At 38.9% G+C, this 72,089-nt stretch overlaps 2 protein-coding genes and 2 non-coding genes across 4 annotated transcripts; 1 reads left to right on the forward strand and 3 right to left on the reverse strand.

The window, feature by feature from the left end:
- Window positions 1–13,975: 13,975 nt before the first annotated feature.
- On the reverse strand, window positions 13,976–14,081 carry LOC112084806. Its single transcript, XR_002898466.1, has one exon. It is a non-coding gene; the product is annotated as a small nucleolar RNA R71 (small nucleolar RNA).
- A 24,793-nt stretch (window positions 14,082–38,874) lies between these two features.
- On the reverse strand, window positions 38,875–43,047 carry LOC18013693 (fatty acyl-CoA reductase 3). The gene is made up of 10 exons (XM_006419063.2): window positions 42,915–43,047; window positions 42,387–42,487; window positions 41,746–41,954; window positions 41,284–41,384; window positions 40,780–40,972; window positions 40,111–40,272; window positions 39,926–40,007; window positions 39,525–39,791; window positions 39,307–39,434; window positions 38,875–39,192 (listed from the first exon to the last, which is right to left on the reverse strand). Exons 1-10 carry the CDS (start codon window positions 43,003–43,005, stop codon window positions 39,039–39,041), a joined length of 1,488 nt encoding a protein of 495 aa, XP_006419126.1. The 5' UTR covers window positions 43,006–43,047; the 3' UTR covers window positions 38,875–39,038.
- Window positions 43,048–55,354: 12,307 nt separating this feature from the next.
- Window positions 55,355–58,747, forward strand: LOC112084529. The gene is made up of 6 exons (XM_024153679.1): window positions 55,355–56,084; window positions 56,166–56,333; window positions 56,391–56,832; window positions 57,065–57,613; window positions 58,003–58,186; window positions 58,310–58,747. The coding sequence occupies exons 1-6, from the start codon at window positions 55,355–55,357 to the stop codon at window positions 58,745–58,747; spliced, it is 2,511 nt and encodes an 836-aa protein (XP_024009447.1).
- A 4,667-nt stretch (window positions 58,748–63,414) lies between these two features.
- Window positions 63,415–63,521, reverse strand: LOC112084829. The gene has a single exon (XR_002898488.1). It is a non-coding gene; the product is annotated as a small nucleolar RNA R71 (small nucleolar RNA).
- Window positions 63,522–72,089: the final 8,568 nt, after the last annotated feature.

Below are 72,089 nucleotides of genomic sequence, written 5' to 3' on the forward strand. Positions count from 1 at the left end.
CCTCAAAAAAGTTACCATCGATCGGCTATGTCTGATTCAAATATTTAGAGATGAACAAGTGGTCAATAGAAGCCCGATTAAAAAATTATGAAGGTATATAGGATTATTATTCTTTTTGGGTTAAGGTTTTAAATATAAGCAAATCTCCCAATAACTATATCTTTATTACTACAGGTACGATATTTTCTGAGGAGTTCATATCAAGCCCCATTACAGGAGCACACACCCAAAATAGGGCTGCTAAAACATGTTTTTATAGGTCTTCAAGTTTTACAGGATGTCCTTAGGGCTTTCTTTAAATAGAATTGCGAAATGGGTTTAATGTTGGGGCTCAGGGCTGAGATGGCTTTGCTGCGGTGAAGGCTCTTCGTGACTGGTCAAATAAAGGTCCACCGCAGGTGAGAGGTATGAGGCGCGGCCAAAGATGTGTTTGCTGCAGGTTAGCTGAATGTCGGGCTGGTTGACAGGACATCTTGATCTTCATATATCATTTGATTGAACTGTTAGATTGTCCTCAAAGTAAAGTGCAATAGAAAATCAGTTGGATCCTCTTGAATATCTCCAAATTTGAGCTGGATCGGATGGTGAAAAAGTCTTCATTTGAGACTGAACTTATAACGGTTTGACTCTGAGCTGAAAATATGGTTTTTCTCCATTTTGCAAGGTTTTTCTTTAAGTATCCTGAAAAATGTCTTGAAACTACAAATATAGGAAAATCATAACAAAAACACTTAAGACTAATTGAAACCTTTGAAATAGCATAAGAAATACTTCTTGAAAATACGTGAAAATACGGTGTTATCAATACATTTAGTCACTTCTAATTTGATGAGGGACCAAATTAAAAACTACTTCTTTATAGATAAATGGGGTTATGGTCCCTAAAGCAACTTGAATATAGAAATTCTCTACACCCCCCCCCCCCCTTATCAGAGAACTAAGGAATTAACAAGGTTTTTTTTTCTTGAAGATCTAACTTACATTCAGAGATTCATTAGGTATATTTCCACATATGTTCTTGTTTATTAAAAAATGACATGCTTTAGCCATTTGTATAAAAATAAAAGGGAAGATACTATATTTCTCCATGAGAAGTTTCATATAATAACAGATCTCAACTATTTAATTTTGCTAGAAAAATATCCAAACTTTTTACATTGCCAGAAAATTATCCAAAATATTTTTTCGATCCGTAAAAATTTTAGGCCCCTCCCTCTCTCTGATTTCACAGCCATTAATGAGAAAAACAGAATCGAGAAACTGTGTTAGTTTTCCGTAACAAGTGCTAATTGTTTTCGGAATAATACCACTGTTGCCCTAAAAAATATCCTCAAATTGATTTGAGGAAGAAAAAAGAAATCCTAATATTTCTTCTTTTTCTTTCAAAAATCGTGTGAGCATTGCTTAAAAGAATATGGTTGCTAGTCTAAATTGAGATGGAAACAGTGGATGTTGTGTTATAGAAAACTGTTAAGAGCAATTCGAGAAGATGAGGTATGTGTTCTTAAATATGATTTTGTTTGGGGGGGGGGAGGGTTTGGATTGATCTTTTTTTTTTTTGCGGTTAAACGATTCTGGAATTAGATATAGGGTTTGAATTTGGTTGGGTAATCGATTAGAGGTCCAATTGTTTATGTGGAAATCAATTATGGTTCGACTCTTTCAAATTTTCCTGGGAAAATTGATTTAGGTTGAATGATCAGTGACATTTTACTCTTAATGCAGTAACACTTTTAAAGCAATATACATTATCGATCAGGAGTTTCGTTTGAAGACAAACCTTTCAGCTACAATAGGTTTCGTAGAGAAAGACATGGTCATGGATCCTGATTATGTTATGCTCCATATTTGATGAATTCTGCCAAGAAAAAGAATATATGGGGGTGGTTGAAAAAGTGTGGTACAAGCTGATACACGAGGATATACATATATAAAGACTGATTTGTGAAGACAAGGATGCTGAAATCAGGCAGATGTGTGGTGAAGATATGACTACAGTAGACTTCAAGGAGAATCTGATAAAACTGAACACGAAGAACCATATAGCGACTGATGGTGGTAATAAATTAGAGGAAGATTCAGGGTGAATATCTGGTGGTAGAGAAGTATAATATAACTTCTATAAATTAGTACACAATAAATTAATAATCACTATAAAATAATTAAAAAAAATTGGTCCTGAGTGAAAAAAATGTAAAATTCCATCAAATTCGTTAAGATAATAATTTATTTGAAATCTCTGTGTAAATAAATAGTCCCAACAAAAATATAAAATAATAATTTTATAAATTTAGTTATATATAAGTAAGATAATATACTAACATATGACTAATATGTTTTTTTGTTTTGATTTAAAGTTCAGATTTCATTAAGACTCACTTTTTTACTTATATATATTAATCTCTTTTAATATTATTTTTTCTATCGGCATTCCAAATTTGTGAAGTTTTTTAGATGTGATAACTAATTGTCTTAACTGTTTTCAAATATATTTTGGTATTATCTTTAGTTTTATCTTCAACATTAAGGATATTAGCCTTTACATTTCTATAAAATTTTGTACTAGTGGCTATGTATATTTAATATAGATAAACTAATATACAATTAACAATTATTCTATTGTGATTACTAAGATCACTAATTATAATTATTCTTTTAGTGCATATCATTTTACAAGCAGATACATATAGATTATTAAATAGAATATTATTTGAAACAAAATTTAAGAAAAAGGTGGACAAAAAAATATTATTTCTTTATAAATTAATAATTAATATCATAATAAATTAATAAAATATTATGGTTCTGACATTATTAATTTATAGAAGTTTGTAGTATGACTTGGTGATTACTGATCATAGATTCGAGTTTTTTTTTTTTTTTTTAGGAAGTCTGCAATGAAGAAACTGGTTCTCCATATGATAATGAAGCTGAAGCAAATGTAAATTCTGGTCCATGGAATGTTGATGATGGCGAAGCCAATTAAATTCTGGTAAAGGGGATTCTAATGATGGTGAAGCTGTGGTTGGTGATGAAGTTGATGAATTGGAATTCGAGAGACAATACTTGGATTTTGAGCATCCTGATCCTGCAGTCGACACTGGTGATAAACTAAGGAATCCTGTTATCGATGCAGCAGAACTGTCGATTGCAATAAGGTGAAGATGAACCGAGAGCTAGCAAACGAGCTCTCCAAGCTTTTATAGCAATTACAGATTGCAGAGAGCCGCGAGGTGTACAGCGAGCCGACCTGTAATCCGATGATCTTGGTGTGCATAAACAAAAGGCATCCGGAGAGATGCGTAGAAATCAGAGCTAAAATTAACAATCCCTTGAATGGCGAACTTGTCTTTTTCCTTTAAAAGAACATTGACACATTCGCATGGAAAGCGGAAGATATGTCGAGAATAAGTATCAACGTAACGTGTCACTAGCTGAATGTCGACCCAAATTTCAAACCTATAAAGCAGAAGAAAAGGAAGCTCGGTCTAGAATGATTCAAGACCGTCAACGACAAAGTGGAGAAGTTACTTAAGGTTGGGTCGATAGCTGAAGAAAAATATTCGGACAGGCTCGCTAACCAGTGAAGAAGAAAATGGGAAATGGCGAGTCTGTGTCGCTTTCATGGACCTCAATAAGGCATGCCCAAAAGATAGTTTCCCGTTACTACACATCGAAAGACTTGTAGAAGCAACAGCAAGAAACGAGTTGCTTTCATTTATGGATGCCTTCTCCGGATACAACCAGATTCTTATCCATCCCGACGACAGGGAGAAAACAGCATTCATAACCGATCATAGGATATAGTGTTACAAGGTGATGCCCTTTGGACTAAAGAACGATGGAGCGACCTATCAACGGATCGTCAATAAGATGTTTGTGAACCAGCTTGGCAAGACCATGGAAATCTACATCGATGACATGTTGGTAAAATCACTCGAGGAAAAGGACCATGTAACACACCTACATGACTATTCCAAGCAGCTCAACCTACACGATATGAAGCTGAACCCAGCAAAGTGCAGATTCGTTGTGACCTCGGGTGAATTTCTTAGATATATAGTAACTCACCGCGGTATGGAACCAATCCGAAGCAGATTAACGCGTTGATCAAAATGCCATCCCCTAAGGCGAAGCGAGAAGTCCAAAGACTCACAGGACACGTAGTTGATTTGAACCGTTTCATCTCACAATCCAGTGATAAGTGCTTGTCGTTTTATGACAGGTGTGAGACGGCTTTCCAGGAGCTGAAAACTTATCTGGCAAGCACACCCGTCTTAGCCAAACCAGTAGCAGGAGAGCTCCTCTTTCTCTACATTTCTGTCTCCGCAACTGCCATCATTGGAGTACTGATAAGAGAGGAACACAGCGAGCAGAAACTCATCTTCTACGTCAATAAAACCCTAACTGACGCCGAGACTCATTATCCATAAATGTAAAAAATGGCGTTCACCATAATGATGTCAGATAGCAAAGTGAGGCCTTACTTTCAATTGCACTCAACAATAGTACTCACAACACTTCCTTTGTGCTCAATTCTGCATAGTCCGAGTCGGTCGAGACGGCTTGCCAAATGGGCTGTAGAACTTAGTGAGTACGAAATAGAGTATCGGGACATAAGTTACGCAAAATCTCAAGTACTGGCGAATTTTTAGGTCGAACTACCAAGAAGCCCACTTCGGAGAATATTTGGACATTGCAAGTCGATGGATCATCGTCAAAGCAAGGCTCAGGAGTAGGAATTTGTTTGACTTCTCTGACTGGAGAACTTCTTGAGCAATCATTTTGCTTCAACTTTCACGCCTTAAACAACGAAGTAGAGTATAAAGCACCAATAGCCGGACTAAGATTAGGACTCGGGATTAAAATCTAAAAAATAAGGGCATTCTACAACTCCCCGTTGGTGGAATCAGTTTAACAGAGAGTACAAGGTGAAAGACGAATCGATGGAGGCTTACCTCAAAGTTGTAAGAGATTTGGTGAAGCAGTTTGACGAGTTCGAGCTGACCCGCATACCCCAAGGTGAGAACGCTCCAGCAGAATTCCTGTCGAATTCATTGAACGACCAAGCATCCAGGTAGTAGAAGGCATCCAATTAATCAGCCCCCCCCCCCTCGAGGAACACCACAAGCCCAACGATCTGGAATACAACGACGGAGTAACATCAATGGAAGAAGACGCCTCGTCAACAGCAACAAAATACAGTTGCGACAAAGAATGGCTAGAAGTAATCCGTGTTTACATTGCAGACGGTGAAGTTACACCCTACAAATGTGAGGCTCGGAAGCTCCAGGACTAGGCCGCGAGGTACATACTCATCCGAAGCGACATCACCGTCTGATGACATGCGTCGAAGGAGCCGAGGTGAGGAAAATAATGCACGAAGTCCACAGCCGGGTGTGCGGCAACAATTCCAGTGAAAGGTCCCTCGCAATCAAGATAAAGCGGTATGGCTATTATTGGCCAACTATGTTAAAGAATTGCAAGAAATTCACCATGAAGTGTGAAAAATGCCAATAGCACGCGCCAAATATACATCAGCCGAGAGAGCTGCTATCATCAATCTCATCGCCTTACCCCTTCATGAGATGGTTAGTGGATATTGTTGGACCCCTACACAGGTCGAAACTGAAGAGATTTTTGCTTGTCCTCACTGATTATTTCTTAAAATGGGTCGAGGCTGATTTCTACGCCAGCATAAAGGATGCTCAAGTGGAATACTTCGTCTGGAAACATATCATATGTCGGCATTGAATTCCCTATGAAATTGTCACCGATACTGGATCGCAATTCATCTCCACCAGGTTTGAAGCCTTCTGCGAAAAGTGGAAAAGTTGCCTAAGTAAGTCAACTCTGAGATACCCTCAAGGTAATGGACAGGTCGAGGCGGCCAACAAGACGATTCTAGATGAGCTTAAGAAGTAGTTCAACGTTGAGAAAGGACAGTGGAGTGAAAACACCACACCAAGCTACAGTAGAAATGCTGTTCACTCTTGTCTACGGAACCGAGTGTGTAATTCCTCCTGAGGTGGATTTTCCCAGAATACGACAAAGACTCTTGCCCGGCCAGGAAGGCCTGAACCACTTAATGATTCTAGATGAGATCGACTTAATTAACGAGAAACGAGAACAGGCCCTTATATGAATTCAGAATTATCAGCAAGCAACAACAAGATACTACAACAAAAATGTTCAAAATAAGAGATTTTAAGAAGGAGAGCTGGCCTTACGTAAAGTCTTCCAAAACACTGCCAAAAGGAAAGCAGGGAAGCTCGGAGCGAATTGGGAAGTACCTTACGAAGTCACCAATGTAGTTTATCCAGGAGTTTACGAACTAGCAACCATGACGGACGAAACAATCCCAAGATCGTGGAATGCCTTGCACCTGAAGACATACTACTACTAAGGATGCACCATGACACACATGAACTACGGAACGGCTTGATCTCTGAAAAGGGTACTTAGGCAGCCAATCCTCGGAAGGATTCAGCTGACCCCCCTCCTAAAAACGGGGGGAGGGGGTGGGTTTAGACTTTTTGTTTCGGTAACTTGCATTCAAGTTTGGCTCATTTTTTTCATTCTAAGAATTTTGCTTCGCCTCGTTTTAAGCTTTGCCTCTGCAAAATTTTTGTATTACTTAACTATTTCGCATTTAACTTTGGTCCGCCTTAACTTTGGTTCACCTTAAAGTTATCGTACTTAGTCATTATTTCACTACTTAGTCATTTTTGAAAAATTCTCTACTTCACCTTGTCTTAATCATTTTGCAAAAACCTCTGCTTCGGCAAAAATACCTTCTGCGTCTCCTTGACACGACCATTCTACTTAAACGTTTTATCTTTACAAACTTCACGTCGTCTCGCTGCTGGCCACAACGGGACAACATACACAAATCCTCTACAAGGATTTTATACCACCAATTCACTATCTTATACGGAAATATAAGTCAAGACTTCATCATAGTCCCTAAAAACCGAAGTAAATTCTAAAAACCCGGAAAAACACCTTTTTATGTGTACACCATCTCGGAAATGCCGGTCTTTAAAGACGACTTGGAAATACCTTAACCTCGAACTTGGAGATCTCTCAAACTATTTCGTCACTTGAAAAACGCTTCATCATGTTAAATTTATCTCGTAAAAGCAATTCGACGCAACAACTCATGTTACTAAAGAAACAATTCCTCTTCAAAGAGGGATCAAAAAGACAGTAAATCACGGAATTCATTCGTCTAGATAACAAAAGATAAACAAATTCATAAGTGGATAAAGTTATCCATGCATAAAAGGTTTAAAAGAAAAAGAAACAGCAAACCGCGGATAAAGCCGTCTAGGCAACTTAAAACAAGAACAATCTCCCGACAAAAAAAAAAGAGGAGTAAGCAAATCATTCTTGGGCACACGACTGATGGGCCTCATGGTCGCAGTTATTTTGCAGGCCTGTTGGTCTGGAGTTTTAAATTTATAAAACCATAATGTCTGAAAGTGCACAGATGTACGTTATAGGACTTACGGTGTCGATCCACAGAGAAGATGTCTAATTTGCAAGGAAACACCAAACTGGGATAGTAAGCAAAGTCATAAACTCATGGGGGTTTTGAGGTTGTTGGTTACGGGAACTAAAAATAATCCTAACATAATATCTACGGGAAACTAAATGCAATGTAAATGAGTTGCTAAAGAAATATTTGAAAGGTGTTCGACTCAAACTGGGATGTAGACTCATAGGGGGCGATTCAAACTTCTCCAGTTTACCCTAATCGATGTCTAAGCATTTCCAATTACTCTCTGGGCGATTTATCCTTATTTATTTCCAGTATCTTCATTGAACTAGAATAGGCAGATGTATGGCTAACCAACTCTTGTCATTTTAACCAACTAATCACTTAAATCTGACAATTAACTCTCGCTCTCATGCCAGGAATAAGATCATGCATTTACTACTGAATTCGTTTGCTCACATCTTCTCTACAGGTAACTTTTGACTCCTGTAGCGACTATGTTCTTCTGAAGCTAGGTACATATGATCTGATACAGCACTCTCATGGCTCTGATCGATCCTAGGCTCAGAGATTAGGTCATGAATCTAAACTCATGGCAGTATAAACAACTTAGAAGAGATGAGATCTAGAATATGGCTTAGAACCCTAGAAATCCTAATCGAACATGTATCATTCGAAACTTGACTCTCTCGGACGAATCTAACATGATGCTGGAAATGATAAGAGACATGAAATATGCAGAAAAATGAAATGGAAAAGCTAATTAGATAAAAAGGAGAAAGAACAATGGATCCAGGGAAGATTTCCCTTCTCCATCGCCTAACCCTGAGAAAACAAAGTTTGGTGGCTCAAAAACTCATTACAGGAGCACACACCCGATTAGAACTACTAAGAAATGTATTTATAGGTCTTAAGGTATCCCAGGTCTCATTTAGGGCTTCTCTGAAGATGAATGACGAAATGGGCTTTGATGTTTGGCCTTGTGGCTCGACATAGGTCCACCGCGGATAAGAGTCTTCCGGGGCAGGTAAAACACTTGTTTGCCGCAGGTGAAGGTCTTCCGGGATTGGTGAATTTGGTCAACTTGCTCTTCATGTATCTTTTAATTGCACTGTTAGATTGTCCTGATGTAAAATGTTATGGAAAGCTTGTTGTCTTCTTTTGAATATCTCTAAATTTGAGCTGGATCAGACAGTGAGAAAGTCTTCATTTGATGCTGAACTTCGGACGATCTGACTCTGAGCTAAAAATGTGGATTTCTTCCATTTTGCCATGTTTTTCCCTAAGTTTCCTGAAAAAAGCCTTGAACTACAAACATAGAAAAATCATAAGAAAAGTTCCTAAACTGATTAAACCTTTGAAAAAGCATTAGAAATCAATGGTGAAAATAGGTAAAAATACGGTGTTATCAATGACTCGGTGATGGCTTCGACAGCAAGGTTGGCTAAGCCTGGAGTGCAAACGTTCGACCCGGTGAGATCCGAGATTCCAACATAAGCCAAAACATCTTCCAGTGATGCATTCCCAAGACGTAAGTCTACGGAATCTGGTGAAACCAGGGTGAAAAACAAATCACCTCAAAGGTCGGCCGCGATGCGCTCGAACGCCTCATCTGCTCCCGTCAGATCGGCAATCCGACCTATCAACTTTTCCTCCTCGGCGTCGAGAGTCGGGGCGTTGGGCTTTCGAAGGCCACCGATCATAACGAGGTTGCTTTTGATCTGGCCAAGCTCATTTTCGTTGTCCTTGGCTTTCTTAAGCGCTTCAATGGCTTTCTCCACCATGGAAGATGCTCTAGGTACTTAAGCGCTGCCTCACGCCTCGACTCCTTATGAGTTCGCTTCAACTGGGACTCAAGCAAGACATTTTTCGCCTCGATACACCTCTTTAGTGAAGCAATCTCAGCGCTCTTCCAAGCCCGGGCCTCTTCAAGACAGGCAGCCATGTCCGCAGCCTTTTCATAATCAGCCATGTCAAAGCGACAATCATCCTTGCACATGTCCGCCTCATAGCCAGCCATCAGTTCGTTGATAGCCGCAAAAACTACAAGAAAGAAGGAGCGAAAATCTGTGTCTATATTTAACCAAAAACAGAAACAGAATAAGATTATAAAGTTATCTTCGTGCTGCGCTGAGCCATTGTAGCATAGGACTTCGCCCTCTTAAGCCTTTTGGGAGGAGGGAGCCGGACATTGGCGTTGTTTACTTTCGAAAACAGCATTGCCGGTGAGGTTGCATCGTCCACTAAGATCTTTTGTGGAGCTGGCTCGTCAATCGCCCCTTTACGCTTTTTCTTGGACGGCTTGTCATTCTCGGTGACGACCCCTTTGTCTTTGTCCACAACAGGACATTTGCTGCTCGGTGATTCATGTTTCACGAGAGCGGAAGCAAGAGGCCTTGCTGATTGAAGAAGGACAAGTATCGCCAACGCGGTTGTTGTAGGAGGATCTCGTGGCTTGCTCGGAGTTTTATTTTGTGCAAAATTGTCAGTTTTCGCCTCGGCGGCGCTCGCACCAACGGCAGTCGCTTCGTTGGTTACCTTTTCGACGTTCACCTGATTCTCCTGAGCAGTCCTCTCTTCACCTTGTTTAACAGTTTCCTCGGCTCGTCTTGAAGCTTTTTCAGCTTCCCTCCTCTTCCTTTCTCTAAGGGTCACAAAAAAAAAAACATCTTGTCTCTAGTATCTCCTGAAGAATTGGATGATTCTGAACTAACAAGCACTGATAACACCTGATTTTGACCGTTTTTATGGAACACTTTCAATATCTTATGCAGGTGTTTCACTCATTTTTTTATAAGTTTTTTTCATGTTTTAAAGTTTTAAAAGACTTTTCAGGAAACTTGGATTCTTGGAGTGCATTTTGGAGCAAAAGTACATTTTTGGATAAATTCAGGTCGTCAGAAGTTTGGCAACCAAAGAAGACCTTCTCACCTTCTGTCATCCCCACATTTTGAGATATAATAGAAGAGACAACCAAATTTCCAACACATTTGGAATCAATGCAATCCAACGGTTAGATCTCCAGATATCATCGATGCACTAAAGGCCAATCAAAACAGTCCGAGAATGGACAAGAGTTTTCACCCGCAGCAAAAGACCTCCCCACTGTGGCTCACGCCCCTTCACCAGCGGTGGACCTCTACCCGAGCCTCAGAAGCCCAACTAAGGCCCAAGACCCTTTCTGCACTCATTTTACAAGCCTTAGACGCATAGAAGAGGAGAAACACTATAAATATTCATTTTTAGGTCTTTTGTAAACAAGCCTCTTTCATCTCTTTGAGAGAGAACTTCATCTTAGTTTTAGGTTTTAATTTTATTCACTTGTAGAAGATTTTCATCGCCAAACTCTGTCTTCAATAAGAAAAGTTTTTCTGCATCTTTTGTTTCTTTACTTTATTGTTTTTTCGTTCTTAAACCAATGATGATGTCAAGCTCAGCCATGTCTGAGTAGTCACCTTGTTGGGTGAAGGGACCATCAAAGGAGATCCCATGTTCGAATGACATCTAGGTTTTTAGTTTATATGATTTCAATTTTTTAAATGATTCTCCCATTCATCCCAATCTCAAAGCGGTTCTTTGGATTGATCATCCAGAGTCCGATGCAAGGTTGAATCCGAGCCACGAGAGTGTTGTATCTGGGTTATCTGAACTGGATCTTATGGACGTCCCCGTCGTAGGAGACGAAAGCTACCTACAGAGATTACATAAGCCGAGATGGGTAATGATCTGAAATGCATGATCTTATTCTGGCATAAGAGTGAGAGTTAATTGCCGAGAATAAGTGATTAGATTAGGGTGACGAGAATTGGCTAATCTTATAAATGTCTATCCTAGTTTCAGAATCATAGAAAATCCTTACATAGATTCCCTGTGTCATAGATCATGAACCCTAGAGATGAATAATGTGCTACGTGGTGAGGGAACAAGTTTTACCCTAATAAAAACAAATAAAAACCGCAAGTGCACAGCTAATCAGTTGTAGTACTTAGGGATCGAATTCACAAGGATTTGTGTGCTTATTATTTTTCTATATTTTCTAAGTTTATGTCTAAACTAAATCAGTTTTTAAGGGGTTTGGTGTTTGTCACGAATTATACATATCTAAAGAAAGCAAAAAACTATATCCTAAAAAGCAAGTAAAAAATCGAATGAAGGCAAATTAAGCAAGCAAGAATTCAAACTAAAGCAAGTAAAAATGCAGATCTAAAAAAAGCAAATGTAAATCGATTAAGTTGTAAACAATGATTAAAAACGCTGGACTTTCGGGGACTCTACATGAATCATAATCGGTTTCAACACTAAGGATCTTAGATTGGGATTGACGGATATCAAAATATTAGGGTTCTAAAACTAGAGTACGGCGGTATGACTACGTCACCATCGTGATAATAACCAACTGTCTCTCGCAACCCTGACCAGTAAGTTTCCACTCTGGCCCTGGAAGGGAGGAGACACAAGAGCTTGTACAGGACTCTTCAGTACTCACGACTTCGCCGTTGGTAGGTCTCCACTCCTACAGAAAAATAGCCTGTTTCATTCTAGGGTGGACACTTAATGAAAACTTTCACAACACTAACTATCTAGATCAGATACGAGGTGATCAATCAAGCATACATGCATTAAGATTAAAAATAAACAGAGAACATAGTTAAAATCCCAGATCTAAAAACCTAGATGTCTTATTCAATTATGAGAGCCCTTTTCGAGAACCTTATGCCCAACTCGGGATCTACTCAGAAATTGCTGAGGTCGACATCATTATTGGTTTTAATGAAAGGAATCAAAAACAGTAAAGAAAAGATATGAAAGAAAGCTTCTCAATTGATGAACTCAAAGTTGGAAAATCCTCTCTAAAAACCTTATAAAATGGCTGGAAAAAAAGAATTTCTGTAAAAGTAAGAAAGTTGATATCTTAAAATGAACTAAATGACAAGTATTTATAGTCTTCAATACTCCAAGGTCTCTAGGGTTCCGGAATTGAGGCTGGAAAATGACTTGGGCTTCTTAAGTCGGAGATGTCTGGTCGCGGTCGCGCAAAGCGTGACCGTGGGGAATAGGTACTTGGCTGCGGTCGCGTTGCTCTGGCCGTGGTGAATATGCTGTTGGCCGCGGTCGCGTGACTTGCTGGCCGTCGTCAAAATGTCTCTGGGTCAAATCGAATATCTTGAGGCCCAAACGTTGGAATGTCTCCAAACCAAGTGCATTTGAAAGCTGATTGAGTCTTCTGTTAAGTTTCCAATTTTGGGGGTGATCAGACGGTGAGAAGGTCTTTGTCTCTCCATGAGAGTTCTGGCGGTCTGAATTTATCCAAAAAAGTCTTTTTGTTCCAGTTTGCACATCTTTCTCCCAAATTACCTGAAAAGTCTTTTAAAATCTGAAAACATAGAAATCCTTTGAAAACCTTTAAAAATGGAGTAAAAACACCTGCAAAAGATATTAAAGTGATCCATAAAATTGGTCAAAATCTGGTGATATCAATGAACCCTAAACCCAGCGCTGTTTTTCATATAGTTTTCAACCGATTTTATTTCAAGCTTTTTAATTTCCTGCTTTTTTAATTTCCTGCATATTTAGATTTAGTCACAACCAAACCCCCCCCCCTCTTTTATCTGACTAGGTCTACAATTGTTTTTGGCATCAGTTAGGAGTTCTCAACACACAAATCCATGTGGATTCGATCCCTAAGTACTACTGCGTTTGTTGTGCACTTGCAGCTTGTTTAGAGTAAAACTTGTAGTTGCCCACTGCACCCATGAAAGAGAACTTTCGAGACTCAGACGAAGAACGCTCAAGATGGCCGATCCAAACGCCTATCGGGAAAATTCTTTAAACCATGAGCAAGATGGTCACAACAGAGATGATGATGATCGTGATTTCATTCACCATGATGACCGAGAGGTTGCTCATGAAGCAGATGGCCAGCCACAACTCGATGGAGAGGGAAATCAACTCCCTAGAAATGCTGCTCAAGCCGCTGATAACCGAAGGAGACAAGACCAGGCCAACCCTGAAGAATAAAGGGATGATGAAAACATTGTTCTGCCTAATGGAAGAGGAGCAAATCGACATATACAACTTGGCAATCCTGCGAGAAGATAACGCCGCAATAGACTTGTTGTCGATTTCGATGCACCTCACCAACATTTGCAAAACAGATCAGCAATTCAAGTACCTGTGCCAGCAAGAGGTGATTTCGAGATAAAACTGTAGATTGTCTCCCTGGTGAAGCAAATTCAATTCCATGGAAACTTAACTAAGCATCCTATGGATCACATAGATCTTTTTGAAGAAATCTGTGGCATGGTGAGAACTATTCCAGGTTCCACATATTATGTGAAGTGTAAGCTTTTTCCTTTCTCTTTAAGTGATAAAGCATTTAGATAGTTGAAATCTATGCCATCTGGCTCTATTACTTCATGGGAAGATAAAAGTCAGCTTTCCTGAACCACTTTTACACAAAGTCAAGATCGAACCAGCTGAGAAACAAGATCCAAAGTTTCCAACAAGGCCCCGTGGAATCATTCTATGAAGCATGGGAACGATTCAAGAAATATGAGAGAGACTGCCCTCATCATGGTTTCTCTGGAGCAAATCTGCTAAGCACCTTCTACAGAGGAATTCAGCAGAAATATCAACTTTCTCTTGACACTGCCAGCAATGGAGATTTCGGTTCAAAAACTGTGACACAAGGGAGAGCATTCATCGAAAACTTACAAAAACTGTGACACAAGGGAGAGCATTCATCGAAAACTTAGTTGTGGCCAACAGCAACAACAATCCTGAGTATAACAGATCAAAGAAAACTATCATTAGTCATGAGTCAAAGGAGATTGCTGAGCTAAAAAGCATGGTAAGTCAACTTCTTAAATCTAAAAATAAGAATATACATGCTTGTCATACTGCTGCAGGAAATGAAGAAGATGGAAGATATGAAGATGATGGCATATATTCTCAAGAAGAAGAAGTTAATTTCATGGGATCTCAAACATGTGAGAGCCGGTTCAGTCCAGCTTTTAACCACAACTTCAGGAATGCCAACTTCAACAATCTCTCATACAGGAGCTAGGGAGCCGAGAACCCCCAAAACCAGCCTTATCTGCAGCAGCCAAGAACCCTGTGGCCGAGCTTCTTTTGCTTTCCCGTCGTGATTAATTTCCCGATTTCCCCAAATCGGAACTTCAAAATCCTAATTTATTCCGGAATCAAACCGGGAAATTCCTGAAATATCTTTTCCGTGTTAAACACGCCAAGGTAAGTCCTTAAAAGTTTTTAAATAATTTTTTCTTAGGAAAAAACACTTTTTAAAAAGAAAAACAGGATTTCAAAGATAAAAAAAAACTCTTTTTCATCATCTTCTCCAACAAGCTTGGAGATTTTGAGAAAAAACCAGATTTCAAAGTTGACAAATCTCTTTCAAATCATCGAACCTGTATCACTTTTTTAAAACAAGATTCCAAATCTGTCATCACATCACACTCTCATCAAGGTATGGATCCAAATTCTTCACTTTTTTCATTTGAACTCAAAATTTAGGGTTTCTTAGAATCAGTAAGAATTCACCTTAGGATGATTGCAGATTGTCTTTGAGCTCGACTAGATTTCTGGGTAGTTTAATTGCATGATTTAACACCTAGACTCTATAGATTTATGATTTTTGAAAATTGAGATTTGAACACTTGCAAAAATCGAATTTGAAGAACTGTTTAGTTTAGCATTAGCGAATCTGGATTGCTGGGTTACTATTGATAGATAATATGGTTATATTGCATATGAATTAGCATCAATATCATCTTGCTTTGGAAATCTCATATGTAGAACATCACTATCCCAAAATCGATCAAGAACTCCCAGTTTTGCAATGTTAGATTCAGTTACAGTTTGTTGTAATGTGAAAGAGTTTGTGATAGCTGTATGAACATCTTTGCTCATAAAAATCGATTCACAAGCAGCTTCACTGATTCTCTGTCTCGAGAATTTTGTTTTGCAGGTCATGGAACTTTCCCGAGCACGCCTCATTCGCACTAATAACAGTCCTCATGCGAAGAATCCACATTCCCAGGAGACATATGATGCATTGAATAAGACGCAGCTGAGTGATGATGAAACTTTCTCCACCTTCATATCTGCGCAGAGAAGAATCTTTTCAGGAGAGATTGAGAGGGCCCCCACTTGAAGATATGTACCTCGGAGAGCCAAGTCTTCCTCTAGACCGAAGGATAAGTTTGTTGGTCACACCATTGATCCAGACATCAACTACTTGGAGTAACTTGAGAAGCTGAAGATCAAGCCAACTCCAGAAATTGATTACTCTACTCTTGAGATGCTTGGAATCAGAGAGGATGTGCTATGGTATCTTGATAAGCTTGGAATCAGATCATTCATAGAGCAGAGTTTTCTAACTTATGAGAGACACACCAGAGAGTTCTTGGGATCAGTGAACTTGTGCTACAAGAAGAGAGCTACTCCTAAAGCTCTAGATGGCACACTTTCCTTCTCTATTGGAGGACATCTCTATTCTCTCACCATTTTAGAGATGTGTGAAGCCTTGAAGCTGCCATACTGTGATGAGATTTCTTTGGAGAGAGATCCAGATGAGGATCTATGGAGATTGATGGGTCATGGAGTATATGACAAAGGGAGATCCAAAGCGTCACTTCTCTCTCACCCTGCAGTTCGATATGTGCATAATTTGTTGGCACACACTATGTTTTGTAGAGCCAACCAGACGAATGTGCTCAAACCCAAGCTGGTGACACTTCAGCTACCCTTCACAGATCATCCAAGGTTCCCTTGTTTTGCTTGCATCATTGGCAAGAACCTAGTGAAGGTTAAGCATGAGATGATCACTTCTGGGTGCCAAGACTTCTCACCAGCATTTGGGAGCATCATTACATCGCTTATGATTGCATTAGGAGAGGATTTTTCAGCTGAGACACCTCTTAGGGAAGATTGGTTTGATCTCTCCCAGTTCTCCAGAGACAGGACTATTTCCAAGGCCAAGATGGATCCCATTGGATTTGCTTACAAGTTCTGCACTAGTACCTCTCCATACAGGTTTCTCCTACCATCAAATTTAGTGCCTTGAATCCGAGATGGAGCAGACCCAGGATAGAGACCAGAGACTCGCGATTTCTTACCATCTGTTCCACTCCTTCCCTTGGCCATGAAGCAATTTCTGGGTGCAAAAGCCAAGAGAGAGGTAGCTGCAAACAGCAGGAGACTTTAGCCTGCACCATCATCATGTCAAGCCAGTTCCTCTCACAACAAACCATCCACTAGGAGCGATGCAGAGTGTGCAGCTTTGAAGAAGAAGCTTGATCAGCAGGAGAGGATCAACAGGTGCATGAATAAGTTCCTGAAGAAGAACCACAGGTTTGATGATGACTCCTCTGCCACAAAGACAGACAGCAGCCAAGAGACATAGACGCTTATCCATCACCTCGCCATACCCACGGTTCTATCATCATTTTTTTCTTTTATTTCAGACTCTTTAGCTTTTATTTACTATCTTCTCACCAACTTTTCACACTGGAGACAATGTGATTTAAGTCTGGAGGAGGATGTCGATCCGTAGTGATTTATTTTCTTTGTTTCTTATCTTTTTCTGCAATATTTAAAAAATTTTATGCTTATTAAAAGACCTTTAGTGTTTTTCAGGAATGTTTGACACAAAACTATGATGAGTAAGACCCATATGCTTCTAGACTTTACATGATAATTCTTTTTGCGGTTAGTACTAGAATACTTGCACTATGAAAATTAGGTGGTAGCTAGAATACTTGCACTACGAACTCCTACCAAAGGATTTCTATTCATGGAGATCTTTCTGACAAGATATACTAGCTTATTTTACTTGAACTTAATCTTGACATCTAATTTTCTCATCATTGGTTTTATGCAGACATCATGATATACATCTAGGACATCTTTACCATATTTTACCACTCTTTGTTGTCCTAGATGGCCAGTTCATCTTTATCTGGTACCACACCTTTTACCCAAACCTTTATATTCGAACCTCATACATTCTCTTTTAAGTTTTTATCGACATATATGTGCAAAAACTCCGGGAGGGAGGATCAACATGGTTTTCAGTCACTCAAAAGAAAGACCGAAGGAAATTGGGAAAAAGGATTACCAGGAATCCTATCAAGCTTAATGGTGCCACAAAAAGCTCATTCATAAAGGTAAATTTTGTGCTCTCTAAGACTCTACATCTAAAGGCGGTTTCCCCTTTCCAAAAAAAAGGGAAAACAATGAAAGGAAAGGAAACCAAAAGCCTAAAAAATTATAGGATAGCCAAAATTATTTAAGCAAAGGCTACAAGTATTCATCTATGGAGTTATGGTTTTACAACCTAGAAAAAAATCTAAGTCTGGGGGAGTCATGATGGGAACCTGAAGAAAGGAGGTCAGAAATCCTAAGGCAAGAGGAATGTGACTGGAAACTATGGACATTCAACAGGTCCATCCTCTCTTGCTGTTTTGCAAAATATCCTGTCTCTCTAGGAAAATGTAACCCTAAACCACCATGAGCTTCACCTTAAAAACGCCATTTTCAATACCTAGCCTTGATTGCCTTGCTAAACTCTTTTTGATGAGAACCACTGGTACTTTTTAATGAATGTTAAGAGCTAGTTGACTGTAAGATAGGTTTAAGTGTGTAAATTTTCGCATAATGGATCAACGGACTAGTTATGCTTGTATTTTGGTGAGAATTTTCTAGACTATACCTGATTTGAGCATAATGATTGACTTTAGTTTAGAAGCATGGTCTCTGAGATTTTTTTAGTTCCTGCGAGTTTCAAACCTCTTTTCTGGAATTAGATATTTTGTTTTGTTTGAGGACAAACAAACGTTTAAGTCTGGGGGAGTTGATAACACCTGATTTTAACCGTTTTTATGGATCACTTTCAATATCTTATGCAGGTGTTTTCACTCAGTTTTTAGGCTTTTATAAGTGTTTTCCATGTTTTGGAGTTTTAAAAATTTTCCAAGAAACTTGGATTCTTGGAGTGCATTTTGGAGCAAAAGTACATTTTTGGATAAATTCAGGTCGTCAGAAGTTTGGCAACCAAAGAAGACCTTCTCACCGTCTGATCATCACCAAATTTGGAACTTTCCAACACACTTGGAATCAATACAATCCAACGGTTAGATCTCCAGATATCATTGATGCACTGAAGGCCAATCAATACAGTCCGGAAAGGGAAAGGAGTTTTCACACGCAGCAAAACACCTCCCCACCGCGGCTCAGGCCCCTTCACCCGCGGTGGACCTCTACCCGAGCCTCAGAGCCCAAATAAGGCCAAAGACACTTTCTGCACTCATTTTACAAGCCCTAGACGTCCAGAAGAGGAGCAACACTAAATACTTATTTTTAGGTCCTTTGTAAACAAGCCTATTTTATCTCTTTGAGAGAGAACTTCATCTTAGTTTTAGGTTTTATTTTTACTAGGAGAGAATCTGCGCGTATGCGCGTGTCTTGTATTAATTTTTATTTTAAATAATATATTTTAGAATTTGTGATTGAATTTTATTTTTACTATCACTGTTTCTTCGATTTTTTCTTGATGATATTTGTAATCTCTTCCACTCCAGCTCCGTCGAATAGTCTAATTTTTCTTCCACGATAATAAGGGATAAAGAATTCTATTTTAATTTTTGTATGAAACTTCTTAACTTATTCAGTTTCATGATTTATTTTTTTACTTACATTAAAACTTAATTATATTTTTTGTTTGAAAATGAAGTTTAAATCACTTGAAAAAAATAGAATGGTGCATTTAAAAAGTCTTGTATTGTATAATATTTAGAAATTTTTCTATTTAAATTAAATTTGAATTTTATTTTCTTTAAAAAAATATTTATACACATATTAATATTGATTTATTTTATTTAATGGTTTTTCTTGAAATTTGATTAATTATTTATTTTGTTTGCAATATGGAAAAAAATTAATATGGACCAATGAGGGGACGCTGAAGTGTCATCATTGGAGAACCCCCTTTTGATATATTTAAATTAAATTTGAATATTTTTTAGAAAAAATTATTTATACACATATTAATATTTATTTATGTTCTTAAATAGTTTTTTTTAAATTTGATTAACTGTTTATTTTGGTTGCACATGAAAAAATAAATTAATATGGACGAATGAGGAGGCGCTGAGGTGTCATCGTTGGAGAACCCCCTTCAACCATTATATATAAGATAAGATGCAATTGTATAAGCTTTTCATCGCCAAGCTCTGTCTTCAATAAGAGAAGTTTTTCTGCATCTTTTATTTCTTTACTTTATTGTTTTTTCATTCTTAAACTTATGACGATGTCAAGCTCAGCCCTGTCTGAGTAGTCACCTTGTTGGATGACGGGACCATAAAATGGGATCCCATATTCGATTGACATCTAGGTTTTTAGGTTAAAAGATTTCAAGTTTTTAAATGATTCTCCCATTCATCCTATTCTCAAAACAGTTCTAAGGATTGATCACCCAGAGTCCAATCCAAGGTTGAATCCGAGCCACGATAGTGTTGTATCTGTGTTACCTGAACTGGATCTTATGTATGTCTCCGTCGTATGAGACGAAATCTACCTATGGAGGTTACGTAAGCCAAGATCGATTCCGATCTGAAATTTCCTGCATATTTCCTGCATATTTACTGCGTTTGTGTGTTAATTTCCTGCATATTTAGATTTAGTCACAACCAAAATCTCCTTTTATCTGATTAGGTCTACAATTATTTTTAGCATCAGTTAGGAGTCTTCAACACACAAATCTACCTATGGAGGTTACGTAAGCCAAGATCGATTCCGATCTGAAATTTCCTGCATATTTCCTGCATATTTAGATTTCCTGCATATTTACTGCGTTTGTGTGTTAATTTCCTGCATATTTAGATTTAGTCACAACCAAAATCTCCTTTTATCTGATTAGGTCTACAATTATTTTTAGCATCAGTTAGGAGTCTTCAACACACAAATCTATGTGGATTCGATCTCTAAGTACTACTACGTTTGCTGTGAACTTGCAGCTTATTTAGGGTAAAACTTGTAGTTGCCCACTGCACCCACTTTTCCTAGCGAGAATCGATCGGGCTTTCTCAACTCTCTCAAGGTCAAAGTGGCTTTTCCAATTATTTCTTTTGTCTGTTAAGGTGTTTAAGGCGGCGATCAAGTCAATAGGACACGGCAGAAGAACGTCGCGAACTTCAAAACAAAAGAAGTGAGGTCAGAATCAACGTTAAAGGAATAAAAAAAAAACGAGCAGAGGCGAGACATCGGAACGGCTACCAAGTGGTCCCCAGATAGTTTTGGTTAAGTTAACAAAATTGTCGCCAACCGATGCCTCATTGATGATAATGTAGAAAAAGCGATCGTCCCAGTAGCTATCCTTGCTCGGGGAGCCTTGAATTTTTTTTTGGTTTGGCTTATTGGATATGTAGAACCTCTTTCCCCTCGGAGCTTTGCGAATTTCTAGAAAATTTAGCAAGTAATCCAAGTCAATGTCGATTCGACATTCAAAGCTCCGAACCAAAATCCCTATCATGTGTTATAATCCCCTCGGCATAATTTGCCCGATAGGGATTCTGTGCTTTTAGAGGTATCGAAGTATCACATTGGGGATTGGGAACTATAGAAAGCATAGCTCGAAAAAGCTTTCGTATAGGGTGAATTGATTCGGAGGGGGATTATGAGCACAGTCGGTCGGGCTCGGCAAAACAAACTCTGCCGCCTCAAAAATCCCAAAGCATAGCAGTAATGCTTCAAAAGACTCCTCGGTCGAGAGAGTTAAAATAGGCGGATCGATTTTTTGTCTTTTCCTTTGCCAAGCCCTCTTCGGAGACGAGGTAGAGGTGTCTTAGCTCGCCATCAAACGCTCCATATTAAGTCTCGCCTCAACTGGATCAAAGAGAAACTACTCCGCGGTGGTTCCGAGTGATTCATCCCTACGAGGAGTGGGCCCATCAGAAGAGCTCGTCGAAGCATGTGCCTCGCTCTCTTTAGGAGGAGAATCGTGAGGATGGATCACCGAGATTAACGCCTCGCCACCCGTGCCTCGTATTGAAATAAAGTGTTTAGCGAACTTCTGGAATGGCATGTCATAACTTTACTCTTGAAACAAATTATACAGCCTAGCTCATCAGAATTGTTGTCGGCTTCCCGAAATTGGTCTCGCCTGAGAAAGGATCGGCGGAAACACTGGACCACCACGGCAAACCTTAGCCGGAAATAAATAAAGAAGAGAGAGAAAGTAGAGAGAATGGAGAGCTACCTTCGCAAAATTTTGGAGATCTGAAGTTGTGAAGAGAAGTGAGGGGGGAACATCGTGTATATAAAGTTTTTGCGGCACGTGAAGTCTGCAAAACCTCGGGAAATAGCAAAAAAGCCATAATAATGGCACGTAAGATCGGTAATGGTCATCTTTCCAGACTAAGCCCAATAACGTGTCACGCTTGGATCACACGCTTTGGCACTAACGTTCAAATAAACGACGCTTTCGCCTTCTGACAATTCACCTCGGCATCAGTGTTCAAATAAATGCCTCGGCATAAAACTTTTTGAACACGCTTCAGCTTAAATATATGATCCAACACCTCAGCATAAAACATTTTGAACACGCTTCAGCTTAAAGATACGATCCAATGTCTCGGCGTTAACTATCTTACACACGCCTCAGTGTTAACTCGAGGTAACTATCTGACATACGCCTCAGCGTTAACTCAAAGCAAAACGCCTCAGCATCAACTAGCTGACACAGACCTCGGTGTTAACTATCTTACACACGCATTGGCGTTAACTCGAAGTAACAATCTGACACACGCCTCGGCGTTAACTCAAAGCAAAACACCTCGGCGTCAACTGGCTGACACACACCTTGGTGTTAACTCAAAGCGAAATGTCTCATCGTTAAACCACTCGTGCCCGCCTCGGCGTAAAAATTTCCTTGCACGCCTCGGCCTGGGTTGTTTCACTCATATCTCAGCATTAACTCACTCAACTATTACTTTGGCCGAGCCGAATACATCCAGATCAGCCAAGGGTCATCTCAACCGAGCCAGCAACTCTTCGGCTCATCAACATTCTGGTGTTGCAGGAAAAGCGGCTTGGCAGGACACACAGTTTGGGTGCCTCGATATTTTCTCCCTGACGTTTGGCCGTTAACCTCGATCTCTAAGTCTTGACCTTGACATTTTGCCACCATAATTGACGAGCTGGGGGGCTACGTGTTGGGGTTGGATTCCACCCCTTCGAGTTTAACTTCTAAAAAATGACTGAGTATCAGGAATGAGCTTTATCAAGTCATAGTGAATGAACCGAGCCCAACAAGAGATTTATCTAGAATAACCGAGCTGAGGGGAGCAACCAAGCTGAACCAAGTTGCGGTTTGGTTCGGGCAAACAACACCAGGAAGGGATCAACCCGAGTCGCACTAGGAGAATAGGGTCGAGCTGGGTCCAAGTCTAGTTAAGGCCATATGGGCCAAGCCACACCTTTGACGTTAGGGCCGAGCCGAGCTTGTCCTTCATGGGCCGAGCTTATCAATGAGAAATTATTGGATCGAGCCTGGTAGCGGAGCTTTGGGCTGAGCTGGAGAATGGTCGATGTTAACGGGCGTAGCCACAAAATGCAAAGCCCAGCAAGCAGAACGCTTAAACCCTAGGCAGAAGGTTGAGGCGGCGGCCGCGTGAAGAGATAATAAAACCTTTCAATAATATTTCTGAGATTTTTGGCTAGGCAGTTTAGAGAGTTTGTATAAATAGTTGATGTATCTTATTCATTAGCTATCTTTGGCAACCCTAAGCACTGAGACGTAAAACTTTTCAAGCAATAAAAAACTTCTTTTGATTTTTGTGTTCTTGCGAGAAACCCTAGAAACTTCAGTTCCCTCTTTGATTTCCTTACAAGTTTTGATTATGCGAGTTTTAACTCACATAATCAGCTCTTGAGATATGTGTTGAAAACGAACTATGACTTGATCTTATCTAGATGGGAGCAGAAAAAGCTTACAGATATTTGCAGCAATAAGAAATGTAATTGGAGGGTTTACTGCTCTTTTGAAAAACCTAAAAATAAGTGGATGATGAAAACCAATGTTGATGAGCACAATTATACAAAGATTTCGAAAGTTAGGATGCTGAAGCAAAGGGTCGTTGAAAGTTTATCAAAGAGTAAGCAAAAAGAAGACCAGGACTGAAATGGAAATATATAAAATATGAGATCATGATGGGGTATAATCTTTCAGTCTCTAAGTGTAGAAAGCAAGGAAACCGCTTTGAATTTTGTGAAAGAAACTCAAACGGAACAGTTTGCAAAGCTTTGGAATTATGAGGTTGAACCGAAGTGGTGTAATGAGAGAATAATGACAGAGATTGTCACCATTTCTCAAGATGATGGTACCCAAAGTTTTGACAAGTTCTACAACTGTTTTGAGATATTAAGGAAGACGTGGAAAAATTGTTGTCAGCCTTTTATTCGTCTCGATCTCTGTTGACAAACACAGTCAAGGCGGGCGATTAAGCAACGGCTAGGCGCTTGATGGTGCAGGTTCGATGCGATTATGGCCTAGTCGGCCAAAAAATCAGAGTTCTTTAAAAAAAAAACTTGTTTGGCATAAACTAATTCAAAATCGGTTATTTCATTACAGATCTATCATATTTCGTTGTTAACAACAAATAAATAAAGCTTGAAGCAACTCGCAAAAAAATGATGAGTTTGTCGCATTAAGGTTTGCAGAAGGAGAGCGCTAAGGAAGAAGATGAAAAATAAATTATGTTTGTGCCCTTCATTATAGAGAATATGATATTCTATTTGAAAAATAATGTAATGGAACGAAAGTCTGATAACCTGAAAAATTATGATTATCAATTCTCTAAAGATGATATATATGATTGAAATGCATCATTTAAATAATTTGCTTCCAGGGGGAGAGTTATCGTAGTATGTGTGGTAATACTTTTTTTCCTTATCCTGGTTTTTATCCTTTTAAAATTTTCTAAGCAAGGTTAAAACAAGGCAACAGCGAACACGTAAATGATAAAAACCTAAGGGAATATGAAAGTCTATCACGACTCTAGAGATTATTGAGATCATCAGAAGCAAAAAGAATTATCAAGATGAATTTTTTACGCGGCTCAAAAAAATGGTGATTTACGTCAACTACAAATTTGTTCAAGTGAAGATTTGGCGGACTTATTTACCAAGAAATCTCCAACTAGTACTTTCAAGAAGCTAGTTCATCATATTAGATCATATTTTCTCAAATATTTAAGGTGATGTAAACATAAAAGGAGTAATAGCGCGCTGCACTTTTTTTTCTTTAACTATAGATTTTTTCTATTAAATTTTTCTAGTAAGGTTTTAAATATGGCAGCATTTTACGTATTTTACTACTATTCTATTATAATGAACATTCAAAAGAAAGTGTTATAAATACATATATAGAAGCCCATTATAAAACCCGAGGTTTAGAATATTCTCAGTTTTTTTAATCTCTTAATTCAGCTTGTTCTGCAATTCTTTGTAAACTTTTATATACGTCTCCAACACACACTAATTTTCTCTCTTTCTTTTCTCTATTATATTCACAACAGTTAGGAAATTTTTTGGCCTTTTCCAACATATATATACACATAAATGTTGATTTTATCAGTTATATATATAACCAAACATTAGATGGGTGACTTCCTGGGAAATCCTCATGTTGCACCCTTTTTTAAAAAAAGTGGACTAGTCCAATGGTCGACTAAAAGTTCATTAATGCTTCTACACCAAAAAGTATAGGTTTCAATTCCCGGTAGATGTGATTTCTACAGGTTATTAATGAAGATAAGTTTATAAGGAAATTTTCAGCGTGGTGCAAAAAAAAAACCGTTTGTGAAATATATATATATATATATATATATATATATTTTAAAAAAATCTTTAATTTATACCAATTATTTGAGCTAAATTCATAGAGTGTGACGAATCTGATTGTCGTATAAACGAAAAGAATCTATGTCTTATCCTAAGAAAACAGCACTTTCAAAAACTCAGCAAATTCAAACCAATCAGCTTATGCAATTATATATACAAGGTGATCTCCAAAGTTATAGCAACAAGACTAAAAAAGATTTTACTAGACTTCATCTCCAAAACACATGCAGCCTTTGTGAGCGATCGTCTTATCTCTGATAATATTCTGATGGCTCACGAACTATTTCACGCTCTATACATACCAAGGATTCAGTCTCAGCTGAATTTCTTGCTATAAAAACAGACATGATAAAGGTTTTTGATAGGTTGGAATGGCCTTTTATAAAAGCTGCAATGAGGCATATGGGGTTTGGAGAGACTTGAATTTCCATAATAATGACCTGTATCACCTTTGTTTCCTATGCAGTCTTTATCAATGGAAGAGCATACGGCAGAATCACTCCATCCAGAGGCATATTGCAGGAAGATCCTCTTTCCCCATTCCTATTCGTTTTATGTGTTGATGTTCTTGCAAGTGATTTCCAAAAGGCAAAGGCTGAGTATCAGATTACAGGTATTAAAATCACTGAAACTGCTCCTTCTATCTCTCATCTGCTTTTTGCAGATGAGAGTTTTTTTAATGTAAAACCAACAAATAGGTACCGTAGTGAAGATCCTCTCTGAGTACTGAATATAACCTTGCCTCAGATCAGAAAGTACGCCTTATAAAATCAAGAGTTGTGTAAGGAAAGTTGGGTCAAGCTCAGAAAGATACTGATATGATCCAAGGTGATCTACTCTGAAGAATAAAGGCTACAGGTGCGATGATGGTTTGATGATGTCGTGATAGAACTATGGAGATCGGATCGATGGGGTGGTGGTGATCGGATCGACGAAGGGAGATAGATGGTGGTGTGATGCGGCGGATCGAGTGAGAAGAGAGGGTGGACGTGGTGTGATGATCGATTAGGTGATGATGGAGTGATAGAAGAATCTCTTGTAAACAGATTAGTTTTTAAGAGATTCGAATTTCAGAGTTTTTAGTTCTCAGAAATCAAAAAGAGAGAAGAACGCGTTAAAAGTTTGATAAAAATTCTTCACTGATTATCACATAGGCGATTTTCTCTCTTAAATAGACTTAGAGAGAAATCGCAGCCTTAAGAAACAAACTACATGAAGTCTGAAATAAAAACAACAAGAAGTTTGATTTAAAAATAAAACAGTGAGGCGTCCCTTCTAAATCCTAAGTGGTGCGCCTAAAACAACTAGTGCACAAGTCATTGTGACTTTGCACGTTATTACCCATTAGTAATAACTTCTAAGTAACTCGACGTTGCAATGATTTCTGCCTCGTTAAAAACCTTGGAGAAGAACCTCCTTGCCTTTCAAAATCCTCACCAAGGAAAAGAGTACAGAATCATCACCTAAGTTACCTAGTCATTGTTACTGGGCTCTTCATTCTTCAAAATAGAGATGTTGAAGATGTGAGCTCCAGCCTCCAGTTGATCGATGTCCTCTGCGGCAATGAGTGCGTGAGCCTCCTTAGCCATCTCTCTAGCTCTGGAACGAGTAATCCTGCCAGCTACCTCTGTTTCCTCCTCCTCTGAGCTGGTCACGATCATATCAGATACCATCAAACAATTCTCGAGAATTCTCAATGATGGAAGAAATGGTATTTTTTCCTTCCCAAAACTTTTATTTGTTCTCAGGTCTCCACTCTAAACTTCCTTGAGGAAAAAGTAGCACCACAATTCAATTCATTGAGAACTAGATTCCTCTCCCCTGGAGGCAAGGAGATTTGGTAAAGGTGGTTGCTTTAGTTCTCCCCACCTTCACTATGAACTGCTTCATATTGCCACAGATTTGTGCAAAAAGATTACTAGCCTTTTGGCTAGAATTTGGTGGAAAAATCATGAAACAGGGAACACAAATCCATTGGAAATCATGGGAAAAGATGAGTGTACCATAAAATGAGAGAGGCCTACGTTTCATAGATCTTGAGGTCTTCAGCCTAGCACTCCTCGGAAAGAAACTATAAAGAATGTCTACTCATCCTCAATCCCTGATGGCTAGAGTCTTCAAATATCAATACTTCCCCACAAGATCTTCCTTGATACAAGACTTGGCTCTAGACCCTCTTACGCATAAGACCAAGTCGAGGAGGGAATCAGTCAACAATGACCAATAATGACAGCACTCTCTATATAGAGGATCAGAAGCATTCATGCCTTTGAATATGAGAACCATACGTCCATTAGACAGTACTTCTTCATAACGCATTTTTAAGAATAACGAAAAATCTTTTTGAAACTGATCCAAGTAACTTTTGGACACGTTTCGAGGGCAAGGACTTCTAATATATATGTTCCTCTTGTTATCCTCAATCCTTTCAGTGACTTCAGAGAGCCAATGGATACTACAAGTTGAATGAACAAAATGATGAGACTTGCTCGAGAAAAGTGTAACACCCTAACCCGGATTTCCATTTTAACTACACTTAATCAAATTTTCATCCGAATTTTTACTTAGCATTTTTCGCATTTTGGTTCATTTAGATAGACATAGCCGCGCATAAGTAGATTAAAAACAGAGTACTTGAATTAAATCGAGGTTCTCAGTACAATGATCGTTCGCATATAAGCTATTACATCGACTAAAACCTTAACTACCCGATCCTACCATCCATCCTGTTCCAGTCATAGTCTGCGCGCTGATCAGACCTCTTTACCTGCATCCACAAAGGAGGCATAAGCAAACAGAACTGCTTAGTGAGAGCGGTCATCCCGTCTCTCCGAGCCAAAGTATAATCGTATCAAACAAAGATCGAGTCCAATGCTCATCAGAAACAGAAAACTACCCGCGATGACCATACGCGCTTATCCGGCCAATCATCCAGCGACCAGACAAGCCTCGGCGGGCATCACAGCCGCGAGCGCCTTGTCTGATCTAGATCGCCGGTAAGGCGGATCGATCACCACGGCATAGCCAGTAGAAATGTCATGACAAGCACAGAATATACACGTAACCGACTAGAGTCTAAGCCAGAATACGACCAAACAAGGCCACGGTCACGCACTCACTTTAGCTTTTATCGGACAGAATTCGGTAAGGACAGAAATCGTGATTGATCAGACTCGTTCCCACAATCGCTCGGCGGAATCCGGTCCACGCTCGACAGAATTGCACTCGCTCTCGGCCAGAATCAGATCGCTCTCGGCTAAACAGACTTTCTCTCGGCTAACTTCTCTTAAAAATATTTCTCTAAATCTTTCTGTGTTCTTTGGTTGCGCGAAGAAGAGAAATGAAACAGAAGCCTTTATTATATAGGCGCTCACACGATTTTCCGTAGAAACCCGCCCAAAAACCGTTCCCGCGTCAGTCCGCACTTTCCCACGATCCGTTGAGATTCCGCGTGTTTTCGCACGACTAATAACCGTTCCCGCGCTATCGCCAGCTCGGCTAAAATCCATAACCGTTCCCGCGCTTACGCCTTAGCGCGTTTTACCCGATAACCGCTCCCACGCGCATCCGATCTCGACAAAAGTTGTCTGTTCTGGACCAACCTTGTCTGAATTCTGACCAAGTCCCGAAAAACTCGGCTTGTCGGAATTTCCCAGCTAAACTTCCCAAAAGTCTTGGCCAGCTGATTTCAGCTCGGTAAAACTTGATTCAGCTCGGTAAAACTTGATTTAGCTCGGCAAAAGCTGGACTTAGCTCGGAATAACCCGACTGAACCCACTTTCACCCAACTAAACCCATTTCTGCCTTACATTTTCCATACTTCCCTTAACCAAATTTTCCAACTTGGTAAGGTTTTCACAAACACAGGTGTTACAAGTCTCCCCCACTTATGGTGAGACTCGTCCTCGATTCTCTACTCTTCCTCGGCTTTTCTTTCTTTTATTTCGGTTATTTTTCAAACCACTTAGGAAATTTCTCCTTCATACTTGATTCCGGTTCCCAAATAGTTTCTTCTTCCCCATCGCAATCCCAAACAACCTGAACCATCTTAACTTGCTTCCGGCCTACAACCTTTACTCGTTGGCCAATAATCCGAACTGGCCTTTCCTCTATGGACAAGTTTTCCTGCAAGTCCGGTGGAGGTTCGGATGTAACTGAATCTTCATTCCGAACGCACTTCCTTAACTGAGATACATGGAACACATTGTGAAATGCGACCAAGGATGGTGGCAATTCCAGGTTGTAAGCAACCAGCCCGATCCGTTCCAGGATCCTGTACGGTCCCATGTACCTCGGCTGAAGCTTACCCGTCGCAGCAGCCTGGTCTTTACCCTTGTAAGTGATCAGCTTGACGAAAACTTGATCACCGACCTGAAACTCCAACTCTTTTCTCTGCTTATCCGCATAACTTTTCTGCCTGTTCTGAGACACTTTCATCTTAAGTTGCAGCACTCTGATCCATTCGGTCGTGTCTTCCACAAAGTCTCGATCAAAAATGCTGCGCTCCCCCACTTGGGTCTAGCATAGCGGTGTACGGCAAGGCCAACCATACAACGCTTCATAAGGCGATATTCCAATGCTCGCCTGGTAACTATTGTTGTAGAAAAATTCTGCCAAAGGCAAATAATCCTTCCATTTACCGCCCTAATCCAAGACACAAGCCCGCAACAGATCCTCCAACGTCCTTATGGTTCGTTCTGACTGACCATCGGTCTGAGGATGGTAAGTCGTACTCATGTGGACCTTAGTCCTGAATCGTTTCTGCAAAGCCCTCCAAAATGCCGATGTGAACCGCGAGTCCTGATCTGACACAATACTCGCCGGCACACCGTGCAGCTTAACGATCTCATCCATATACAACTTGGCTAAGGCATCCGCCTTATCGTGCTTGTTCACCGCTAAGAAGTATGCAGACTTAGTCAACCGATCCACAATGACCCAGATAGAATCCATCTTCCCGCACACAAGCAATCCTGTCACAAAATCCATTGTGATCATGTCCCACTTAATCGGTAAGCTTTGCAACAAGCCGCTTGTTACTTGTTGCTCTGTCTTAACCAATTGACAGGTTTGGCATCCGGCCACCCATTCAGCCACGTCCCGTTTCATCCCGACCCAGTGGTAATACCGCTTAAGGTCCTGATACATCTTTGTCGATCCTGGGTGAACCGCGAACTTAGAATAGTGAGCTTCCCTTAAGATTTCTTTCCTTCTCCTTATCGTTTGGTACACAGACCCGACCCTTAACCAAGATCGTCCCATTGTTCGAAGTCTGGTATTCGGTCTAGTCCATCTTTGCCCACTTCATCAGATTTTCATCTTTTTCCTGGGCAATCTTTACTCGGCTTAGCAGATCCGCTTGATCAGCTGCGCCTAAACCCAACGGTTTGACTTCATTGGTCAAAGCCGCTAGCCGTAGCCTCCCAACCATTCGGACCAATCTCTCGACATCCTGCTCGGCCAGAGCCGCAACCCTCTTCCGACTTAGCTCATCTGCGATCAGATTTGCTTTACCGGGATGGTAAGCAATATCCAAGTCGTAGTCAGCCACAAACTCCATCCAACGCCTTTGTCTCATATTCAGCTCGGGCTGAGTGAATATGAACTTTAGGCTCTTGTGATCGGTAAAGACATGAACTTTCCCACCATAAAGGTAAGATCGCCAAATCTTTAACGCGAACACTACCGCAGCCATCTCCAGATCGTGAGTAGGATAATTCACATCGTGCTTCCTTAATTGCCTTGAAGCATAGGCGATTACCTTACCCTACTGCATCAGCACACAACCCAATCCCATCCGCGACGCATCCGTGTAGACTACGTACGGCTGATCCGGCTCGGGCAAAGCCAGAACTGGCGTACTAGTCAACATTCCTTAAGCTTGGCAAAACACTTCTCACACTCGGCCGACCACACGAATGGTACGTGCTTACCCGTTAACCGGGTCATTGGCTGCGTCATACTCGCAAAGCCCTTAACAAACCGACGGTAATACCCAGCTAAGCCCAGAAAACTTCTTATCTCTGAGGAATTCTCAGGTCTAGGCCAATCCGCGATTGCCTTAATCTTCTCCGGGTCAACAGACACACCCTTGTCCGAGACCACATGACCCAAGAATCCGATTTCCCTTTGCCAAAAGCTGCATTTACTGAGCTTGGTGAACAGCTTATGCTCCCTTAGCCGATTCATCACGGTCCTTACATGAACCACATGTTCTTCTTGATTCTTGGAATAAACAAGTATATCATCAATGAAGATGATTACGAATTCATCCAGGCAGTCTTGGAATACGTTGTTCATCAGCTTCATAAAGGCCGCAGGAGCATTAATCAGCCCGAAGGGCATGACTACGAACTTAAAGTGACCATACCTTGTCCGAAAGGCGGTCTTCTTTACATCCGACTCTTCTATGGATATCTGATGATAGCCCAAAGCCAAATCGATCTTGCTGAACCAAGTCGTCCCTCGAAGTTGGTCCAACAGCTCGTCTATCCGCGGTAAAGGGTACTTGTTCTTCACAGTAACCCTTTTCAGCCCACGGTAGTTGATACACAGCCTGAAACTCCCATCTTTCTTTTTAACGAACAGCACTGGTGCACCTCATGGTGAACTGCTCGGTCGGACAAACCCTTTCTCCATCAGATCGTTTAACTGTTTCTTCAGTTCGGCCATCTCAGCCGGAGCCATCTGATACGGTGCCTTGGATATCGGCGCCGTTCCAGGCTCGAGCTCGATGGTAAACAGATCTGACCGCGCAGACGGTAAACCCGTTAACGCCTTGAACACATCCTCGAACTCGCTTACGACCGGAATACTCCCCAGCTCCGCATCCGGTCCTACCTCGGCGGTCATGATTGTAGCCAGGTACGCCTCACATCCCTTCTCAATCATTCGGTCAGCTTGCATTGCCGAAACAATCAAGCTTCCCTTAGTCGATCTGATACCCAGATACTCCAAAATTCCTTCCGCGGTCTCGAACCGAATTCGTCCACGGCAACAATCCAGATGTGCCTTGTACTTCCCGAGCCAATACATGCCAAAGATCACGTCATAAGACTTCACCTCGCAGATTTCCAGCTCCGCTGACATGTTTCGGCTACCAACCATTACCGACACATCCTTGACTTTACCAAGGGTAAACATGACCTGTCCACCAGCCGCCTGGACCAAGCCATAGTTATCCCCCGGTTCCTTGCAAAATCCACCTTTTCCGACCATGTTCGGATTAACGAAGCAATTAGTTGCTCCGGAATCGAACAGAACATGGGTTGCCACACCACCCATGATCAAGGTCCCTACACATTCACCTAGATTGCTAAGCTATCCACGCAACACTTAAGATTTTCACACAGAAAATTTTGCTAAGGTAAGTGATAGGACTTACCAGTGATCGGACGTGAGGAACTCGGATTCTCCGTGGTCTCTTTAGCTACAGCATAGACCCGCGGCATCACGGCCTGCCTCTTTGCCGGAGGCGCCTGTCCTTCACTCGGCCTTTTTCCAGAGTGCTGCGCGACTTGCATCAGTTCTGGGCACTTCGGCATAATGTGGCCAGCCTCTCCGCAATGAAAACAAACCCTCTCATCCGATCCGTTCCCTGGGTTCTTTCCATGCTTGTCCTCTTCCGAACAATCTTTCACCTTATGCTCCATGCTTCCGCATCGAAGACATGCACCCGACGCGCGCCAGCTCGCACGTTTCTCCTTCCCAACGGTCTAACCAGCATTACGACCCCTGTTGTTTTTTTTGACGAAGCACCTTTCTTTGATCCAGCCGCAGCATGACTGACCAACTTAGCTTCTTCCGCAGAAGTTTCTTCCAACTGCGCAGCCTTTTCCACCAACTCCAGAAAGGTGCGATAGTCTTGCATCTCACAATGCTTATTCAGATCAATCCTTAGCCCACGGATGAATCGCTTGATCTGAGTATGCTCATTAGCCATACCCCATCCCGCAAACTTCTTCATCCTATTGAACTCGGCTTCATACTCCCGAACCGACTTTGATCCTGCGCAGGTCCAAGAAGGCACTCTCCAAGCGATCATGCGCCTCAGGCGGGAAGTACTTAGCCTTGAACAACCCACGAAAATCAGCCCACGTACCGACTCGCTCCCTTCCAACCGCACCACGCCACCACGTGTGCGCATCACCTTCAAGATAGTGCACGGCAATATCTTTTCTGTACTGTTCTGGGCAGCGGATCGACTCGAAGTTCCTGTCCAGATGGTCGATCCATTCATCAGCCTCAATCGGCTTTGTTCCTCCCTTAAAGAATTTCGTACTCAATTTCTGCATGTGGTCCATCACCTTCAGGTAAGATGGGACCCTTACACCGGCAACTCCTTCATCCGCTTCAGCAGGCGGATTCACTTGCACGACTGGCGGTGTTGCCACTAGAGCAGCTGCAACAGCCGGCAATCGTGCTAACACCTGGGTTAACAATCCCAATACCGCTTCCAAACCAACCGGGGCAGCAGCAACGTTTGGAACAGCCCCAGTCGCAGCAGCCGCAGCAGCCGCATTCTCGGCATTCCCAGCAATGCCCGCATTTCGATCAACCTGATCCTGATTCCCACCTTCGGCGTTCCTAGCCGCCGAGTTCTCACCATTAGCATGACGTCTTCGATCACCTCTTGCCATCTGCAAAGGGTCAGTACTCTATTAAGTTAGCCGGCAAACTAACTTAACACCACAGATAAACATTTTCAGCCTTACCGCGGAACTTTGGCATTGGAAAGATGGTTTACCCAACAACCCACTTATGCTACGACTTGTCCTAGAACCGACCGCGCTCTGATACCAACTTGTAACACCCTAACCCGGATTTCCATTTTAACTAACACTTAGTCAAATTTTCATCCGAATTTTTACTTAGTATTTTTTGCATTTTGGTTCATTTAGATAGACATAGCCGCACATAAGTAGATTAAAAACAGAATACTTGAATTAAATCGAGGTTCTCAATACAATGATCGTTCGCATATAAGCTATTACATCGACTAAGACCTTAACTACCCGATCCTACCATCCATCCCGTTCCAGCCATAGTCTGTGCGCTGATCAGACCTCTTTACCTGCATCCACAAAGGAGGCATAAGCAAACAGAACTGCTTAGTGAAAGCGGTCATCCCGTCTCACCGAGCCAAAGTATAATCGTATCAAACAAAGATCGAGCCCAATGCTCATCAGAAACAGAAAACTACCCGCGATGACCATACGCGCTTATCCGGCCGATCATCCAGCGACCAGACAAGCTTCGGCGGGCATCACAGCCGCGAGCGCCTTGCCTGATCTAGATCGCCGGTAAGGCGGATCGATCACCACGGCATAGCAAGCATAAATTTCATGACAAGCACAGAATATACACGCAACCGACTAGAGTCTAAGCCAGAATACGACCAAACAAGGCCACGGTCACGCACTCACCTTAGCTTTTATCGGACAGAATTCGGTAAGGACAGAAATCGCGATTGATCAGACTCGTTCCCACAATCGCTCGGCAGAATTCGGTCCACGCTCGACAGAATTGCACTCGCTCTCGGCCAGAATCCGATCGCTCTCGGCTAACTTCTCTTAAGAATATTTCTCTCAATCTTTCTGTTTTTTTTTTGTCGTGCGAAGAAGAGAAATGATCCAGAAGCCTTTATTATATAGGCGCTCACACGATTTTGCGCAGAAAACCGCCCAGAAACCGTTCTCGCGTCAATCTGCACTTTCCCACGATCCGCTGAGATTTCGCATGTTTTCGCACGACTAATAACCGTTCCCGCGCTAACGCCAGCTCGGCTAAAATTCATAACCGTTCCCGCGCTTACGCCTTAGCGCGTTTTACCCGATAACCGCTCCTGCGCGCACCCGATCTCGACAAAAGTTGTTTATTCCGGACCAACCTTGTCCGAATTCTGACCAAGTCCCGAAAAAACTCGGCTTGTCGGAATTTCCCAGCTAAACTTCCCGAAAATCGCGGCCAGCTGATTTCAGCTCGGCAAAACTCTATTCAGTTCGGCAAAACTTGATTTAGCTCAGCAAAAGTTGGATTTAGCTCGGAATCACCCGACTGAACCCACTTTCACCCGACTAAACCCATTTTCACCCGACTAAACCCATTTTTGCCTTACATTTTCCATACTTCCCTTAACCAAATTTTCCAACTTGGTAAGGTTTTCACGAACACGAGTATTACAAAATGCCTCGAGTAAAAAGAGAAGCATACATGAAGCACAAGTTTTCTGCAACAAGGTATGAAGAAAAGAGTTTGGAAATGATAGGACCTTAAGGGTTTTGGAAGATTCCTGGTTGACAGATAACCCTCCCTGACGCCCAGCTCTAAAGCCTGATATTGAACCGGATTCTGCTCGAGCATGACAAGCGATCTTGATGCTGATGAGTGGAAAATCCAAAGATTAAATGAGATTTTCACGGAGGAAAATGTAAGATTAACCTGCATGTCAAGCCAGGAGGAGAGAGCGTGGAGGATGGATTCTCTTGCTATTACAACAACAATGGAGCCTATTCCATCATATCAGGATACTAGATATGGCTCAAAAAGATCAAGCAAGAAACACTTTGGAGATAACAAATCTCAGCCTGAATCCTCTCTTTTCAAGACGTATGGAAAGTAAAAGCAATATCAAAGATTCATAGCTTCCTTTTGAGATGTCAATGGGTGCAAATATGCTAAACAAGAGACTGACTTGCAATCCTAAATTCCCAAGATGCGGGCATAAAGAAGAGACAATCAATCATGTCCTCTTCAAATGCCCCTTTGCTAGAATAACATGGCCCTGTCCCCTGAAGCTCTTCTCTTTTACCCTGAGCCAACTGAATCCTTGTTTGAAAATCTGGCTGTATGTTTATTCTCACGTGAAAGAAATTCAGACAAAAATTGATCCCTGCAAAATTTGGCCTTGGCTCATTTGGAGAATATGGAAAGCATGCAATGACTTCTGATTCTCTGGTTTTTAAAAGATGATCTCGAATCAGTTTTTGAGAAGAAAGGCATTGATGCACAAAATGGTATGATTACAACAAGATTTACCCCAGACTTCACTCTGTCTTGGATGCAAAAGCATCAGCCCTCACATGGGCCAAGGCTTAGGTTTACAACCGGCTTTGAACATGTTGTCTTTGAGAGAGCTTTCCAGACATTAATACAAGATATCAGGGACCTTCACCTTTGGCCGACACTCAAGCAGGGATATACAAGCGAAATATTAGGAATAAGGAGAGGAAGACTGAAGTCGAGATTTAGTTTTACTAGAAGGGAAGGAAATGAATATGCTGATTTGATCGCAGAACAAGCAGAACAAGCATCTTCTTACCCACTTTATTTTGTTTTTCTTAGATAATTGTACCTCCAATTGGTTTATACCCTGGTGGAAAAAGAGCAACTTTCATGTTCTTCAAGTATTTAAATTAATATAAGTATATTTGACCCATGAACTGTCGTACATCTGCTCTATCCATTTGGGTTGGACGTGAATGAGGAATGTCCAAAAATATTCTCAATCTTATATATAAAAGACAATCAACTTTCTTCAGCTGAATGCCACATCAGCATTGGAGAGAGTGACACATGTCCATTTACAATTTTAATTAAAAAATAATTAATAAAATTTAAAGAAACACACTAAAGAATATAAATAAATAATATGTATATAAATAAATTTATATAATAAACGAATTAAAATTTAATTTAAATATAATACAACTTATAAATATTATATAATACAAAAATTTTTAAATGTACTATTCTATTTTCTTTTTTCAAATGATTTAAATTTCATTTTTAAACTAAAAAATAATTAAATTTTAATGCAAGTGAAAAATATTATGAAACTGAATATATTAAGAAGTTTCAAATAATCTTATATAAAACTCTAACTAATAAACTTATAAAACATAAAAATATTAATAAATGATTAAAGAGATAAAAAAAATATAAAAAAAATAATAGTAAAAAGAAGAGTGGATATATAAAAATGTCATCAGTTGTTTTTTTTTTGTACAAAAAAACCAGGAACCAATAAAATATATATAACAAAAAAACTCAATTGTATATTGAGAAAGTTGACAAATATTATATTAGTAGGATTTACAACAATAAAAAGAATATGAAGATGGAAGAACAAATAAATATTCGTCTCTGGTATTCAACTTATATTTTTATGTGAACTATTACATTTTTATACAGAAATTAAATAGTAGGTTTTTAATTCTTTATTATAATGGGAGAAATTTTGGACTATTTCGTATAACTGGTGTAGAATAGTTACAAATAATATGTTATAAAAAAATCAAAGAAAATATAAATATTTTAAAGGCAAAAATATTGATAATAAAAATAAAATTTAATAAAAGTTTTTAAAATGTTTAGTTTTAAATATAAAATTTAAATAAAACCGCGCATACGCGCGGGTTCTCTCCTAGTTAGTTACAAAAAAAAAACATTCTCAAGGTCAAAGAAAAATGATTTCACCCTATTCTCTCATTAACTAGGGCTTTTGGGGTGATGAATTCAAATGAGTTTGAAGCAACTAGCGCACATTCAATACATTTATCTTCTCAAAGATGGACATCTGCGACCTACAAACTAGATTTTTTTATTTTTATAATTTGTTGGTTTATTAGTCCATTCATTATTGGTACTAGGGCTGGGTGCAAAATATCTGTTAGATTTGCTTCGATCCGTTATTCGTCTCGATTCGATCCAAAAAATCCGAATATCCGTACTTTTATGGAGCAAAGCAAATACTAAAATTCAATATTCATTAAAAACGGAACAAATCATAAATATTAAAAAAATTAAGACGGATATTCGCTCCGCTCCGGTATAAGTATATATGTATATATAGATAAATAATAATTCATATAAACTGTATAATTATTATATATAGATGTAATTTTTGTCAATTTTTGTTTATAAATTTAATTATTATAAATATTAAAGCTTAATAAGTTAAGAAAAACAATATTTTTTAAAGAAAATATTGTCATTTTTTACTAAATTTTGAAATTTTTTATTTTTATTTTAAATATATTATTATTTAAATATTTTTATGGAACGGATCGGATATCTGGCAAATATTTAGATTTTTGGAAGATATCCGAAAAGCGGATATCCGGATAATTACGGAACAGATACAGATCGAAAAAATGATGATCCGGACGGAGCAGAGCGGATTACAAATACCTCTAAAATCTAGAATATCCGCTCCGCGCCCATCCCGGTACAATTCCATCTTGAGAGAAAATATCGAAATAACGAAAGGTATCATCAATGTAAAATAGAGAGTGTATCTAGAAATTTTTCAGAGGCACCCATTCAATACATTTAACTTCTAGACAAAGATGGATATCTGCGAACCTACAAACTAGATATTTGTATTTCTAAGAGTGTTTGGTTTGTTAGTCCATTCGATTCACCGCTAGAATAAGATCCACCTTGAGAGAAAATATCGGAATAATGAAAGATAGCAATAAGAAATTTTTAGAAACTTTCATTTGTTGTACTTTTTGTTACATTGAAAATAGAAATATCCGACATGTACTCCTTGAAATAAATAAAATCTTGGTCTTAGCAGGTACTCTTTAATAAGGCAATGGTACTTAACATGAAATCATTTGAAGACATACTTAACCAACCCAGGAACATGTGTATTCTCAAAATAATCCACCCAATCGATAATCTTTGGATTGCAATAAAACATCTCGGCTTCTACTCCCGTCATTGGCACCAATTTTTGCAGTTTTTCCGTGTTTGTATCGTCAAATCTGTGTATATGTATATAAGTCGGTTAGTATAACATATATATCTTGTAAATCCCAACCAGAATAAGATCAGGCGAAACTGAACTTGCAAAATTAAAACTAGTAAACACTACTTACATTCCATAGAAGAAGATGTAAGGCTCATAGAGCTCGACAAGCCGAAATACAAAATTTATCTTTCTATTGATATCCTTAAGTTTCTTCTCAAACGAATTAAAAAGTACCATGTTCAGTAATCCAAGTACCTATAAATTGGAATAAGTCAGGATTTAGGAATTTGTTGTCGATTTTTCAGAATTTAAATTCACCACCCATTATATGGTTAGAAATATTACCTTTAAAGGAAGTACGTAATGAATGGTCATGTATCTATTGAAACTAGACATAGAACTCAAAACTTCTACTTTCTTGACCTGAACTGCCTTCCCTTCTTTGTTGATCCATGGTTTGGTTGTAAAATATCGGTATGCTAGTTCTGGAAATATCTCATTTCTCAACGGATTTCTCAACGAAGATCCAACATGATAAATCATCTCCTCCTGTTTACCAACTTGAGCAGCCATTGATACTAGCATCGTATTGACAACCATATCCACAGGTATCTAGTCCATCAAATTTGTCAAAAAATATCAAATGAAGGCGGTTCAATCATATATTTATGCCATTTATATACATTTTGAGATTTCTATGGACACTATGATGTTATATGCATGATAATAAAGATGAAGATAAGTACCACATCTATAATAGCATTAAGATCACCAAGGAAGCATGTGAGTTTGCCTGTACCGTATCCAACAGCTATACCATCAATTGTCCTATATATATGGAAGAATTAATACATCATTAGAATCTTTTTTTTTGTAGGTAAAACTGTCAAAAGCTAATATCAATCATTTCTTAAAAAAAAAAAAAATTCACCTGATGCCCTCGGTCCAACCTGGGAATGGTTCTTTGAATGTGCTGCTAATAATTGAAGGACGAAGTATCACGAGCGACATATTTTCTCTTGTTGCCCCTACCATCATCTCCCCCATAGCTTTTGTAAACACGTATGTGTTTGGCCATCCGTACAGCTTTGCCCTATTTTAAAAATTATGCAAAATATTAAACGTAACTTCTGTATTAAGAAATTTATTTGGACAATGAGATAGATTCTATAAATTCACAAAACATAACTAAATATTCTAATATAACCTCCTCTCCTTAGTCCTTACAATTAAGTTGTAGCAAAGCTTTACATGTTTTCAAAATTTTCATCACTTGTTAAAAATTTTAGAAATTAAGTCGTTGTTGATAAAACTAATATACATTGTTTTAATACATCTTTTCTATCATAAGTGTAAATATTTTGTTGATATGTTATGTTTCTCGTAATATAAGAACGATTTTTGAAATTTTTCATTTCTTTACAGTAACTTTTAGTAGTTTTTAAATCAAAAGGTGCTATCACTCTAACTCCTAAATTTCATTTAATATATATATATATATATCATGATGATAAATACAACTAGGAATCACCTGGTGAATCTTTTATATATATATATATATATATATATATCATGATAATAAATTACAACTAGGAATCACCTGGTGAGTCCGAGATCCTTCATGGCCTGTGTGATTGTCTCGGGCAAGGCTCCAGTGGCTCGAAGCTCGCCAAGTTTCTCCTTAACCAACTTTTTCTCTTGGTTGATATCTAGGCCGGTGGCTCCGTTCAACGTCTCACCCATACGGATTGGTGTCTCCATTATCAAGCCCGTTTGTTCCCCGCATACATAAGCTACATATAAAATAGTAGCCTTTCTCATAAATTTAAGTATGATATCTGATTCAGAATAATTTTATCTGGTTAAATATATTTTTTGGTTTATGGTATAACTTCCCTTCGGCTTGGTAAATCAAGTCAAATTAAACATTTCAAACTCCAAATAATATCAACCATATTAAGTAGAGTATTCGGTTTTAAACAGGCAAACATGACTATAGATGCTAAAAGATTGTCTTAAAGTGCTGCAGAGTTTGTCCTTGTCAACAAACAGGCGCTGGTAAACAAAACACCAAAGTTATTTGTATATACGTAGGTCTTTGTACCTGTCGACACATGAACAAAGACTTTAACCTTAGCACATCTCTTGGCAAAGTTCAAGGCATTGGCAGCACCCAATGTGTTGATCCCAAGTGCTACATCGTATCTGTGATTGATTAACATATTTTTTAGCTTGACATGGTAATAAATCTCGCAACGAATATATAATATAAACGATATGAACCAATTCACTTTTCTTTACTAATTATAAATATATCAAGTATAACGATCTAAAAATATATATCGGTCGGTTTGTCACTGATATCTAACCATCACAGTATGACGAGGTCGGTTGTTCATTGTAAATAAATTTGTAACACATTGATTCTGGAATAAATTAGAATTCATGGCTGTGTTTGGTAAATCATCTTACCAACCTAAATTAAATTGTTAAATAGATTTATTTTACCGTTGTAGATTCATTAATTTTTTTTAAAAAAAAATAATGTCCTAGTTAATAAATATACCTTTCTTCAAAATTAGTAGTTGCAGCTAAATTAACAATGGCATCAAGTTGGTGGACCATCTCATGTTCCAAGTCGGAGGAATCTTCATTATGAAGACCCAAATCCTCAAGGGAAACGTCTCCATTCACAATAGTGATCTTTTCTGATATATGATTTAGATTTTCTCCATATTTTTCCTTCATCACCTTATACAAGTCCGTTCCCAAAATCTACATACATTTGGAACAATCGAAAGTTAGAAAACTTGTGTTCATTAATTAGCATTGCTCCAATATACGTACCTACCGTATAGTTGTTTCTTTTTGTTAAAATTTAGATAATTTAAATTTATATAAAATCATTCTTGACCAAAAAAAGATTTATATTACAAGTTTCAATATATATATATATATAAATATATAAATAGTTAACAATATAACTAGATCATCGTTAACTAAAAATAACTAGATCTTTGATCTGCGGTGTAAATTAATGTTGTAGAAAAAATAAAACAAAGCATGATCAAAAACAAAACAAAATTACGCATCGACCAACATAACGAATCATCAACATTCGTGGTCATGGTTAGTAATGTGACAATTAATATGATTATATGTGTATAAAACTTCGGAAAATTAATATAGTAAGATGTTGATACGAACCTCGTTGAACCTCTGGGTAGCAGATTTTCCATCTGATGCTCTTAAAAGAAGATATAGTTTCTTCACGTTAGGTGCAACCCGTAATATCTTTTCCACAAAAACTGCATACAAGTTAAGATATAAATTTGTTTATAACTAAAACATATTTTTCAAATTAATTTGAAAACTACTGCTCTCTCAGCTTGTATAAAATGTCGTCACAGATTTTTTTGTCTCCGAGGAGAAGAGAAAATAAATATGAAACATAATATATGGCTTCAACTAATATAACTCGCAGAACCTTCTATAGCATATGCCCAAAAAGCAAAAACAAAAAAAAAAATCTTTAGCATATAGCTCACATATGCATATTGGAAATTGCAATGTATACTTGCAACTTGTAATTATACAAATTGTTCGAGAGTAGACTGTTATCTATATAGCTTCTAGTTGTAGTTACTAACTAGTGGACGTCAGCAAACTTTCAGAAAACATTCTTGCCAAGATATGGAGACAGAGAGAAAGTCAGAAGAGAGAAGTAGAGAGTACTCTTTGCTAAGAAACCAGCAGCTCCAATCACCAATATGGATTTTTTGTCAAGGTACTGAAGAACACTCACTGCCTCCATCTCAGTCGCCATTTTGTGTGCGTTTAAGCGAGAAAAAATAATTCGATAGAGTACAAGTTTAAAGTTCTGTGGAGACTTCCTATAGTGGCTTTATAGGGGAAAAATTCCAACGTCAACACTGACATTACTTTATTAATAGGTTGTTACACCAAATATGGTAAAATAGCGATGGAGAGCAATGTTGTAGTGGTCTTTCACTACAGTCAAATTTTACGACTAGATTGAGCCATTCCGAAGAAATATGATCCGGTTCCCGAACTAGTTCAGGTACACTTTTATAAATATTCTTCTCGCTCCTTTGAGTTGGGGCCAAGATGGAGGGTTTCCACGGTTCAAGGTTTTCGAGGATCCATGGTTCTAGGATCCATAAACAAAGATCCAGAGGGTCCAGAATTAGTGCCAATTAAGGAAAACAACCTCTCCTCACATGTGTTATTCTTTTCTAGTAAAAACACTTTAACGTCATGCGAGAGTACAACGCACACACACACACATGACACAACTACACTCAAGATGGGGAATGTGGTTTTACTGGACTGGCAAACCATATTCCTCCTTCTGTTCGATCTCCTATGATCATTGCCACTTTCCAGATAATCTAATCCTTACCAAATAACAGATTGGACTTCAGATCAATTTGACAAAGTCTAGAACTTAATCAGCACCTTTTGCTCGTTAATCGATCTTTGTCTAATGCAGTCGATTTATTCTGACTTGAGCGGACAATGTTTTCCCACAAACCTTTATGATGGTGTTATATGAAAGGAAAACAACATCTCTGAGATGGTCGAATGAGCGGTTTGTTCACTAGAAATCTGCAGAAACCTAGTTTGGTTCACTCTGATGGACAATTTACCTACCCTAAAATAAATAAAAAAATTCAAATTATCTGGAGTGCTATGTATTTTTACATCAAAAATTCACTTTCTAAATCATATTGTTCAGCAAAAACAAAAATAATAAGATTATGCAGAGTGCAAAAAAAGCTTTGGTCAGTTTGTTCTAAAATTTATCCACCTTCGCAAATAGATTTTTACTAAATAAATCTAAAGTATATTTACCATTTTTTCTATCTTCAAAACATTATTTATTATTTATGTAAATTCGATACTTACGGTTTGGCTAGTTAAACCGTTCTAGGTGCTTAGGCTAATGAAAAAAAAAACCAATGTACTTGTAATTTATATTAATAGTTTTTTGTTTCAATTTTTTACTTTATTAAAATTTTGTATATATCTAAAATTATAACCTTTTTAAAAATATACATTTCCATCATATTATATGAAAAGCCGTTAAATTCATTTAATTTTATAGTGCTAATTTCAGCTAAGTTAATTCAAGAATTTCCATTTTTCTCCAGTTGAATAACGTCAAATCAAGACAGAGTGTATTATGGTTTATAGGTAGTTGTCTAGTTCTTGTTGTGGTATTGATAACTGATGTTAATATACACATCTACTAGATATAGTTCTTTTCTTAGAGAATCAACTAGACATTTAGAGTGCGGACCATCGCTTTATTTATTAGACAAATCTGCGATATTTTTTTAATTAACTTTACTGAAAATCTCTGCTGTAACTGCGGTTTTTTTGGAGTGTCTCTAATCGGCGCCATATTTTTATATTAAATCTATTATATTAAAACAGAAGCACATTTAGTACTTATTTCCAAACACTCTTAATTTGTTGTAGGTGTTTAAAAATAATTTTAATAATAATTTATCTTTAATTTCGAAAATTAGTTATTAATTTAAATATTTTTAGAGTTCCTTAAATATAGATAATTTAGATTTGATTTGATTTGATTAAAACTAATAAATCAGATATTAATTTAGATTTGATTTAAAAATTCTAATTTAAATAATTTCTATACTATTAAACATTTTTTATCAAAATATCTAAAATTTTTGAAAAACAAAATTCACATATGAAAAATAATGGTCATATTTGAAATATAAAATATTTATAATGATGTAAATGATATAATATGTTGTTTTTATAATATATTTACGATTATGATTTATTTACAAATTAATAATAAAATAATAGATAAAATTCAAATGTATAATTTAAATATTAAAAATATATTTTTAAAAATTTATAGAACTAAAAATCTATATATAAAACCGGGTTAAAAATATTTTTGTAACTAATATCACTAATTTTGAATTATACATGTATATCGAAAATATATTTTTCATACAAAATCAAAACATAAAAAATTAAAAATTATTGCATACACTATAATGTGGTTTGAAAAACCAGTTGTACACTCCTTTGGTTGATTAAATTTTAGAAAACTATAATGCTAAATAATACTGTTAATACATCTCAAACTTTTAACAAATATTTATATTATACGGTAATATGAACGGAAAAATAAGAATTATGTTTTTATAATAGTTTATTTTGAATTAATATTAGCGGACGGGTTAAAAATACATCTAAACACAAAAATCAATATTTTCACTTATTAAAAAAATATATTTATAAAAATAATTATATCTAAACTCAAAAACACAAATTATATTACAAAATTCGTTAAACAATAAAAAATATTCCCGTGCGGACGTACGAGGTTAGAATCTAGTTTATTATTTGAAGTTGGACGCATTTATTGTCACATGAAAATCAAACGTATGACACAATTATAAGTCATACAATTTTAGTATGTATAGAAGTGTATTTGGACCGCAACATTTTTTAAAATATTCGGAGTTTTGTAACTCATGACACTTTTTAAAACTTAATTGCATCAGATGACCTTTTTAAAATATAATAGTTTACTGTTGCTGGCAATATTTCCATGCATGTTTGTTGATGTACAATATATGAGGACGTCTAGAACATATCACGACTTTTTAACATTAAGCTTGTTTTATTACTAACTTGCATAACTTGTCACTTAATCTTGTGGTTTTTAGTTTTCTTTCATTTTCTGATTTTTTAATTTTTTTTTATCTTTTATCAGCAAAATTACAATTTTATTCTGTTCCTTACTACTCTGTATAATATGGTACATTTTTATACATACCGTTTTTTGAAAATGTAAAATATTTATCTACAGTGAAATAAGTGTTAGTTTCCTCCACAATGCTAAGAAAAGTAAAAGAAACTTAAATAACTGGTAAATGCTGCAAACAACTCCTGGTTTTATCTTCTTATTTGTTATTATTATTTTTTTGGATAAACAGATGTTTACTTTGTATATGAATGTCTTCTAACTTATTATATTCTTTCAAAACATTTTTTAATAACTTTAAAAAATTTGATATTTTGTTTAAGTTCAATTATTTTTTAGCAATTTCCCAAAATGCTTATAGAAAATAGCACTTTCTGTATATTGTAGATGATAATTTAGCTAATATATAGCATACAATGTGTATATGCTTGTAGACAATACACTAGAAAACTAAGGGCGGAGGAGGTAGTATTTTGTCATTTAGCTGATAAATGACAAAATGTCAAAAACAGTAAAATATTGAACTGCTGAAAACTAGTAAAACTTAAATCAAGTGTTGTTTTTAGAATTATCATTTAGAAATAAAGTGGTAAATTTGAATAAAATTATTTAAATTTGATCAAAACTTAACAAATCTAACTAAAATTTTTTATATATTTTAATTATTTTGGGTTTCTCAATCATTTTGGTAAAAAATAACTCATATTTCAATTGTAATTTTAAATTATTTTTAAATAGAATTAATATTTAAAGTATATAATTATAATTTAGGTATTTTGGATATCCATTCAATTTTTGTTTTGGTTGGATTTGATTTCGGTTATTTAGATATAGAAATCTATATCCATTCAAATTTTTTTATCAGTTTTGGTTCAACTTCGGTTCCTTTTTTTTAGTCGAATTCGATTTAATGTTTTGGATTCGGATATTACGGCCGGGGCTATATTTACATATAGATGTCTAACATAATTTTTTTTATGAGTATTAATTGAATGTCCAATATGTAAAATATAGATTTTCCATCAAATACGAGTATTAGTCAATTAGCTTTTTACTGGTTAATCCGAAACTCCGGTCACAACTCCATTCAGGATCCTATGCAAAAATCAACTAATTATAAATCCAATAAACAAAAACCCTCATAAACCTGCGGTGTTATGTATGAAAAAAAAATACTGTCTTACTTGTAAAGATTCGGTTTTTATGCCTACGAAATAAGAACCCTGTTTTATATATACTATCACACACAAACAAACCTCTTTCTTTTCTAAATACTTAGGTGATTAATTAAACGAGAAAAAATATGTAATATAGAATTTCTGGGTTATGTTTTGGATTGTGTTGGTTTATATATTATTTATGATTCAAGGGTAGCTGCTTCTAGGCAAACCTCCTATGATATAAACTTGGACATTTTGTTCACACACATTACGTCGGGTTTGAACCATCATTGACATTATAGTAGTTCGACAATAATGCTATTATGCTAAAATAAATAAATAGGCGACAAATCCTGATCAACTTGGATATCTTTAAAAATATGAAGACCCATTTGAACCATCATTCCTTATAATAACTATAGTAAGTCGACAAAATGCTAAAACTTGGCAGAGTTCACATGCTTTTCATTTTCTACATGAAACTGGTTTTAGTTACCTGAATCTCCATGAACTTTGAATTCTGAAAACTCAGGAGATGATTTTGTTCCTTTTTGACCATGGTTTGTAAAAATTAAAGTGAATACCTACAAAAAAATAGTATTAGAAACAAAATACACAATCTGAGAAACCTAAAAACTAATCAATCCTAATACAGAAATAAAAGAAAATATGAGTCAATTCATAATTTTTGTAAGAGAGTAATAATTTTGATTGTTGATACCTTTGTTGTTTAGTAGATTTTAGTTAAAAATAAAAGATGTCTCATGAGGAAGAAGATGGAACAGAGTACTTTTTCAAAAATGAAACAGAAACCATCGACATTGGTTTTTAAAAAATGATTTCTTTTTTTTAAATAGACGTTTTCTTTTTATATTTGTGTATTTATTTGTTTTTAATGTTAGTTTTATTTAAGTTGATTGAATTTTCTTTTTAAATTTATTTTCGTTTTTAATTAAATATAGAAAATTATTTTACTTTAATTATAAGTGTTGGTACATTTGTAATAAGTAATATATTATGGGGGTAATTTAGGAAACATATCTTCCAAAAACGTGTTAAATTTTCATTGGTTATTTAGGCTATTTCTCATATTTTTAGGGTTATTGTATTTGTAACAATTGTGTCTTGGTTCTAAAGTAGACAAAATGTTGTAAGTAACATTTTCCATCTTTGATTGGAAAAAATTAATAAGTATTACTTAAAAAAGGAAATACGACTTTCATTCTTTTTTCTTGTAAGACACGTTAGGCGAAGATCCTTTTTCAGTTTCACAGCTACCGCTATTTATTTAGTTTTCATTCTTTTGCTTGTAAGACACGATTTTTGAATGATTTGAAATATTAAAAAAAATGAGGAGAACTTCTTAGTCTTGTGGTTCTTGTGCTTGATATTTTCTCCAAGCAATAAAAATACCGGGAAGAAAACAGGAAAAAAGGTCATTTAAAGCCAAGTATCGAATATGGCAAAAAAATAAACTATTCTCTCTACAATAAAACCTTCAAGTTTAAGTTTACTGAGCCATATTAATCCTTAATATAATCAACGTTATTTTGCTGTTACATGTTTCCAAAACACTTTTAAGTTGGGTTTTAATTAATATCTGATTATTAACCCGAGCAAAATCCATCATAAAACCCAAAGCAAAATCGGAAGTGCTGGAAAGCATATATTGATAATATTAAACCCGTTCTAAGGTATGATATTATGGCAAAGTTTAAATAGGCTACCTGTTTTGCCATCACTAGAGAAACCGCAGTCGCGATATATAAAGTAAAGTCTTTTTCTAATAAAAAAAAGGTAAACCGTGATGGTTGTGTTCTGTTATGCTCATGTTGTAAACAAGATAGACGGAATAAGAAAGGATGATCTATTTTATCAAAAAATTACTGTTGTGGAGAAAAGACCAAGAGGTCGACCTAGAAAAAATCAGGTTTCTCATTCTTCTATTTAACTTACTTTAAAATCAGTTTTTTTTTGTTTGTTGACTTGATTTTGTTTATTTTATTAGTGTCACAGGGAGGAGCTTTACAAGGAAGACCTTTCTATGGATACTGTTCTATTGTTTCATTTTGCTGATGATAGTGACGAAAGCATTAACAGTTTTAAAATTAATTGAACGATTATTTTATTAGTGTCACGGGGAGGAGTTCAGAAGGAAGACCTTTAAAAGATGATGTTCTATTGTTTTATTTTGCTAATGATAGTGATGAAAGCATTAAAAAAAAATTAAATTGAACAATTTTGACAATGACTTAATTTTGTAATAAGTTTGGTAACATAAATTTACATTTTGTAAAATTAAATAGTAAATCTTGCTTGCTCTCTTTTTATTTCTGAATAAGCAAATCGTTACAATATATATATATATATATATATAATATAAGTCAATCAGTTAAATAATTTCAATATATAAAAACTAATTTTTAAATTCATTTAAAGTAAAATAAATCTTATATATATAGTAGTTTTTACTTATAATTTTGGCAGTGACATAATTAGTTCTTTTATGAAATGAAAACATCTCTTTACAAATTTAATTGCTAAGTAGTTGAAACGTAAGAGATGTTTCCTTGTTCATTTACTATTGTCGGAAGTTCATAATTACGACCTTGGTTTATAGGGAGTTGGTTGACAAAGAAATTGGTTGGCTGTTAGGAAATTGAAGCACTTACGTGATCACCACCAAAAATAAAAGGTCGATATTGATCTTCTTTTCCCATCATAACTCAATCTCTCAACTTCCACATGTGATATTCGTTTACAATTGTAAGAAACATTGAGTGGTTGAGATCGTTCAGTTTCTATTTTAGCAGCTATAAGTCCAAAATAGCGAGTTATCTTCCTTTTTACTTTATACAGACTTTTGGGGATTGATATTGATTTTTTACAGACTTTTTGGGCAACTACTAAGGACAAACTGGATTACACAACGGAATTACGAGAGATGAAACTAAGCTAAAACGATAAAAATGATTGCCATCGCTAATAGAAAATAAAAATTTAAAATTTATATATAATGAGACATGCAAGAAAGATTTAAGAAATCGTAAATGTAAACAAACGTACAGAATCTTTAATTAAGGATTAATAGGTCAAAAGTACCGATCGTAAAGGGTGGACATCTAGGAAAATACAATGAAATAAAGCCAGGCAATAAGAACTATCCTCCAACATAGATCACTGATTTGGAAGTTGTCTTCTCTCAACGTTCTAACTACTTTATTTGCTTATTATTTAAAACCAATAAATTTTCATTCTCACTCTAAATTGTAAGAGGCATTTTTCACGAGTCGTCGGATCTGAGATTTTGGAGGTTTGAAACAAAAACGAAAATAGGGGCTTAATTGGTTTTATAAAAAAAAATTTATAGGCTAAATTTGACTAAAAATTTAGGGGCTAAATTTGACTAAAAAATTTAGGGGCTTGAAACAAATATTTCAATAGGCTTGGCCTAGATCCGACTCTGCTTGTTAACATCAATTTTTATTGAATAAGATGTTATTAGATTCTACTCCATGCACCTGCACAAATTTTTTTTATTTATTTATTAATTTCATAATATAATTTATGTTTTATTGTTTAGAGATAATCATTTTTCTAGATATAATTTTTAATAAGTGATATATTTATTTTTATATTTAGATATAATTTTTTTATATTATTTTTTATAGTATTAAAAATAACTGTAAAATAACTGTAAAATAACTGTATAATTTAAACTCGTATGCTCATATTAATATAAAAATATTGTGATTATTAAAGAATAATTATAACTCGTCTGTTCATATTATCGTATAATTTAAAGGTTGAGATGTGTTAATTTTTTTTTGTATAGAACATATTATATAGTTTTCTAAAATTGCGAAAACTTTTTCTATATGTTTTTATGTTTTGTATTTTGTATGAAAAAAATAGAATTTTGATATACATATATGATTAAAAATTATTGATTTTAATAACCCAAATTATTTAAGCCGTTTTGTTATATATATTTTGAATTCTATATTTTTAACACCTAAATTATCCATTCAACTTTTACCCATTGTTTTGTTATTAATTTGAAAATAAAGCATAATCATAAATATTTTATATAATCAACATAAAAATTATATCATTTACATCATTATAAATATTTATATTTTAAATATAACCATTATTTTCATATGTGAATTAATTTTGTTATCAAAAAAGTATTGCTAAATCTAATTAATATCTGATTTATCATTTTGTAAAGATAATAGTTGGTTTTTGTGATATTTGGTAAATAATATAATCTATATTTAAGGAAATCTAAAATACTCTAAATTAATATTTAAATTTCAAAATTAAAGTTATATATATAAATTAATTTATATATATTAATAATTAATTAATAAATCTGTCTCGCAACATGAATAATTTTTATTAAAAAAGACTTGTATGTATTTTTTTCTATTTAGACATTAAAAACTTACCTATTTTAATAGAATAGACTGTTCTGAGTAAAGTTAGTTTTAATAAGAAATTTGCAAATTTTAGCACTTACTTCACATTGTATTAGTTTTTTTTTTAGCATTTTCTCAAAATACTATAAGAAAATAGCAATTTTGCTAATGTTTATGACCAATTTAACTTTGTACAATTTAGTGATGATAACATGAGAAAAAAAAAATGAGTGTATTTTTATCTTTTACTCAGTATTGGGGATAAATTCAATTTTTCTTATGTGGACGAATCACGTGCTAGCACGTGGCGTTCATGGATTTTTTGTAGATACGACTCTTCCGATCTACTATTTATGGGTCAACCTGGTATACTAAAAAACATCAGGTAATTCCCTATAAATACTTTACCCTTTCCTACGGGGAGAAGGTTCACTTTTTTAGTCATCTTCGGTCTCACGATATCTTCTTAGATACTTGTGGTTCTTAAGTCCAGACATTCTATACAATTCCGACCATCTTTCTGGTCATTTCACTTTGTTCCTCCACCACGGCGGTTCCTAAACCGTGGATCTTCTTTTCTCACAAACTCTTTTTTTCTCTCTTTTCATCGTAAAAAGCACATTCTCATTCCAAGGCCCGAGCAGATCCTACCTTTCTCAAAGACTCTCGGCCCATTTTCCTTCACAAAGTTTTCCGACTTCTTTCCGTTGTCCAATCAGCTATATTGTGGTCTTTTTCAAGCTGTTTTCTGACTAGAGCGTCGAAGTGCCTTCAGAAAACACACCCCCATCGTGTTTTTCGTGTCTTGAAAATTTTTCTGTTTTACAAGAGACTTGCCCCTACTGGAAGACCGAAACTCCCCTAAAAAATTCGGCGCTAAAAAGAAGGGGGCAAAACTCTAAAAATAAAAGTAAATCTTATTCTACCAAGTGGAGAACCGCTACAGAACCCAGATCTGGGGCAACGACCAAGAAAAGAGAAATAAGCATGATCTGCGTGACGGCCCAGGTCTAGCGACCGACTGGCGATGAACCCAAAAAGGAAAGACGGACAAGCTCGGGACATTCGGTGATCTAGAGAGTCCCCACCAGAACAGAAGGCACACAAAAAGGGGGAAAATTGTGACAAATTGGCCTGTCGGAATCTGGTTACGTTCAGAGATCCAGATCGAAATAACGAAAGCAAAAAATGCAGAAAAGAAAGAGAAAAGAGCAACGGGAGCTTGCCAGTCTAAACAAAAAAAAAAGCATGAAGAAAATATCCAGATAGCAAACACAAAAGTTCCACGAAAGGAGATAACAGCGACGACAATATAAAAAAAATGAAAAAGCTAAGGAGAGCGACGCAGTCTCTTCACCCCCCCCCTCGAGCTGCTTGCCACATGGCTACCGTCAACCGCATCATAGTCGCCGCAACGAATCCGCTGCATATCGTCCAAACGCATACGGTATGCGGAGAGGCGAGACTCCTCTAAAGCAATGACCTTGAGGAAGTGGGCCTCCTCATTGAGAAGGCCTTCGCGGGTGGCTGGGACTGTAATAACGCCTGCACTAGAGATTATTCTCCTCATCGGCGGAGATGATCCCTCGCCTCGCACAATGGCGTTCTCCCTCCTATCAGGAGAGAAAACAACCTACAACGAAAATCCAAAAGAAAGAGGTGCATAGGTCAACGTAAAGACACAAGGAGGGTGAATCAGACCATCAAAGACGTCAAAAAGAAAGGTGAGAGAAATGCACACCGGAAGACTCGCAGGTACGGTGAAACCGCCTGAGGACGGGAAGAATCCTCCCCCGATGAGTCGGTGTCGGAAGAAGAACCGTGGGAAAGAGAATCGCTCAGGCCGGAGGAGAGTCCTCCCTTGAGGAGTTGCTGTCGGAAGGAGAGCCACCGGGGGGAGAGTCACCAAGAACCGAGAGGAGCCCACCCTTGGAAATTAAGCGCTGGAGAGAGGACCGTGAGGAAGAAGAGCGCTAGGACCCATGAGACCATTGTACTTAGCGTGAGCCACCAATAAGGCATCCAAGGATTCCGAAGAAAATATCTCGGAGAAAAGAGAAACCGTAAGAGACGACGGAGAAACTAGAAGTGACCTGGAAAAAACAGAAGGGAAAAATGGTACCAGGAGGAACAAAAAGAGATTCGGGAGAGGAGTTGAGTGAGGTCTCATCAACCACACGAGGATGCAGCAGAAAGGTCGGATCCTTCACTTCTTCGTCTAAATCAAAGAGAACCTCGGGGAATGGTGATGAGGCCATCGAACCATCACCAGACCCAAAGATCGTTCCCGAGCTCAAAGAAGCACCAATGACCCGTTCCAAAGCAAGGAGGCTTAGAGAAGGGTTCAACTTGGCCGTGGAATCATTACTAAGTACCATGGAACTTGGAGATGCATTCAAAACCGTGATTCAAGAGCAATACACGCGAGACACCCCCAAAGGACCTGATTTAGACATAATGGAGGGTTTCGCGCGTTTGAGCCTCAAAGAGAACCAGCCTCAACTAGAACCAGGTATACATGTTTACTTGGCAGGAAATGGAGCACGGAACACCAAGAATCTTGAAGAGACCGCATTGGACCCTCAAGATACATCCGTTTCAAGACTCGGAGCCGATAGCGAGCAAATGAGACAAGAAGAGGAACATGAAGTGGGACGCGTGAAGAAACTTTAAGAACTCGCAGGACACAACGTTAGCAGGACTCTAGACGAAGAAAACATCAAGACTAACGAAGAAAACCTCGAGACTAACGAGCTACTCAACGACGTAACCAGCAAGCCCACAACCGGCCGTAACCAGGTGTTTTCCATTTATACGATCTGTGCAGGTAACATGAGAGTATCCTAGTGGTGTTTAACACACTAGAGAGCATCAGAGGTGCACGGAACAAGTCCAGAAAAGGTTGCACACGATTAGTTTCTTTTCCTTTTATTTTTAAGTGAACTTTCCATTTTTGTGTCCAAATGAGACGCTTTGCCATTTTGCTTTATTTCTTTTTACAAGTCCTGTTGTTTTGAGTCCTTAGTGTCGTTTTTATTCATTGAGTCGAACCCTAGAAGGTTCAAAGCTGACGGACTGTTTATAAAGTCCCACATGCAGCTCTTGTACTTTAACCTTTTTCCCGATATCAATAAAATAACGCCGTTTTTCTTAGCTTGTGCCTAAGAGCTTTCTTGCTTGTTCTTGCGTGTGTGATTCAACAAGAGTTGAGCCGCAGTATCAGAGATCCGTTCATTGTCTCTGTGGTGCCTTCGATCCACTTCGAAACCCTTGACCGATCCCTAAAGAGATAGCGTTAATTAAAGACAGCTTGACAGATCCCATCTCGATGCAAGTCTTGTGGAAGCAAGCCTTGTCTTACCATCTTCATCCACTGATCTACACGAGAGAGCGTCATAGCCAGCGTGTAGTTCCCACCGAGCCATCGATTCCGCAATCATATAAGTCTCACCCGAGTCTTATATCATTTTGGTATCAGAGCCTTTGGTTTTCTATCCCTTGTACTTTTTCATTTGATTCATACTCGTTTAGTTTATTTTGATTCATAAAACCGAAAACCCTAGAAAAAAATTTAATTGCTTTCGTATTCAATAGTCAAAAAAAAAAAAAAGGATCTGTTGCCTTGCTAGCTTTTAAGACTGTTAGTTCTTGTTCTTTGCAAACTAAAATTTGAAAACCCTATAAAAAGTTATTTAGCTTCATTTAAGTATCGAATTACATAGTCTAGCATTTTGTTATCATTAATATTCGGTGGTACTTTTGACTAGTTGTTGTTTTTGTTGAGTATAAGGACACCAATCGCGGTTAGCTAGGAACATGGCCGAAGGAGAACCTGTTCCGAATGATGCTCTTGTCCAAATGATGACCGCAATGAGAGAGGAGCTGAGGAACATGACTCAACAAATGGGAAATATTCGTCAAGAACTCGGAGCAAGAATAGATCGAGTTGAGGCACAACCAAGGAGAGCCCCAGTTCGAGGAGTACAAGTACTAGCCGGTGACGCGAGTGATGATGAAGAGATGCCCGAGCTAGAAGATGAAATTCCACCTGACCCTCTTCAGCATCGACAGCAGAGGAGGCCGGATCCTCTAAGAAGAAATCCAGCTAGGGTAGTAGATACCCGAGAGCAAACCCATGATCTCAAGCTAACGCCTCCTACCTTTGCAGGAAAATCGGACCCCGAGGCATACTTGGATTGGGAGAGACGACTAGAGCACATATTTGAGTGCTATGGCTACGCTGAGCGCAAGAAAGTGGCTGTTGCAGCTGCACAACTCACTGATAATGCTTTAGCGTGGTGGGACAGAAACGTGGCCGAGAGAAGGAGGCAACGTTTTGGACCAGTCATCACTTGGAGCGACATGAAATTCCTCCTACGACTTAGGTACGTACCTGAACACTATCATAGAGAGTTACAAAAGCGTTTTCGCAAATTGTCTCAGGGAAACAGAAGTGTAGATGAGTACTTTGAGGAGTTTGAGAAGCTGATGAACTCGTTGGAGTTGGAAGAATCAGAGGAAGCCTTGATGGCGCAGTTCATTGACGGTTTATAAGAGAGAATAGCAAGAAAGGTGGAGAGAGCCCAATATAGTGGACTACACGAGCTATTACATCTTGCCGTTCAAGTGGAGCAGCAAATCAAGCGCAAGACCGCTCTTACCAGCCGCAACCGCACGAGCCAGCCGTGGAACGCCAGCAGTTCTAAACCGGTAGACGAAGGCAAGGCCGTGGAGATTGAATTAAGATTCAAAGGCAAAAGCACAGAGGCTCCCAAATTCAACCGAGCCGAACAAGGTAAGTCCTCTAATCCCACATCAAGAACTCGTGATATAACATGTTTTAGATGTCAAGGCAGGGGACACATGTCAAGGGAGTGTCCTAATCAGCGAGTCATGATCATCACACCAAGTGGGGACTACGAGTCTCAAGATGAGAAAGAAGACGACTCTAATGACATGGACGAGGAGATAGAGTATCCTGATACCGGTAAACTATTAGTAACTCGCCGAGTGCTAAGCGTTCTAGTTCATCCTGAGGAAACAGTCCAAAGAGAGAACATATTTCATACTAGATGCACCGTCAAAAACAAGGTATGCAACCTTATTATAGATAGTGGTTCTTGTACTAACGTGGCTAGCAAGTACATGGTGGACAGATTAGGTCTTGAGAAGACAAAGCATCCTCGCCCTTATAATTTAAGGTGGTTAAACGACCAGACCGAGCTCAAGATCTCCGAGCAAGTGTCCATACCGTTTAGTATCGGCAATACCATGATCAAGTCACTTGTGATGTGGTACCATGCAAGCCGGACATCTATTACTCGGTAGACCGTGGCAATTCGACCGAGCCACGAACCACAATGGCCGCACCAACCATTATTCTTTCATGCACAAGAAGCGTAAGTACAATCTTGCGCCTCTAAGCCCCACCGAGGTACATGAAATGCAAGTGCACATAAACAAAGAATCTGAGCTAATTAAAAACAGTCTTTATTTATCATCTAGTGATGTTTATAAAACCATCAGTGCCAATGGCACCGTGCTACTAATGATGTTTAAAGAGTGTCTAAGCGCAGGTCTAGGTGACTTTGAGATACCACTTGAAGTACAAGCTATTCTGAACAAGTTTAAGGATGTATTCCCCGAAGAGATACCACCAGGGTTGCCACCACTTCGTGGAATAGAGCACCAAATTGACTTAGTTCCCGGTTCAGCCTTGCCCAACAAGCCAGCTTATAGGATGAACCGCGAAGAGACTAAGGAGCTAGAAAGACAAGTACGAGACCTAATGGACAAGGGTTATATCCGTGAGAGTCTCAGTCCTTGTGCTATGCCGGTTCTCTTAGTACCCAAGAAAGATGGTACATGGAGAATGTGTGTGGACTGCCGTGCCATCAACAACATCACCATCAAGTATAGGCACCCCATTCCACGCCTAGATGACATGTTGGACGAGTTAAGCGGATCCACAATCTTCTCAAAGGTGGACTTAAAGAGTGGATACCACCAGGTACGAATGCGTGAAGGAGACGAGTGTAAAACCGCATTTAAGACCAAACAAGGCTTGTATGAGTGGTTAGTTATGCCTTTTGCCTTGACTAATGCACCAAGCACCTTCATGCGCCTTATGAACCAGGTTCTTCGAGCTTATATAAGTAAATTCGTAGTTGTTTATTTCGATGATATACTTATATATAGTAAGAACCTTAATGATCATCTTCAACACCTCGAACTAGTGCTTAAAACACTTCGCAAGGAAGGCCTATATGCTAACCTTAAGAAGTGCACATTTTGTACTAACAAGCTTGTTTTCTTAAGCTTTGTAGTAAGTGAACAGGGATTACAAGTAGACGAGGAGAAGATCAAGGCAATACGCGAGTGGCCTACACCAACTACAATTGGTCATGTTAGAAGCTTTCATGGCCTGGCCAGCTTCTATAGGCGTTTTTTGTACGAGATTTCAGCACGGTGGCCGCCCCACTCACAGCGGTGATCAAGAAGAACGTGCCATTCTCATGGGGGCCAGCCCAAGATGCAGCTTTTGAAGCCATGAAGAGCCGATTAACACAAGCACCTGTCTTAGCCCTACCAGACTTTGACGAGATGTTTGAGGTGGAGTGTGATGCTTCAGGGGTGGGAATTGGAGCTGTACTACACCAAAGAAAGAGACCAGTGGCATTCTTCAGTGAAAAACTCAGTGGAGCCACACTAAATTATCCCACATACGACAAGGAATTATATGCCTTAGTCCGAGCATTGGAGACCTAACAGCATTACTTGTTGTCCAAGGAATTCATCATTCATACTGATCACGAGACTTTAAAGCACTTAAGAGGACAAAACGCACTTAAGAGATGCCATGCTAAATGGTTGGAGTTCATAGAGACTTTTCCTTATGTGATCAAGTACAAGAAGGGACAAGAAAATGTGGTGGCCGATGCACTCTCAAGAAGGCATACATTGATATCTACTATGGAGGCCAAGGTACTCGGCTTTGAGCATATCAAGAAGTTATACAAAGAAGATCACGAGTTCGGAGAAGCTTATCAAGGCCATGGCAAGGGAGCATATACCTCATATCACCTACACGATGGGTTTCTTTTCCGAGACAAGAGACTATGTGTTCCACAAGGGTCTTTGAGGGAGCTATTGCTGAAGGAAGCACACGGTGGGGTCTCATGGGTCACTTTGGAGTGGACAAGACACTAGCTGTAATCGCTGACCACTTCTTTTGGCCGCACCTCAAGAAAGATGTGGAGAGACACTGCTCACGATGTGTTACTTGTCATAAAGCCAAGTCCAGGTTACATCCTCATGGTCTATATTTACCTTTACCTATCCCTAACGCACCATGGGTGGATATTTCTATGGATTTTGTACTAGGCTTACCCAAGATCAGGCACAAAGACTCGATCTTTGTTGTTGTTGATCGCTTTTCAAAAATGGCGCACTTCATACCCTGTGACAAGACTAATGATGCCACACAAACCGCGGATTTGTTCTTTAAAGAGGTGGTGAGACTACATGGGATGCCAAGAACGATTGTCTCTGACCGAGACTCTAAGTTCTTAAGCCACTTTTGGAGGACCCTTTGGAGAAAGCTTGGCACCAATCTCCAATTCTCTACAACTTGTCATCCTCAAACGGATGGGCAAACTGAAGTGGTAAACCATACACTATCTACTTTACTTAGGTTCACTCTTGGTCGAAATCTGAAAACATGGTTAGATTGTTTGCCTTTCATTGAATTTGCTTATAATCATGTTACTCACTCGGCTACTAAGATGTCTCCTTTTGAAGTTGTGTATGGATTTAATCCACTGACGCCTTTAGATCTCTCGCCAATACCCCAAGATGAACAAGTTAATCTAGACGGCCTCAAGAAAGGATAGTTTGTGAAAAAGATACATGAAAAGGCCCGAGATAACATAGTGAAGAAAACGGAGGAATATAAAAGGAGAGCTGACAAAGGACGCAAGAAACTTGTTTTCGAACCAGGAGAGTGGGTCTGGCTACATATGAGACCCGAAAGGTTCCCACAGAAAAGGAGTTCCAAGCTTGCACCTCGCGGAGATGGACCTTTCAAAGTGCTTGAGAAGATCAATGACAACGCCGACCGATTAGAACTCCCAGGTGAGTTAAACATTTCACATAGTTTTAATGTTGCTGATTTGTCTCCTTATGATGCAGGTGAAACAGTTTTGAGGACAAAACCTCTTGAAGAGGGACGGAATGATGAGGCCATCGAACCATCACCAGACCCAAAGATCGTTCCCGAGCTCAAGAAGCACCAATGACCCGTTCCAAAGCAAGGAGGCTTAGAGAAGGGTTAAACTTGGCCGTGGAATCATTACTAAGTACCATGGAACTTGGAGATGCATTCAAAACCGTGATTCAAGAGCAATACACGCGAGACAGCCCCAAAGGACCCGATTTAGACATAATGGAGGGTTTCGCGCGTTTGAGCCTCAAAGAGAACCAGCCTCAACTAGAACCAGGTATACATGTTTATTTGGCAGGAAATGGAGCACGAAACACCAAGAATCTCGAAGAGACCGCATTGGACCCTCAAGATACAACCGTTTCAAGACTCGGAGCCGATAGCGAGCAAATGAGACAAGAAGAGGAACATGAAGTGGGACGCGTGAAGAAACCTGAAGAACTTGCAGGACACAACGTTAGCAGGACTCTAGAAGAAGAAAACATCAAGACTAACGAAGAAAACCTCGAGACTAACGAGCTACTCAACGACGTAACCAGCAAGCCCACAACCGGCCGTAACCAGGTATTTTCCATTTATACGATCTGTGCAGGTAACATGGGAGTATCCTAGTGGTGTTTAACACACTAGAGAGCATCAGAGGTGCACAGAACAAGTCCAGAAAAGGTTTCACACGATTAGTTTCTTTTCCTTTTATTTTTAAGTGAACTTTCCATTTTTGTGTCCAAATGAGACGCTTTGCCATTTTGCTTTATTTCTTTTTACAAGTCCTGTTGTTTTGAGTCCTTAGTGTCTTTTTTATTCATTGAGTCAAACCCTAGAAGGTTCAAAGTTGACGGACTGTTTATAAAGTCCCACATGCAGCTCTTGTACTTTAACCTTTTTCTGATATCAATAAAATAACGCCGTTTTTCTTAGCTTGTGCCTAAGAGCTTTCTTGCTTGTTCTTGCATGTGTGATTCACCAAGAGTTGAGTCACTGTATCAGAGATCCGTTCATTGTCTCTGTGGTGCCTTCGATCCACTTCGAAACCCTTGACCGATCCCTCAAGAGAGAGCGTTAAAGCCAGCTTGACAGATCCCATCTCGATTCTGATAACACTGGATTTTGACCATTTTTATGGATCATTTTAATATCTTTTACATATGTTTTTACTCCATTTTCAAAGGTTTTCAAAGGATTTCTATGTTTCCGGATTTTAAAAGACTTTTCAGGTAATTTGGGATAAAGAGGCACAAAATGGAACAAAAAGACTCTTTTGGATAAATGCAGACCGTCAGAACTCTCATGGAGAAACGAAGACCTTCTCACCGTCTGATCACCCTCAAAATTGGACAACTTATAGAAGAATCAACCATCTTTCAATTGCACTTGGTTTGGAGACATTCCAACGGTTGGATCTCAAGATATTTCATTAGCCCCGGAGCCACGCGGAGTCGGCCAGCAACTCACGCGACCGCGGCCAACAAGCTATTTGCCGCGGTCAGAAGCTTCCCGACCGCGGCCAACAAGCCAATTGCCGCGGTCACAACACTCCCCACCGCGGCATTCAAGCTCCGACTTAAAGCCCATTTATCTGAAGCCCAAAGTCATTCACAGCCTCAATTCCGGAACCCTAGAGACCATGGAGTATTGGAGACTATAAATACATGTCATTTAGGTCGTTTTTCGGAAGAACCCTAGATACTTTACAGAAACCCTTTTCCTTTAGCCGTTTTTATGAGATTTTTGTAGAAGATTTTTCAAGTCCGAGTTCTTCAATAGAGAAGCTTTCTTTATCTCTTTTCTTTACTGTTTTTCATTACTTTTATTAAAACCAATGATGATGTCGAACTCAGCCATGTCTGAGTAGATCCCGAGTTGGGCTTAGGGTTCCCGAAAGGGGCTCTCGTAATCGATTAAGACATCTAGGTTTATAGATCTGGGATTTCGACCTGTTCTCTGTTTATTCTTGTTCTTATTGCATATATGCTTGATTGATCACCTAGTATCTGATCTAGATAGTTAGTGTTGCGAAAGTTTCCATTAAGTATCAGCCCTAGAATGAAACAGGCGATTTTTCCATAGGAGTGGAAACCTACCTGCGGCGAGATCGTGAGTATTGACGAGTCTTGTGCAGCTCTTGCGTTCTCTCCCTTCCAGGGCCAGAGTGGAAACCTACTGGTCAGGGTTGCGAGAAACAGTTGGTTATGATCACGACGGTGACGTAATCATACCGCCGTACTCTAGCTCTAGAACCCATATATTGTTATCCGTTAATTCCAATCTATCTACCTTAGTGTTAAAACCGATTATGATCCCTTAGAGTTCCCAAAAGCTTAGCGTTTTTAGCCATAGTTTACAATTCCATCGATTTTTACTTGCTTTCTTAGACCTGCATTTCAATTTCTTCAGTTCGTTATTTACTTGCTTTATTTACCTTTCATGCGATATTTTTCTTGCCTTATTTTTGTTTAGTTCGATATTTTACTTATTCCATTTGCATTCAATTCGATTTTCTTTACTTGCTTTTTAGGATAGATTTATTTGCTTTCTTTTGTTTTAGTTTAATTCGCAAGAAAAACAACCAACCTTTAAAACCAATTTAGTCTAGACATAAAGTTAAAAACCGTAGAAGAATACCAGGCACACAAATCTCTGTGGATTCGATCCCTAAATACTACAACTGATTAGCTGTGCACTTGCGGCTTTCATTTGTTTTGTTAAGGGTAAAACTTGTTCCCTCACGTAGTTGACACGAGCACGCATCAAGTTTTTGGCGCCGTTGCCGGGGATTTGTTTCGCTGCCTTTTGCTATTTTTCTTGTTTTAACTTCTGTTCTAGACACCTGATCTCTAGTTCTTTCTTAAAGTTTTTCTGAACTATCTTTCCCTTCTTTTGTCTTTCTCTGATTGCATGAATACCAGGCGTAGACCTGCAGGAGACATTCCAATTCTAGACGAGATAGACAGACACGAAAGAGAACTTCGAAGACTTAGACGAACGCAAGAAATGGCCAACGACGACCAGCCTGGAGAACCTATTGATCGAAATTTAAATATGGACCAAGACGGGTCCGAACATGGAGAAAACAAAGAGAATGATCACATAGAAGGTGATCATGCTCGACAAGATGGAGAGGATGATGAGGTTCTTCCAAGAAACCACCAGAACCGAGAGAGAGAAGGACGTGAAGACCTTGATCCACCTATCAATGTAGCCGATGGTGACCACCCAGCAATGCAGCCGAATGAACTCGTTCATCATCCTATTCCGCCAGCAAATCAACACACGAAGACAAGCCAGGAACCATCACATAGCTGATTTTGATGCACCTACTCAAAATTTTCAGAATCGATCTGTGATTCAAGTATCATTTCCAAACCGGAATGAGTTTGAAGTCAAGCCTCAAATCATCTCATTGGTGAAGCAAAACCAGTTCCATGGAGTTCCTTCTGAGCACCCAATGGACCATATCGAGCTTTTTGAAGAAATTTGCAGCATGATGAGAACAAACCAAGTTCCACCTGACTATTTAAAGTGTAAGTTGTTTCCCTTTTCATTAGCAGATAAAGCTCACCGTTGGTTGAAGTCTTTGCCTGCAGGATCGATTACTAATTGGGAAGAATGTAGAACTGCTTTCCTAAACCACTTCTACACTAAGTCAAGGTCGAACAATTTAAGAACGAAGACCTCAACCTTTCAACAAGGGCCAACTGAATCTTTCTATGAAGCTTGGGAACGTTTTAAGGAGTATGAACGTGATTGCCCTCATCATGGATTTCATGGATCAAGCCTGCTGAGCACATTTTACCGAGGTTTGCAACCAAAATACAAACTTTCACTTGATACAGCTAGCAATGGAGATTTTGGGCAAAAGACGATAACCCAAGGAAGAGCTCTCATCGAAAATTTGGCTCAAGCCAATATCAATAACTGTCCTGAATACGATCGATCGATGAAGCAAGCTGGAACAGACAACAAGGAGATAACCGAGTTGAAGAACATGGTGAGCCAGCTTCTGGAGAGCAACAATCGCCCGATCCATGCCTGTGAAACCAACAATGGCGCAGAAGATGAAGGACCTAGTGATATCAATCACATTAATCAAGCATTTCAAGAAGAAGATGTGAACTACGTAGGAGCACTGGTGCCATACTAAAATCGCTCCAACAACAACTTCAACAACAACTTCCGGAATGCAAATTACAACAATCTCTCTTACCGCAATCCAAATGTGGAGAATCCTCAAGATCAGTACTACCCACCTCAGCAAAAATCATTCCAAAACAAGTTTCAAGGTGGAAACTTTGGAGGAATAGTACCATATCAACCGCGGCAGCCATATAACTACCAAGGTACGGGTTTTAACAATCAATTTGTACAACAGCAGGGAGTCACGACGAACCAGCTAGCTTCACAAATCGGTAGACTTGAACAGTCAATCCAACAGCTCGTTATGACGAACGAAAAAGCATCTAAAGACGTGAACGTGAAAGTGGACTGCATGTACAATGATCTGAATGGTAAGTTTGAATCTTTATCTTCGCACGTAAAAAAGTTAGATGTGAAGTCGCCCAAACAGCCGACTCTATGAAGAGGCAAAGTGGAGTTCTCCCAGGAAGAGTTGAAGATAATCCTAAGAAGTTTTGCAACGCCATAACAACATTGCCCGAAGAAGAGTCCGGGACCGATGGAAAGAAAGAAGAAACCCCAATCTTTGTACCACTGTACAAGGATATCGATCCCAAGCAGCCACCGTTTAAGGTACCTGAACGATCACTGTTTCAAAGGCTTACCAAAGCCGATGATCTGGGATGTTTTGTTTTCCAGTGTTTCATTTCAGGAATCAAGTTTACAGACTGCTTGTGCGATTCCAGAGCCAATGTCAACATCATGTCTAAGACATTTGCCGAAAAATTGGCATAAAAACCTTAAGGACATCGGCGGTTAAGGTTATTTTTGGAGATTCATCTCAAAAAGATACTGAAGGGGCGATTCATGATCTACAAGTTCTAGTGGGAGATAAGATTGTTCCAGTAGATTTCCAAGTCCTGGAGATGGATAAAGATAAGGAGAGGCCACTCATTTTCGGGAGACCATTCCTAGCTACAGTAGGAGCAATAATCGATCACGCAAACCGGCATGCTGTTTTCCTCAATGTGGACAGAAAAAGGTACTATCCTACTATCTTAGATGAATTTCCAAGCAAAGGAAACAGGCCAAAAGAGAAAGAAAAGGAGAAGCCGAAAGCTTTTGCAAAGATCAAGATCATCATTCCACCGGATGCAACAGAAACTAGTGAGGACCAAATCCAGCAGCTGATCGAAAACACAAAAAGGGTTCTGAACAACATCAAAGTCCGAAAGAAGAGTAAAGGTAAGAAGACTTCTCTTCAAGGAGAAGAAGTAAAACCTCCACCAACCGGAAGTGATAAAGGCACATCAAGTGGAGTGCCATTCAAATCAGCCTGATTCCTCATGCTTACGTCGAGCTAAACGACTTAAAACAAAAGCGCTTAATGGGAGGCAACCCATTTAAGTACTCTTTCTTTTATTTTTCTTCCCTTTTTTAGAATTTATGATTTCTTTTTCTTTTTAAATTTTAGGTATTTTATAAAACAAAAATACAAAAATCAGAAAATTAAAAAAACCAAGAAGAAAAAGGTATATTTTTAGCTGCTCGGCCCGGCAAAGACGAGAAGATTGGACAATGGGTCGCAGGAGGAGGACCCGCGGTCACAACTGACGGAACCGCGGCCAAAGGTGCATCGACCGCGGCACCGTGAATGTGACCGCGGCCGAGCCCTCAGCCACCGCGGTCGCGCGTCACCTGACCGCGGCCGTTGGTCGTTGAGGAGACGCCGCGGATTCCTGCCGATTTTCGGTATTTCCCGGTTTTGCCTGGTGATTTCCTGGTGTTGCCTGGTGTTGCCTAGTGATTCCCAAAATGTTCCCGCCCTCTATTCCGACCGGCCACACCTCATCATCTACATCATCACACACTCATTCCGATCTGGAGCGCAGAGTTGAGAGATAGGGACGACGCTTTGAGCGCGTTGTCACATTCTTACAGGAGCAGCACCAGTTCGCAGACGACACTTCGGAGGATGAGTGATTGATCAGCACTTCACTACCATCACGGTTCTATCATCATTTTCTTTTCTTTTATCTTATTTTATTTTATTTTGCTTTTATTCACCATCTTCTCACCAACTTTTTCACACTGGGACAGTGTGATTTAAGTCTGGGGGAGGATGTCTATCCGTACTAATTATTTTCCTGCTTTTTCTTTTAATTTCAAGTACTTTTTAAATTTTAGTATGTAACCTATTCAACATTAAGTATTTTTCAGGAATGTTTGACGCAAAAATATGATGATTTAGACCTGCACACTTCTACACTATGCATGATAGCTCATTTGTGGTTAGCACTAGACTAGGCGGTAGCTAGAGTACTTGCACTACGAACTCCCACCAGAGGACTTCTATTCATGGAGATTCTTTCTGACAGGATATAATAGCTCATTTTATTTGGACTTAATATTGATATCTAATTTTCTCATCATTGATTTTAGGCAGGCATCGACATACACATCTAGGACATCTTTTACCATCACTTTTACCACTCTTTGTCGTCCTAGATGACCAGTTTATCTTTATCTGGTACCATACCCTAAACCCGAAACCCTTGTTTTCAATCCTCATGCATTCTCTCTTTAGTTTATATCAGCAGATATGTGCAATAAACGTCGGAGAGAAGAGGAGCGACGCAGTTTTCAGTCACTTACAAAGGAGACTAAATGGAATTGGGAAGGAAGAGTATCAGAAACATAATAAAGCTTTACAAGACAGATATTTACTGGTAAATTAGTGCTCTCTAAGACTCTATATCTAAAGGTGTTCCCTTTCTCCAAAAAAAAAAAAAAAAAAAACGTGAAAAGAGAAAGGGAAACAAAAAGCCCAATGAGTCTTAGATTATCGAAGTTTGTGGAGCAATAAGCAACCACTATTCGTTTAAGGAGCTATGGTATTGAAAGATTTACAAAAATCTAAGTCTGGGGGAGTTTGGAGAGAACCTGAGGAAGAAGACCAAGAATCTATGTCAAGAAGAAAGTGACTGAAAACTGTGGATACCAACAGCTTCACTCTCTCTTGCGGTTTAGCATAATATCCTGCATCCTCCAAATCTTCAGGTAACCCGTAAATACTTTAAGCCTTACCCCCCCAAAATTATCCTTCTTGACACCTAGCCTAGATTGCCTTGCCTAGATTTTCTTTGATGAGAACCACCGAGATTTTTAATGAATGTTAAGAGCTAGTTGACTGGAAGTTAGATCTTAGTGCATAGATTTCTGCATGACGGATTAACGGACTAGTTATGCCTGTATTGCTAGTGAGAATTTTCTAGGCTATTCTCGATTGATGCATACTGATTGATATTGGTCTAGAAGTTTGGTCTCTGAGATTTTGTTTAGTTCCTGCGTTTTCAAACCTCTCACCGAGATTTAGCCTTTGTTTTGTTTGAGGACAAACAAAAGACTAAGTCTGGGGAGTTGATAACACCGGATTTTGACCATTTTTATGGAACATTTTAATATCTTTTACAAGTGTTTTTACTCCATTTTCAAAGGTTTTCAAAGGATTTCTATGTTTCCGGATTTTAAAAGAATTTTCAGGTAATTTGGGATAAAGAGGCACAAAATGGAACAAAAAGACTCTTTTGGATAAATGCAGACCGTCAGAACTCTCATGGAGAGACGAAGACCTTCTGACCGTCTGATCACCCTCAAAATTGGACAACTTATAGAAGAATCAACCACCTTTCAATTGCACTTGGTTTGGAGACATTCCAACGGTTGGATCTCAAGATATTTCATTAGCCCCGGAGCCACGCGGAGTCGGCCAGCAACTCACGCGACCGCGGCCAACAAGCTATTTGCCGCGGTCAGAAGCTTCCCGACCGCGGCCAACAAGCCAATTGTCGCGGTCACAACACTCCCGACCGCAGCATTCAAGCTCCGACTTAAAGCCCACTTATCTGAAGCCCAAAGTCATTCCCAGCCTCAATTCCGGAACCCTAGAGACCATGGAGTATTGTAGACTATAAATACATGTCATTTAGGTCGTTTTTAGGAAGAACCCTAGATACTTTACAGAAACCCTTTTCCTTTAGCCGTTTTTATGAGATTTTTGTAGAAGATTTTTCAAGTCCGAGTTCTTCAATAGAGAAGCTTTCTTTATCTCTTTTCTTTACTGTTTTTCACTACTTTTATTAAAACCAATGATGATGTCGAACTCAGCCATGTCTGAGTAGATCCCGAGTTGGGCTTAGGGTTCCCGAAAGGGGCTCTCATAATCGATTAAGATATCTAGGTTTATAGATCTGGGATTTCGACCTGTTCTCTGTTTATTCTTGTTCTTATTGCATGTATGCTTGATTGATCACCTAGTATCTGATCTAGATAGTTAGTGTTGCGAAAGTTTTCATTAAGTATCAGCCCTAGAATGAAACAGGCGATTTTTCCGTAGGAGTGGAAATCTACCTGCGGCGAGATCGTGAGTATTGACGAGTCTTGTGCATCTCTTGCGTTCTCTCCCTTCCAGGGCCAGTGGAAACCTACTGGTCAGGGTTGCGAGAAACAGTTGGTTATGATCACGACGGTGACGTAGTCATACCGCCGTACTCTAGCTCTGAACCCATATATTGTTATCCGTCAATTCCAATCTATCTACCTTAGTGTTAAAACCGATTATGATCCCTTAGAGTTCCCAAAAGCTCAGCGTTTTTAGCCATAGTTTACAATTCCATCGATTTTTACTTGCTTTCTTAGACCTGCATTTCAATTTCCTTAGTTCGTTATTTACTTGCTTTATACCTTTCATGCGATATTTTTCTTGCCTTATTTTTGTTTAGTTCGATATTTTACTTATTCCATTTGCATTTCATTCGATTTTCTTTACTTGCTTTTTAGGATAGATTTATTTGTTTTCTTTTGTTTTAGTTTAATTCACAAGAAAAACAACCAACCTTTAAAACCAATTTAGTCTAGACATAAAGTTAAAAACCGTAGAAGAATACCAGACACACAAATCTCTATGGATTCGATCCCTAAATACTACAACTGATTAGCTGTGCACTTGCGGCTTTCATTTGTTTTGTTAAGGGTAAAACTTGTTCCCTCACGTAGTTGACTCGAGCACGCATCAGATTCAAGTCTTGTGGAAGCAAGTCTTGTCTTACCATCTTCATCCACTGATCTACACGAAAGAGCGTCATAGCCAGCATGTAGTTCCCACCGAGCCATCGATTCCGCAATCATATAAGTCTCACCCGAGTCTTATATCAGGCGACGAGGTCGACGTGCTCTGGGAAAGAAGCTAGAGAAGACAAACCAATCAAAAGACGGTAGGAAAGAGTAAACGAGGTTGGTTTAGGGACAGTGAAGAACGAAGCCGCTCACCCGCGCCGGCGGTTTCAACAAAAACATTGTCTTTGCCTTCCAAGCGGTTGGATAGCCATATTGGGGGTTCGATCGGAGAACGACTGCACCCTCGGGAGACCAGATAAAACCAACGAGAACTGTAGCCTCAGCGGGAGGCACGCAAAGCGTATAAACCCATTTCCTCGGTAACGACTATCCCAGAGAGATCGGAGAGGGTTTGCAAAGCATGGATTAGACCCCATAACTGCAATCCTAGTTGACTGGGGGCGAGGGGTAACAGTCGGTAGATATCAACCATAAGCCAAAACAGGTTCCGCCGGAAGCCAACAGCGGTGAAGGACAAGAAAATAGTCATATACGCTGGTTGAGGATTCGCAGGGGTAGACTCGAGACTAGGGGCAAGCTCCGGCACGGGATGCATCGCAGACATCTCGACATACTGTGCCTGAAGGGAGGGGCCGCCATTATGAGAATCATTGGGATAAGACATGTTAGTGAGAGAAGATGAAGAAACAGAGAGACGCAAGAGAGAAGAAGAAGTGCATGCAAAATAGTCAGAACATGATAAAAGAAGAAACGGAAGGGCACGCCGCTTATAAGAAATATCGTCGTAATAGAAGTTAAAAAGACGACCAATCAGAAGAGGCCACGTGGACACTAAAACAAAAAAGATAAGGTTAAAACGGTCAAGAATCTCCTTGAGAGCATAGGCAAATCGACAAAAAGTGGGAATCCCTCAAAAAGTTTGATGACAACTGCGCGAGGGCGAGGAACAAGTGTCAAAGCATCGGACGAACATGGACAGCCGCGATGTTGCAAAAAGACACGGAGTAGACAGTAAAGAGACAACCAGTGGGTGTCTCGTCATGTGTGGAAAGTCGACGGCTGGGAGTGACATCTGTCTAGAGAGAAGAAAAAATGGTCGCATCAAACTCGAGAGACGAGAAGAGAGGCCCATGGCAAAGAAGTATAGGGTGGGCTACCGGCCCATCCGTTTTGGGCCCAACCAATGGACAGACAAAAACCGAGGATGGCCAAACTGACCAAAGGGTAGTCGTGAGAGCTCGGGAAACCCTGGAAATTAGGAGAGGCTCAGACCCAACCCAAGCCCGATAGCAGTAAGAGTCCAAGTCTGAAAGTAAGAAGAACGGTTTTTTCCACGAAGGCAGGATCCGCAGAAGAGTCCAAGCCCCGAAGAAAGATAGAGTCGTTAGGAGGATGAAGGCGGAGAAGATAAAGCCGAGATTGGAGAGGATAATCGGGCGCCAAAGAGGAAACAGCGGAGCTCCCAAGTAAAGGAAGAGAAACGATGGGGAGAAAGAAAAGACAATAGAGAAGAGTCTATCAGAGAAATAAAAGACGAAATTCTCTCTCATAATCGCCCCACCATCAAACGTGTCTCTCCACTCTCCTGAAGAAACATGGTTACGTCCCTTGGGATGTTTACCCCGACGAGGCCAACGCAGGGGAAAGTTAGCCAGCCCGTTGATGCCGTGTCCCCAGAATGACACCTTTTAATCAGACCACCCAGGAACATACCGTTCTGCTTACACTATGACTGTCCACTGAGAACCTCGTCGGAATTGCATTCGGCAGCCTAGGTCTGGGTCACTTTGCGGATTGGCCTGTCGGCTCAGTATACTTTTGCGGTGGATGACTCTCCTTTAGAGAACCAGATATCTCTAAGGGATCAGCTGCAGGGTATATTGGACTAGCCGGATGACACCCCTTCTGGGAACTGACTGATGGACTGGCCCTGTGTCTTCATGTTATGAGCCCACGGCTCCAGGTCACTTAGCCCACGGTCAGTGACTCAAGCATCGCGTCCTTCGTGACCCATGGTCCCAGGTCATTTCGCCCACGGTGTCTGACTCAGGAAACGCGTTCGTCATTTGGGCTCACGACCCCAAGTCATGCTGCCCACGGTGGATGACTCAGGCATCACGTCCTTCATCGAAAAACCGTCACGCGCCTCAGGGGGTGACTCATGCAACGCGTCCTTCATTGAAAAAGTGTTATGCGCTTCACGCGGATGCCTAGTCAGTTACGGCTAATGAGGGGGGAAAGCGTTTTTCTCCGGCTATGATAACTTCCACATCACGGATTAGCTTTACTAACCCACGAAAAGGGTGCAAATTGTTGGAGATAAATTCAATCTTTTTTACGTGGACGAATCACGTACTAGCACGTGGCGTCCATAGCTTTTTGCAGGTACGCCCCCCCTGATGCGAGCTAGGGTTGCTGTCGCAAAATAGTTTTAAATTTATAAATTCTAGTGTCTGCAAGTGCACACCCGTGCGTTGTAGTACTTAGGGTGTCGATCCACAGAGAGAGTTGTCTTTTTCTGCATAAACTTCAAACTGGATTAGTAATCGAAAGCAAAGACCAATGGGGGTTTTTGTGGGGTTTTAGTGTCATGATTTTACTAAGCTAAACAGGAAATAAAAATAGATCAAAACAAGGATGAAAAACGTGCTGGGCATTAGGGTTCATCTCTAGGGTTCATGATCTATGACATAAGGAATTTAGGTAAGGATTTTCTATGATTCTGAAACTAGGATAGACACTTGTAAGATTAGCCAAATCTCGTCACCCTAATCATCTATTCACTCATTCATGGCAATTAACTCTCGCTCTCATGCCAGAACAAGATCATGCATTATAGCTCGGAATCCATCTCGACTTATGTATCCTCCGTAGGTAGCTTTCGACTCCTACGACGGTGACATTCATAAGATCCAGTTCAGGCAACCCAGATACAACACTCTCGTGGCTCAGATTTAACCTAGGATCGGACACTGGTTAGCTACTCCAGCGTTACCGCTTTGAGATTTGGATGAATAGGAGAATCATTTAAAATCGAAATTCTTTAACCTTAAAAACCTAGATGTCATCGATCATGGGGTC

This window comes from Eutrema salsugineum, unplaced genomic scaffold (assembly GCF_000478725.1).
Source record: "Eutrema salsugineum unplaced genomic scaffold, Eutsalg1_0 scaffold_4, whole genome shotgun sequence".
In the NCBI taxonomy this organism is placed as follows: domain Eukaryota; kingdom Viridiplantae; phylum Streptophyta; class Magnoliopsida; order Brassicales; family Brassicaceae; genus Eutrema; species Eutrema salsugineum.

Bases quoted from the DNA above. Each gene is read 5' to 3' on its own strand.
- LOC18013693 (XM_006419063.2), bottom strand. From the start codon at position 43,005: ATGGCGACTGAGATGGAGGCAGTGAGTGTTCTTCAGTACCTTGACAAA. The intron at 39,435-39,524 runs GTAATATTTCTA...TCCAATTTATAG, and splicing joins ATTACGTACTTCCTTTAAAG to GTACTTGGATTACTGAACAT. The intron at 39,193-39,306 runs GTAAGTAGTGTT...ACATATACACAG, and splicing joins TACATCTTCTTCTATGGAAT to ATTTGACGATACAAACACGG.
- LOC112084529 (XM_024153679.1), top strand. From the start codon at position 55,355: ATGGCCGAAGGAGAACCTGTTCCGAATGATGCTCTTGTCCAAATGATG. The intron at 57,614-58,002 runs GTTAGTTATGCC...ACGAGATTTCAG, and splicing joins AAACAAGGCTTGTATGAGTG to CACGGTGGCCGCCCCACTCA. The intron at 58,187-58,309 runs GTACTACACCAA...GAGACCTAACAG, and splicing joins CAGGGGTGGGAATTGGAGCT to CATTACTTGTTGTCCAAGGA.